Source organism: Lactuca sativa, chromosome 2 (assembly GCF_002870075.4).
Source record: "Lactuca sativa cultivar Salinas chromosome 2, Lsat_Salinas_v11, whole genome shotgun sequence".
NCBI classification, from domain to species: Eukaryota; Viridiplantae; Streptophyta; class Magnoliopsida; order Asterales; family Asteraceae; genus Lactuca; species Lactuca sativa.
Window position 1 is genome coordinate 131077967 of NC_056624.2, and position 72089 is coordinate 131150055.

General features: G+C 41.9%; 1 protein-coding gene across 1 annotated transcript; it reads right to left on the reverse strand.

The window, feature by feature from the left end:
- Positions 1 to 25093: 25093 nt before the first annotated feature.
- Positions 25094 to 28171, reverse strand: LOC111898646 (aluminum-activated malate transporter 8). Its single transcript, XM_023894548.3, has 6 exons — positions 27860 to 28171; positions 27619 to 27759; positions 27264 to 27536; positions 26986 to 27113; positions 26715 to 26858; positions 25094 to 25866 (listed from the first exon to the last, which is right to left on the reverse strand). The coding sequence occupies exons 1-6, from the start codon at positions 28095 to 28097 to the stop codon at positions 25405 to 25407; spliced, it is 1386 nt and encodes a 461-aa protein (XP_023750316.2). The 5' UTR covers positions 28098 to 28171; the 3' UTR covers positions 25094 to 25404.
- Between the last annotated feature and the right edge of the window lie 43918 nt (positions 28172 to 72089).

The window sequence follows — 72089 nt, forward strand, 5'->3', positions numbered from 1 at the left end:
GACCAATATCCCTTCCTGATTAACAACATGTCCTAGAAATTGGACCTCCCGCAACCAGAAGTCACATTTGGAGAACTTTGCATAAAGCTTCTCCGACCTCAATACCTCAAGGACCTCCCTCAAATGCTCCTCATGCTGCTCTCTAGATCTCGAATACACTAGGATGTCGTCGATAAATACAATCACTGACCGATCCAACATCGGCCTACATACCCTATTCATGAGATCCATGAACACAGCCGGGGCATTGGTGAGCCCGAAAGGCATCACCACAAACTCATAATGCCCATATCGCGTCCTAAACGCTGTCTTCTGGACGTCCTCATCCCGCACTCTCACCTGATGGTACCCTGACCTCAGATCGATCTTGGAAAACCAAGATGCTCCTTGCAACTGATCGAATAAATCATCGATCCTCGGTAACGGGTAACGGTTCTTGACCGTCAACTTGTTCAACTCCCGGTAATCAATGCACATCCGGTGTGAACCATCCTTCTTCTTGACGAACAGAATAGGTGCTCCCCACGGCGAGCTGCTCGGCCGAATGAATCCCTTCCCCAGCAACTCCTGGAGCTGCGAGGACAACTCTTGCATCTCTGGAGGTGCAAGACGATAAGGCACCTTAGCAATAGGCGCGGCCCCCGGAACCAGATCGATACCAAACTCTACTTGCCTCACAGGAGGTACTCCCGGCAGCTCCTCGGGGAAAACATCTGGAAACTCACGCACCACTGGGACCTCCTCCACTGACCTCGGTCTCTCGGAAACCTCCCGCGTATCCATCACATACGCCACAAAACCCTTATAGCCCTGCTGTAGCCACTGCCTCGCCCTAACGGCCGAACAAAAAGCTGATCCCGAACGGGTACCCTCGCCGTACACCGAAAGAACTCCCCCACTATGGTCTCGTATAGTCACCAGCTGACGCTCACAGTCGATGACAGCGCCGAATCGGCTCAACCAGTCCATGCCCACGATGACACAGACATCACCCATCGCAATAGGAATCAGGTCAATTGGGAACTCAACCCCGAAAATCTCTAGCACGCATCCCCGGAGAACCTCCGTGGCACAAACCACTCTCTCGTCAGCTATAGAAACTCTCAGAGGCCAACTCAACGACTCACGACTAACGCTGATATGCTGACTAAAAGCTAAGGATACAAAGGACCTACTCGCACCCGAGTCAAATAACACTAGAGCAGGCACAGAGTTCACAAGGAAAGTACCTACGCATATAATAACATAAGCATAACATCTCGACTTTAAAATAAATACATGAATTACAGCATACCTACCACAACATCGGGCGCAGCGCGGACCTCCTCCGCAGTCAGCTGAAAGGCTCTCCCATGAGCCGTCGGGGTCTCGACCTTCACCGGTCGAGTCTCAGTAGCCCTGGCAGTAGGTGCAGATCCCTGACGAAGCTGAGGGCACTCGGCCTTCCGATGGCCTGTCTGGTTGTAATGAAAGCAAACCATAAACCCCTTGGGGCAATCCCTAGCGATGTGTCCCTCCTTGCCACACTTGTAGCAAGCACCAGCTCGACACGTCCCATCGTGACCCTTGCCGCACTTTCCGCAAGTGCGGCCCTTCGGACCTCCCGTCCTCGAATCGGCGGACTTGGTCCGCTTGGCTGCCGGCTGAGACTGAGCCGGCCGCCGGTCCACCTGCTGAGACTCGGCCTCCTCCCTGGCTTGGGTCTCCAACTCGATCTCGCGCTTCCTGGCATTCACCTGAAGCTCAGCAAAGGTATGATAGGTGGAGTTTGACACAAACTCCCGGATATCCCTCCTCAAAATACCCAAGTACCGGCTCATCCGAGCCTGCTCTGTGGGCACCAGCTCGGGGCAGAACATCGCCCTCTCATGAAACTTCCGCGTGATCACCGCAACAGAATCAGTACCCTGCTTGAGGGTTAAGAACTCCTAAACCAATCGTTCCCTCTCCACCGGGGGAACGTACTTGTCCCTAAACATAGCAGTAAACCCCTCCCATGTCACTGCTGTAATCTCTGCCAAAGTGAAGTTCGCCGTCACGAACTTCCACCAATCCTTCGCTCCCAGACGGAGCTGGTTCAAAGTGAACCGTACCCTCAGGTGCTCCGGGCATGAACAAGTGTAGAAGCACCCCTCTATGTCTGCGATCCACCTCATCGCAGCAATCGGATCCTGTGTCCCATCGAACTCAGGTGGCTTCGTGTTGCTGAACTCCTGGAACAGCAACGAGTCACCCCCCTGTGGCCTGGCAGCGGCCACAGCTGCGGTAGCAGCAGCGGCTGTAGCTTCTGTCAGTGCGGCGTACCGCTCCTCAAACGTCTCCATCAGGGTGGTCTTAGTAGACCCAAACATCTCCGGGATCTCAGCCCGGATCGCTGCAGCTACCTCCTCATGAATCATCTGCCGAATCTCCTCGTCACTCACACCGCTCGAACTCGCCCCGTGGCGTGGTCTAACCATGATGTCTCTGAAATACAACATAAAACTATCAGAGACTCCATCAAGTACAATTGCACTCGATAACGCAACCCTACTCAGTCTCCGATATCCAGGGATTCTTACTTGGGTATCCCACTGACCCGGTGTCTTCGGTAGTACGGGCCCAATACTACCGACCACACCGTATCAGTATTCGTCCCAAATCTTCCTCCCCAAACCCCGGATAGTGAGTACTCTACTTTTGATATGCACTATCTACCTGCACGCTATCAAGCATCTCACATCGACAAACTCCCTAGACTAAGGCATCACAAATCAGGCCACTCTAGTCCTATCATGAATACCTAGTCTTCTAGCATGCATAACAATTCATATCATAACTCATCTCATAACATAACATTGTAAGGTATTTTGGGGATCTTTACCGTTCGGGCGCTGACTGATCGTACACACTGCTTCTTTCTTGTTTACCACAAAATCATTTATAAAAGTTTATGCCTTTATTTTTTTAAAAGTTTTCCTCAAATCCTCGGTTTGAGTTCAGTTACGCCCGAAGGTGCACCCGAATCCCTCAAACCAAGGCTCTGATACCAATTGTAACAACGCAAATTTTCAAACAAAATTTTCATTTCAAAAATAAAGTATTTTCATTCAAACAAAGCATAATTATTCCAAGTGTTATGTCAAAATACAATTCATAGAATTCCCAAGATCTCAAAACATCAATCAGTGTGTACACATCACACCGGTGCCTTCCCACGGTCCTCGCTAGTACCTGAAACACATACATAACAACTGTAAGCATAAATGCTTAGTGAGTTCCCCAATATACAACTTACGCACATACGCCTTTCCAGGCCCTGACCTTCCGGTCCACAACACAACGCCTTCCGGCCCATAACATAATCGCCTTCCGGCCCACATAAACATACCTAGCACGCATAACAATTAACTTACCACATATAGCACGTATATCACATATCATATCCGACCTTCCGGTCACACAGTCAAACCCTTCCGGGTACAGTATAGTGAGAAGACTCACCTCGTGGATACTGAAAGCTAGCAAATCCTGAAATCACTCGTGCTCGATCCGCCGAGCTAAAAACTCCCTATAACATCATATATCTCTTATTAACACTTTTATCTTCTAAGTTAACTGACCCTAAGAAGTCACACATAGGTCAACTCTGGTCAACGGTCAACTCGACCGGACTCGGCGAGTGCCATGGCGACTCAGCGAGTCTAGACGTCCTCCAATCCTCTAAGATTCCCCTTCTACTCGTCGAGTATCCTCCTTGACCCGACGAGTTACTTCTGGAAGAATCGCGGGGCCACCCCGACTCAACTCGCCGAGTCTGAAGAACAACTCGACGAGTCCCAGTTATTCTTCAAGCTACTCGCCGAGTCTGTTCATCGGACTCGGCGAGTCCATGCCATGCAACCGCTCAAACTGCTTCCTAAGGTCAGAACTGCTCCGACCATTCATAGGTCTGGCCTTCCTAGACTGGTCCATCACGTAAGGTCCTCATTTCGGTGCTCATGATACACCCCAAGACTTATAATTTACATATTGACCTAAGGCATAAGGATTCCAATCCAAAACCTTCATCAATTCCCGAAATGCACAGGCATGGGACATTCTGGACCTCCAAAGGTCCCAATACGGGGTTACAATCGTTTGGGGGACTAGGGTAACATTCAATCTAGCCACAAAAGGGTTCCATAAACCCTAATTCTCTAAACACATCACCATAGCAGAGTATACACGAATTCTTACCTGGATGATGTACTCTCTGTGTCCCCAATCCTCAGAACGTGACTCCCTTGCTGTTCCTTTAGCCAAGCCCTTCTCTTCCTTGTACAACAACTCCTTCAAAATCACCAATGGCCTTTAACCTTGCTCCAGATGCACACAATCGATTTAGGGTTCCTCTCAGAAGGCTAAAATGAACAATGACGGCCAATAAGTCCCTTTTATACGTCCCAAACCTGAACGGTTAGGGTTTTCGCTAAACAGCGCAGACTCGCCGAGTCCATATCTGGACTCGTCGAGTCCAGTCGCGAACCCGCGACCAGGTCTGCGATCCTACTCGGCGAGTCTAGGCTCCAACTCGCCGAGTCCCCTCTTAAAACAACCCAAAAACATAATTTTAACAATACCTGAGATTCTGGGCTGTTACAATGGAGAGTCGGTGACGGAGATCACCTTTATGTTCACTGAGCGGGCAATGTTCTGCCTAGATTTTGCTTCCAAGCAATCTTAGATGACCCATTATTTGAGTATGCTTAAGACTGATATCCGTCAGTTTGTAGCTACCCAGCAGTGTGATACTCTTCTGGAGTTGCAGGATGTCTCCAGACGGCGAGAGTTAGAGATTGAGCTGCAGCTAAGGGAGCAGCGGCCGGCCTCGGTACTGTCACAGCCGGCACCGAAGCGGCCTAAGACCGTTGATGCTAGGACCGGGGGTCAGTAGGGCCGCACTTGTGGGAAGTGTGGCAAGGGACATTCTGGTGTATGTCGTGCTGGTAGTGGGTGCCAGAAGTGTGGCAAGGAGGAGCATTACGCGAAGGATTGTCGCCAGGCTGCCCCAGTCCGTGGTATGAGGCTATGTTATCACTGCAACCAGGTCAGCCACATGAAGGCCAACTTCCCACTACTTGTCGCCAAGTCGGTGCAGGCTGCAGCACCGGCTACCTTGAGGACCACAGATAGGAGACCAGTCAGGGTAGAGCCTCCAAAGGCTTAGGGTTGTGTTTCCAGCTTACGGCGGAGGAGGCCAGAGCAGCACTAGATGTGGTTGCTGGTATGTTTCTATCCTCATCTTGTTTTATTTATCTGTTATATGCTTATCTGTTGTACCTGTGATTAGGTACGTCTTTGGTGAACTCTTTTCCCACTTTGGTCTTATTTAACTCGGGGGCGAGTCGATTTTTCGTGTCACAGTCTTTTAGTAGGGAGTTCCGGCGAGTTGGAGTGTCCGTTACGATTATCTATCGCCAATGAACATGGGGTTTCCGCTTCTTCAGTTTATCGAGGATGTGACTTGGAGATTTTCGGGGTGTCTTTCCCGATAGACTTAATCCCGATTCTCATGGGGGAGGTGTGCGTGATTGTGGCCATGGATTGGCTCAGTAAGTTCGGTGCTATGATTGATTGCGAGGGCCAGCGAGTGGTAATTCGAACCCCAAGTGGGGGAGAACTGATTATATATGGGGAGGGAACCAGAGTAGGCTCAGGTTTTTTTTCAGCTGCCAAAGCTCGGCATTACATTCAGCATGGGTGTACGAGTTATCAAGCGTACGTGGTAGATATGCGAGTCGGGGACCAGAAATTGGTTTCCGATGTACCAGTGGTCAGGGAATTTGCAGATTTGTTTCCGAAGGAGTTGCCAGGGATACCTCCGGAGAGGCAGGTCGAGTTCAGGATCGACCTGGTGCCAGGTGCGGCCCTTATCAGTAAGGCGCTGTACCAGTTAGCGCCACCAGAGATGCAGGAGCTGTCATCACAACTACAGGAACTGTTGGGCAAACAGTTCATCCGACCTAGCAGATCTCCATGGGGAGCGCCGATTCTCTTTGTCCGGAAGAAGGACGGTTCGCACCGGATGTGAATGGATTACCGAGAGTTGAACAAGCTAATAGAAAAAAACCGTTACCCACTCCCAAGGATAGATGATCTCTTCGATCAGTTGCAGGGCGCATCTTGGTTTTCCAAGATAGATTTGATATATGGGTATCACCAGGTCAGGGTCCGAGAGGAAGACGTGGAGAAAACCGCATTCCGAACTCGTTATGAACATTATGAGTTCGTGGTGATGCCGTTTGGACACACCAACATGCCAGCAGTATTTATGGATCTGATGAATTGGGTCTGCAGACTGATGCTTGACCGCTCTGTCATAGTGTTTGTAGATGATATTTTTGTGTATTCCAAGACCCGAGAGTAGCATGAGGAGCATTTACGAGAGCTGCTGGGAGTTTTGAGGCAGGAACGGCTGTATGCCAAGTTCTCGAAGTGTGAGTTTTGGTTACGAGAGGTCTAGTTCCTCGGGCATCTCGTTAACAAGGAAGGGATTTTGGTCGATCTGGCCAAGATCGAGGCGGTTATGCAGTGGGAGGTTCTGAAGTCTCCCACATATAATAGGAGCTTTCTGGGATTAGCAGGATACTACCGGAGATTCATCCGGGATTTCTCCAAGATTGCAGTACCCCTCACTCATCTGACAAGGAAAGGGGTGGATTTTCCGGTGGGGCCCCGAGCAGCAGAGGGCGTTTGAGACCCTCCATCAACGTTTGTGTGAGGCACCAGTCTTGACACTCCCGGAGGGGGTTGAAGATTTTGTGGTATTCTGTGATGCATCTATCATAGGTCTAGGGGCGATCCTCATGCAGAGAGGATGAGTGATAGCCTACGCATCGCGGCAGCTGAAGCCGCATGAGACGAGATACCCTACGCATGACCTGGAGCTGGGGGCGGTGGTGATCACCCTCAAGATATGGAGACATTACCTTTATGGGGTCCGATGTACCATTTATACGGATCACAAGAGCTTGAGACATATCATGGATCAGCCGAACCTGAACATGAGGCAGCGCAGGTGGCTGGACGTAGTCAAGGACTACGATTGTGAGATCCTTTACCACCCTGGTAAAGCGAATGTGGTTGCGGATGCTTTGAGCCGCAAGTCGGCTGGGTCTTCCACCCCCGCAACATGTATGAGGATTGCAGTGGATTCCCCGCTTATGAGTTTGATCAGAGATACCCAGATAGAGGGCATGCGCTCAGAAAATTTAAAGCTGGAAAGGATCAAGGGTGAGAACACCAGGTTCGTGCAGGACAGTCGGGGATTACTGAACCGATGTGGTCAGGTTTGGGTCCCGATGTCTGGAGGGGTTAGGTAGATGGTTATGGAGGAGGCCCATAAGTCTCACTTCTCTATTCACCCGGGGGCCACCAAGATGTACCAGGATTTTAGTTTGAACTATTGGTGGCCGTGTATGAAGCGCGAAATTGCTTGGTACGTCGAGAGGTGCTTGACCTGTAGGATGGTCAAGGTCGAGCATCAGTGGCCGCATGGCAAGCTGCAGCCCCTGAAGATTCCCATGTGGAAATGGGAGCAGATCACGATGGACTTTAATCATAAAGCAGCCAAAGACAGCGAAGGGGTTTGATGCCATTTGGGTCATCGTGGATCGATTGACCAAGAGTGCCCATTTCTTGGCCATACAGGAGAGTTCGTCGGCCGAGAAGCTGGCCAAGGTGCATGTTCGCGAGATCGTGTCTCGCCATGGGATTCCCGTTTCCATTGTCTCTTATCGGGATGTCAGGTTTACCTCCCGCTTTTGGCAAAAGTTTCACGAGGAGCTGGGCACACGATTGCATTTCAGCACAACCTTCCACCCGCAGACAGACAGGCAGAGCGAGCGTACTATTCAGACCCTCGAGGACATGCTGAGGGCATGTGTCATCGACTTCGGTGGGAGTTGGGATTCTCAACTACCGCTTGCAGAGTTCGCCTATAACAAAAACTATCATTGTAGTCTTGGTTCCCTACCATTCGAGCTTTTGTACGGGCGGAGGTTTCACTCCCTGGTTTGTTGGGGCGAGGTGGGTCACAGGGTGATGGGTCGGACAGAGGTGGTCATGCAGACTACAGAAAAGATCTAGCAGATCAGGCAGCGACTGCAGACAGCTCAGAGTCGGCAGAAAAGTTATGCCGACCGACGCCGATCTGAGCTGGAATTTCAGGTGGGTGACATGGTTCTTCTGAAGGTCTCACCCTTTAAGGGCGTGATCCGCTTCAGGAAGAGGGGAAAATTGGGTCCCCGTTACATTGGACCGTTCAGGATTATTTCCAGGGTCGGCAGGGTGGCTTATAGACTAAAACTTTCGGAGGAGCTTAGCCGGATCCACAACACATTTCATGTCTCGCAATTGTGGAAATGTATTACGGACCGGGAGGCAGTGGTATCATTGGATGACATTCAGGTCGATGAGCCCCTGAACTATGTGGAGGGGCCTGTGGCCATTTTGGAAAGGAAGAAGAAGATTCTGCGGAACAAGGAAATACCTTTAGTGAAGATACAGTGGGAACATCGAAAGGGATCCGAGTGGACATGGGAACCGGAGGCGGAGATGCGCTAGCATTACCCGACATTGTTTATACCTGCGGACTTCGACGGTGAAGTCTAGTTCAAGTGGGGGAGAGTTGTAACACCCCAAATTCTCAGGTATTGTCTAAATGCGAGTTTTAGGGTTAAGCCCTACTCGACGAGTCGGTGGATTTGCTTGTCGAGTAGCGGTGGGAAGGATCGTGAGTTAAGTGAACCACTCGACGAGTCCATGTTTGGACTCGGCGAGTAGGAGCTGGCGGCTAAAACCCTAAATCCTGGTGTGGTGCACCCTATTTCAGGGAACAAAAGCCTCTTTCAGCCTCTTTGCAATCTCTTATCAAACCCTAATACGTGTGTGTGCATGTGTATTGTGTGTTTGAAGCCTTGGAAGGGGATTTTGGTGAAAAGAGCTTGGGAAGCAAGTGGTTTGAAGCAAGGAGCTTGGGGGAAATCCAGATCTACTTCATTTGTCATCTCTTGGGAAGGTATCCAGCTATTATCCTCATTTTATTTCGTTCTAGACCTCCTTGGTTGGAGATTAGGATTCTTAGTTGGATTATAAAGTCATTTTCTAGGGTATAAGCCAAGATCTGAAGTTGGAACTTCAGATCTAAACTCTCTAAGGATTAAGGGACCATAAAGTTATTCGTTTTGGTAAGTTTGAGTCCCTCCCTATGTGTAAAAAAACCCATTTCAAGCATAGTTTGGGCTTTTTGAGACATTGGCGCCTTGCATGCACGTAAAGTTTGCAACTTTACGTGATAAGCAGGCCTAAGGAGGTTGGATCTATAATTTGGGGCCTTGCCATGGCTTAAAAGTTGTGTGCATGATAAAATGAATAAATGAACTCGGCGAGTCGCACAGTTGACTCGGCGAATCACTTGAAGATGGTCATGAACTCGGCGAGTTGGAAGAATAACTCGGCGAGTCCGTTGAAGATTCCCATAACACTCGACGAGTTGAAGAACAACTCAGCGAGTCGGATGAGTTTTAACTAGGACACATTTTCATGTATGTCCGTCGAGTTCAAGGAGGGAAGTCAACGAGTGGCCTTAAGGGTTGATCGAAGATTCGAAGGAACTCGACGAGTCACTCCGATGACTCGACGAGTTGGAATGTGCTCCAGAAAACTCGGCGAGTACCCATGTGTACAAAGCGAGTTAAGGTCAACACATACTATTGACCTTGATTGGGGACCTTGACTATGACCAGGGATTGACTAGTGGTTTATGGAGCACCTTATAAGGTGAAGGACTTATGAGCATGTCATATTATGGTAATAGGTGGTGGAGTCTTTGACAAGTGATCGGAGAGCTTTGATTATTTACCGAGCTGACATCTTCGAGGTGAGTTATCCTCACTATACTAAGGGGTCTAAGGCACCAAGGCCGACCCATTGGATATGCTATCCTAGTAGTGTTAAATGTTGAGTATGAGTTAGTGTTGCATGCTAGTGGTTATTCAAGTTAGGTAGACATGTAGGACTACCTGTGATGTTATATGATTATTGCATGCTCAGTAGTTATGTTATATGTTATGTGGGTTGGGTTGAGGTTGTACTGCTCCATGCGGTAGCCAACAAACCCTTGAGTATTCCAGATATCAGATGAGGGCCCGGTAGGCATTCCAGAATCATACTGAGGACTCGGGAGTATGCTAGATATGAGCTGAGGGCCCGGTAGGCATTTCGGACTCATACTGAGGACTCAGGAGCATTCCAGATACGAGCTGAGGGTCCGGTAGGCATTCCAGACTTGTACTGAGGGCTCGATGGCAATCCAGATACGAGCTGAAGGCCTGGTAGGCATTCCAGACTCGTACTTAGGGCTTGGTGGCAATCCAGATGTGAGCTGAGGGCTCGGTAGGCATTCCAGACTAACACAGTGGGCCCAGGGGTATTCCAGTCTGTAGAGTTGTGGACCCGTTACTTGTTGTTCTGTTTTATTGATATGATATGCTAATGTTGATATTGCTATGTGGACTGTATGTGTATCGGTATTTTGGGGGTAACTCACTAAGCTTTCGGGCTTACAGTTTCAGTTTATTATTTCAGGTACATCAGAGGATCGCGGCAAGGCGAAGGGGTGATCATACCGCTCCTCCTATTATATTTAGGTTTCTGGGAAAAACTCTGATAACTAATATTTTGAAAACAAGGTTGTAATGTTTTTGATGAACTTGATATGTATAAAAAGTTTAAATTGGTTTGAAATTTTTGGGTGTGACAACATCAGAGTAAATTAAAGTAAAGTACGGAACATCATGGTATGTGCGATGCGATCACCCCGAGCTCTTCCCTTTGGATCCGAAAGTACCTGAAACATAAACTACAAACCATAAGCACAAATCTTAGTGAGTTCCCCAAAATGCCACATACCATACCTATGAAACACATAATGGGCCTCACCCAGCATAGATCCCTGCTCGTAATAGATATGTTAGTAAATAATGGGACCTGCCCGATATACATACAAACACATAAACACATGCAAGAATCACAAATATAAATAGCATTCAAGATAATCATCAGGACCTGCCCGACATCGAGGCCCGCCCAGTACACATAACATATATTATACGTGTAGAGTCACACACACAACTAGCATCCTAATCATAATAAACCATGGGCCGACATTAGTGCCTTCGACCCGCCGAATACAGTGAGGAAACTCACCTCAACTTGCTGAATCTCTCAAATAAATACTCGGACTGCTGATCTAGAAAAATCCTGGTGCTATCACCACCAAATAATATCCAATCAATAATTGGGTTATAACCCAAAAATGGAATCCTAGTCCAATTATCCAACACTTAGTGTAAAAGACCATTTTACCCCATCCTAACTTGAGCCAAAATTCGAGGCCCAATCCAAAAGCACCAAAGCCCACTAAGGCCTAACTTCCTAATTGGGCCCAAAACCCCTCGTTGGCCTAATTCTAATAAGGCCCAAGGCCTAGCCATGGCCCAAAATCAGAAGGCTAATGGATGATAAGGCCCAACACTCTTTTATCCCATAAACGACCCATACCGAGAAAGTCAACCGAAGTCAACGAAGGTTGATTATGGCTGGCATACTTAGGCTTACGCCCAACGTTCTATGAGGACTCATAGTATGCGTTGTGTACGAGTGGGGTAAGTCCAGTGTACTACCAAGCGAGCCAAGATCGTGGATCGGGCACCATATGCGCAACATACACATACACACGCCCAACGTACGTGCCCATTAAGCACTTTTCCATTAAGTGCTTAAAACATGCAACCAAAAGCCCAAAACTCAGATCCAAGTCTTATAAAACATCTTAAGCCATAAAGTCATGAACTTGGAGCCGTTTCATGGCTCAAAAGGACCCAAACCTCACTTTTAGCAATCTACTTCCACCATAAAGACCTAAACTCATGCATGGTTTATCCATAACAATCAAGATGCTAACTTTATAGAAATAGGACCTCAAAAACATCTTGAGAAGCAACACCTAAATCCTGTAGTGAAAGGAATCCACTAGACCTCATCATATCACCAAAATGGGACCAAAACTTCATAAGGACTATATCTAAGTAAATAAGGAGCAAGTTCCAAGCTTTATACCTCAATAAAGCCGGAAATGATATGAGAAATTTGGATTTACAAGCCCTCCTTTGATTAATGCTCCTTCTTCTAACTACTTCTTCTTCAAGTCTCACCAACACACACTAACACGCACACAAGATGGGTCAAATCTCTTCAAAATAAAGGGGTCAGGGTTCGAAATGTGGCTGAAAGGGCTTTGGAGGCTGAGAAATTAGAGATCCAAGGACCCAAACCTCACTTTTAGCAGTCTACTTCCAGCATAAAGACCTAAACTCATGCATGGTTGATCCACAACAATCAAGATGCTAACTTTATAGACATAGGACCTCAGAAACATCATGAGAAGAAACTCTTAACTCCTGTAGTGAAAGGAATCCACTACACCTCATCATATGACCAAAATGGGACTAAAACTTCATAAGGACTATATCTAAGTAAATAAGGAACAAGTTCCAAGCTTTATACCTCAATGAAGCTGGAAATGATGTGAGAAATCTGGATTTACAAGCCCTCCTTTGATTAATTCTCCTTCTTCTAACTACTTCTTCTTTAAGTCTCACTAACACACACTCAAACACACACAAGACAGGTCAAATTTGTAACACCAGAATTTTACAAACAATTTTTCACATTTTAAAAAAAACATATTTTCATTCATAAATATTATAAAATCTCATCGTTTCACATATCAATCCATAACACAACCCAAGATCATAAAGTATAAAGACTCCTCATGTGTGTATTGATCATGTCGGTGCCATCCCGCGATCCTTACTGGTACCTGAAACACATAACACCAAACACTGTAAGCATAAATGATTAGTGAGTTCCCCAAAATACCACATGCAACACATATTAGCCACTCGAGGCTATAACTCTATATGACCCTCTGGTCAACGTGTCTCAGTGGGACCCTCCAGTCCCATAACTCTTTGGACCCTTTGGTCCTAACTCTGTGGACCATTCGATCCTAACTCTGTAAACTCTGAATCACATATAGCACATAATCATATAGATAACACATATCATACAATATACTCTGTCACATAACTCTAATTACCACTCTAGGTAAAGTATAGTGAGAAGACTCACCTCGGATGATTCGGTAAACCTTAGACTCTGAAATACTGCACTAGCCTCCGCCTACTCACATAAATAATTACTCTAATTAATACAACATCTAAAGGCTAGGATAACCCCTCACTATAAGTACTCTAAGAAGGGTAAAAGACCATTCTACCCCTCTAATGGCTCATAAGTCCAAACACTGACTAAACCCTAAAAGTCAACAAAAGTCAATGGTCAAACTTTGACCAGACTCGTCGAGTGCACTCGCATGAATCGGCGAGTTCATGCGTGCCCTATTCATTTGGGGTCCTCACTCGACTCGTTGAGTCGACACCACACTCAACGAGTTATCACAGGTCGCGAATCGCGGGGCAACCCGAATCGACTCGTTGAGTCCCTTATGGGCTCGGCGAGTTCCTCCCATGAAAGCACTCATCTGACCTCCTAAGGTCAGATCTGCTTCTCTAATCTATAGATCTGAGTTATCCATGACCAATAAACACGTAAAGGTCGAATCTTGGTACACATGCAAGGCACTTTAGGCTTATTTTGGTAAAATGTCTTCTAACATGGCAACCTATGTCCATTTCCTCCATAAAACCACAAAAAGCAGCATGGTTCAGGCTCTCTGGATCTCAAAAGGTCCAGATCTAAAGTTTAGCACTCAATGGGACACTATACTCATCTAAACAAGCCATATAAGGGTATAGAAAACCCTAAATTCAATGCTCTTAATCAAAATAGAAGGATAGGATCGAATAGCTACCTCAAGCTTGAAGATCCAAGCTGGAAACCCCCTGAAATGCAATCCTCTTGACCTCCTCTTGCTGGAAACACTTTCTCCTTTGCAAAATCACCCGAAATATGATCAAAAGGCTAAAACTCTCTCACAACTCGCTCACAATCGCTAGGGTATCTCTCTCTGGACTCGTATCTGCAAATGGAGGCCATAAAGGCCTTTAAATAGGGCACAGACCCCGTGAATTAGGGTTTCAATCCACAGCGCGGACTCGTCGAGTCCACACTTCCCGACTTGTGGTGTCCGTTCATTATTCCAGTCAGCATTCGCGGTCCTACTCGACGAGTCTATGACTCAACTCGTCAAGTCCCTCCCTTTTTCTCAAAAATAAACGATAAGATATAATACTTGTAATTCCGGATGTTGCAATTCTCCCCTACTAGAATCAGACTTCGCCCTCGAAGTCTTACTCCACAAACAACTCTGGATGTTGCTCATTGTAACACCCATAATCAGAAAGACCAAGAAAGGAAAGGAAAACCCTAAGTTAAAGGGGTCAACTCGTCGAGTCCATGGGTGAACTCGGCGAGTTGGAGCGGGACCCGTGTCGGGGTTTAAGTGACCGGCTCGGCGAGTCGGGTCTAGGTTGGAAAACCCTAATTTTTGGGCTTGGTGCCCTATTTAAGCATCTCATTCTCCTTATATCAGCCTCATTTGTAGCCCTCATTGTCCAGAAGCTATTCCACGAAACCCTAGTGCTCTCTTTGAGTGTGTGAGCCATTGTTGAAGAGTTGGAGTGTTCTTGAAGCCTAGAAGGAGAACAAGGAGTTGAAGGTTCAAGAGGAAGGTTGTGGATCTGGAAGATTCATCTCTTTAGCTACTCATTTTGGTAATCAAGTTCCTTCCTTGCCTTGATAATTGTTTGATCATTTCATGTCCCTCTTTATGAGATTTTGGACCAGGTATGATACATTTCGGGTTTGGACGTCCCCAAGCTGAATCCCTTCAGCTCCAGTTGTGTCTTGGCCTACAGATTCATAAAGTATCAGCCTTGAGAGTGTAGGTGAATCATGGTTGTCTTAAACCCAAGTTTGTGGTGTGTTTAGCATAAATCTCCTTAGTTACATGTAAAGGTCGCAACTTTACATGGGGAATGGGCTTTGGGAGAGTGGATCTATGAGTTGGAGCCCCTGTTTGGCTCGAAAAGCCACTGCATGGTTTAAGAGCTGAAGCAACTCGGCAAGTCACATGGGTGAACTCGGCAAGTTGGATGAAGTTGGGCAGGAACTCGACGAGTTGGAAGAAAAACTCGGCGAGTCTGTTGAAGTTTGCCTTGGACTCGACGAGTCTGTTCTTGGACTCGGCAAGTCAGGTCGCGAAACCCTGAACCCTTCGAGTTAAGACTCGAATCAGTGAGTCGAGTGGAGACTCAGTGAGTTGGACAGGACAGGACTTGGAAATTGGTGGACTCGGCGAGTCATGGGTTGACTCGGCGAGTCGAGTCGCGAATGGAAGGACTCTGAGCATATGAACTCGGTGAGTTAGTAGGCAGACTCGGCAAGTAGGGTTGACCTGGAAGGTTGACTTTGACCAGGACTTTGACTTTGACCAGAGTTGACTTAGTTTGACTTCTGGAGTTCAGTTTGGAACTAAGTGTTATGTTGATACCAGTAGCTAGTGGAGCTGCGGTTCAGAGGGTTGTCGGTCAGCAGCCAGAGGATTATCAGCAAAGTTCAGTAGTACGAGGTGAGTCTCCTCACTGTTTGTATGGGTCTAATGCACCAATGCCGGCCCATTTAGTTTATGCATGAAAGACCAAGGGGCGGCTCCTGGCACACAGTATGTTATTATGTATGATAGGAAGACCCAGGGGTTAGCCCTAGGCAATATGCATGAAAGACCAGGGGGCGGCTCCTAGCACACAGTATGTTATTATGTATGATAGGAAAACTCGGGGGTTAGCCCTAGGCAATATACATGAAAGACCAGGGGGCGGCACCTGGCACGCAGTCTGTTATTATGTAAGGTAAGAAGACCCGGGGATTAGTCCTAGGAAATATGTATGAAAGACCAGGAGGTGGCTCCTGGCGCATTGTATGCTATTATATATGAAAGACCAGGAGGTGGCTTCTGGCACACTGTATGTTGTTTAGCTAAGTAGAGTAGTATGTACGGTTGTCTTTGTGATACTTGCATAAAAGACCAGGAGGTGGCCCTTGGCACTTGTCTGTAAGACCCAGGGAGTGGCCCCAGGCTTGACCAGGAAGACCACGTGCGGCCTGTGGCATAATAGCAAGACTATGTTTGGCACATAGCACCTTAACAAGACTATGTTTGGCACATAGCACCTTACTTGATTATGGATAATTTGGTTATGTATGGTTCTTGGCTATGTATGGCATGTATGGATCAGTTGGTTTGTATGGTATGTGGTATCTGGGGAACTCACTAAGCTTTGTGCTTACGGTTTTCATTTTTGGTTTCAGGTATTTTTTTTCAAGGAAAGGAGTCGGCTCGATCGCAGCGCATCACACTATGTTATCCGCACATGAGATCTTTGGGATTACACTCTGATATGGTTTTATGATAATATGTTCTGGTTACCGACACTTTGGTTTGTTACGAGATATTATAATGAATGTTTTTATACTGATGGTTTTATGTAATAACTTATTTAAAAATGATTTTTTTGGCCTTGAATTTTGGGATGTTACACTCACGCATCTCTAACTCCAGCTCCCAAGTCAGCTCGGACCATCTCCGATGTTGTCACCGGACCTGCACCAGGGGCACCTCGCTGTTCCTCAGAACCTTGATCTTCCAATCCACAATCGCAACCGGTCTCTCAACATAATTCAGGCTGGCATCCACCTGAATATCCTCCAACAGTACCACCGTCGTCTCGTCGGCTATACACTTCCTCAACTGAGACACGTGGAAGGTATCATGGATCTGACTCAACTCCGTAGGTAGCTCCAGACGGTATGCTACCCTGCCTACCCTCGCAGTCACCTAGAAAGGGCTAATGTATCGGGGCCCCAGCTTGCCCCTCCTCCCGAATCGGATCACTCCTTTCCAATGAGATACCTTCAGGAGAACGAAATCCCCCATCTGGAACTCAAGCTCGGATCGTCGCCTATATGCATAACTCTTCTGGCGACTTTGAGTCGTTAACAACCTCTGTCTAACCTGTTGTATCTGCTATGTCATCTGAAACACTATCTCAGTGCTGCCCATCACTCGCTGCCCTACCTCTCCCCAACAGATGGGAGTCCGACACCTCCTCCCATACAACAACTCGAAGGGAGGCATACCAATGCTCGAATGGTGACTGTTGTTATAGGAAAACTCAGCCAATGGAAAATACGTGTCCCAACTCCCTCCGAAGTCCAACACACATGCCCGAGGCATGTCCTCGAGCGTCTGAATCGTCCGCTCACTCTGTCCGTCCGTCTGTGGGTGGTAAGCGGTACTGAAATGCAGCCTAGTACCCAACTCCTCATGGAACTTCTTCCAGAACCTGGAAGTGAAACGCATGTCTCGATTTGACACAATCGAGATCGGTACACCATGCCGTGATACCACTTCCCTCACATACACCTTCGCCAGCCTCTCTGCGGAAGAGCTCTCACTGATAGCAAGAAAATGAGCGCTCTTTGTCAGCCGGTCGATGATCACCCAAATTGCATCGACACCTCTCGCAGTCCTCGGCACTTTGGTGATAAAATCCATGGAAATCTGTTTCCACTTCCACTGGGGAACCTCAAGTGGCTGCAACTTGCCATGTGGACACTGGTGCTCGACCTTAACCCTGCAACAGGTCAAGCACCTCTCTACAAACCACGCCACATCCCTCTTTATACAGGGCCACCAATAGTCTCTCTTTAGGTCCAAATACATCTTAGTGGCCCCGGGATGGATCGAAAACCTCGTCCTGTGTGCCTCCTCCATCAAAATGGTACGTGCCCCGCCCTCAAATGGCACCCAAATCTGGCCCTGGAAGGTCATAAACCCTTGACTATCGGTAATGAACTTAGATACTTGCCCGATCACTCTCTCTTTCTTGCGGTTCTCTGGTCTCATGGCCTCTACCTGGGCCTCCCGAATAGTGTCCAACACCGAAGTCATCACTATCAACCACAAACAAACATCTCGTAATGGGGTACTCTCCGTCCTACGACTCAGGGTATCGGCTACCACATTAGCCTTACCCGGATGGTACATGATCTCACACTCATAATCCTTTACCACATCCAGCCATCTCCTCTGGTGCATATTCAGGTTCGGCTGATCCATCCGATACTTCAAGCTCTTGTGATCCGTGTATATGGTACACCGGACCCCATACAAATAGTGATGCCAGATCTTGAGGGCGAACACCACAACCCCCAACTCCAGATCGTGAGTAGGATACCTCGTCTCATGAGGCTTCAGCTGCCTCGATGCGTATGCTATCACATGCCCTCACTGCATTAGCACTGCACCCAATCCCGATATCAACACGTCACAATATACCACAAAATCCTCCATTCCCTCTGGAAGGGATAACACTGGGGCTTCGCACAATCTCTGGCGAAGTGTCTCGAATGAAGCCTGCTGCTCCGGGCCCCAACTGAAAGTCACGCCCTTTCGGGTCAGACGGGTGAGAGGAACAGCAATCCCGGAGAAATCCTTGACAAATCTCCGATAATAACAGGCCAACCCCAGAATACTCCTGATCTTTGAAGGGGATCTCGGCACCTCCTAACTCATCACCGCCTCAATCTTGGCCGGATCAACCAACATCCCATTCTGGTTGACGAGGTGTCCTAGGAACTGGACCTCTTATAACCAGAAATCGCACTTGGAGAATTTGGCGTACAACCTCTCCGATCTTTGAACTCTGAGGATCTCCCTCAAATGCTCCTCATGCTGCTCTCTGGATCTCGAATACACCAATATATCATCAATGAACACGATCACCGAATGATCCAACATCGGCCTGCACACCCAGTTCATGAGATCCATGAACGCCTTCGGTGCATTGGTGACCCCGAAAGGCATCACCACGAACTCGTAATTCCCATAACGAGTCCTGAACGCTGTCTTCTGGATATCATCATCACGCACCCTCATCTGATGATATCCAGACCTCAAATCAATCTTGGAGAACCAAGACGCTCCCTGCAACTGATCGAACAAATCACCGATCCTCGGTAATGTTTAACGGTTCTTGACCGTCAGCTTGTTCAACTCCCGGTAATCAATGCACATCCGGTGTGAACCATCCTTCTTATTGAGAAAAAGGATCGGCACTCCCCACGGCGAGCTACTCGGCCGTATAAACCCCTTTTTCGGCAGCTCCTGAAGCTACGAGGATAACTCCTGCATCTCTGGAGGCGCAAGTCAATAGGGCGCCTTGGCGATAGGCGCTGCCCACGGAACCAAATCGATACGGAACACCACCTGCCTCTCGAGAGGCACACCCGGCAACTCCTCGGGGAAAACATCCGGGAACTCACGCACTATCGGAACCACATCGACCGACCTCGGTCTCGCTGCACCTACTCTCGTATCCACCACATAAGCCACAAACCCACTATAGCCCTGCTGTAGGCTCTGCCTCACTTTGGCGGCTGAACAAAACGCTGACCCAGAACGAGTACCCTCGCCATAAACCGTAAGAACTCCCCCACTAGGGTCTCGTATGGTCACCAGCTGTCGCTCGCAGTCGATAACCGCTCCAAACTTGCTCAACCAGTCCATTCCCACGATGACACAGACATCTCCCATCACATTCGGGACCAAATCAATCGGAAACTCAATGCCGAAGAACTCGAGTACACATCCTCGAATCACATCAGTGGCATACACCGCTCTCTCATCAGCTATGGAAAATCGCAAAGGTTGACTCAATGGCTCACGACAGATACTGATGTGCTGACAAAAGGCTAAAAACAAAGGATCGACTCGCACCCGAGTCAAATAACACCAAAGCAGGTACAAAACTCACAAGAAATGTACGTACGCATATCATAATATAAGCATAGCATCACAAATCAAAATAACTAGATGAAAGAATACTTACCAGCCACAACATTGGGCGTTGCGCGGACCTCTTCCGCTGTCAATTGGAAGACTCTCCCGCGAGCCTTTGGCGCCTCAGCCTTCACCGACTGACTCTCCGTAGCTCGTACGGCAACAGGCGCAGATCCCTATGATGCTCCCTGAGCTCACCCCCACAACTACGGACACTCGGCCTTTCGGTGTTCGGTCTGGTTGCAGTGAAAACAGACTGCAAACCCCTTGGTGCAATCCTTGGGCATGTGCCCCTGCTTTCCACACTTGTAGCAAGACCCTGACCTACACACCCCCTCATGACTCTTGCCGCACATGCTACAAGTGCGGCCCTTCTGGTTCCCTGATCTCGAATCGGCGAGCTTGACCTGCTTGGCATCTGACTGGGACTGTGCCGGTCGCCGATCCCTCCCCTGAGACTCCGCCTCCTCCGTGGTCTGAGTCTCGAGCTCAATCTCCCTCTTCCGGGCATTTGCCTGAAGCTCAAAAAATGTCCAGTACGTCGAGTTCGCCACGAACTCGCGGATGTCTCTCCTCAAAATGCTCAAATATCTACTCATGTGTGCCTGCTCGGAAGACACGTGCTCAGGGCAGAACATCGCCCTCTCATGGAACATCCTGGTGATCATTGTAACAGACTCGGTACCCTGCTTGAGGGTCAAGAACTCTTAGGCCAAACGTTCCCTTTCCACCAGGGGAACGTACAAATCACGAAACATAGCAGTGAACCTCTCCTAGGTCACCGCGATAAGCTCTGCAGAAGAATAGTGCGTTGTCACAAACTTCCACCAGTCCTTCGCCCTCAAGCGAAGCTCGTTCAGCGCGAACCGAACTCTCAGATGCTCCGGACAAGAACACATATAGAAGCATCCCTCAATATCAGAAATCCATCTCATCGCAGCGATCGGATCCTGTGTCCCATCAAACTCTGGTGGCTTCGTGTTGCTGAACTCTCAGTACAGCAACGAGTCACCCCCTTGTGGCCTCGCAGCAGCAACGGCTGCGGTGGCCGCAACAACACCGGCATTAATAACCGTTGCATATCTCTCATCAAAAGTCTCAATGAGCGTGGTCTTAATAGACCCGAACATCTCTGGAATCCCTGTGCGGATGGCAGCAGCCTCCTCCTCATGAATCAACCTGCGGATCTCCTCATCACTAACACCACTGCTCTCAGGTGTGTGGCGTGTCCCAACCATGATGTCTCTCTCAAATACAACACAAAATATCAGAGACTCGCTCGAGTGTACACACACTCGATATACCATTCCTACTCGATCCCTGGTACCCTATGGATTCTTACTTGGGCTGTGAACTGATCCGATGTCTTCAGTAGTACGGGCTCAATACTACCATCCACAACGCAACAGTATTTACCCTAAGTCCTCCTCCTTGGATTCCAAATCCCAAGTACTCTACTCTCACTATGCATAGTCTACTCTCTAGCAGATCTCTCATAGCTCCTCGCTACTATCTACTCACTCTCAAGCATCTCCTTGCAGCAAAACCCCTAGGCTAAGGCATCACAAATCAAGCCACTCTAGTCCTAATAGGAATACCTAGCCTACTCTAGCATGCATAACATATTATCTCATATCTCATATCACTTAATATATGAGTATTTTGGGAAATCACTGTTCGGGCGCTGGCTGATCGTACACACTGCTCTGCTCTGCTCTTTTCAAAACCTTTTTACTCTTTGAGAAAAACTTTGTGATTTTAATTTGAAAATCTCTCAAATCCTCAATTTGAGTTCAGATACGCCTGAAGGTGCACCCGAATCCCTAAACCAAGGCTCTGATATGAACTTGTAACACCGAAATTTTACAAACAATTTTTCACATTTTAAAAAAACATATTTTCATTTATAAAAATTATAAAATATCATCGTTTCACATATCAATCCATAACACAACCCAAGATCATAAAGTATAAAGACTCCTCATGTGTGTACTGATCATGTCGGCGCCTTCCCGCGATCCTCACTGGTACCTGAAACACATAACTCCAAACACTGTAAGCATAAATGCTTAGTGAGTTCCTCAAAATAACACATGCAACACATATTAGCCAGTGGTCAAAGTGTCTCAGTGGGACCCTCCAGTCCCATAACTCTATGGACCCTCTGGTCAAAGTGTCTCAGTGGGACCCTCCAGTCCCATAACTCTGTGGACCCTCTAGTCCTAACTCTGTGGACCATTCGGTCCTAACTCTGTAACCTCTGAATCACATATAGCACAGAATCATGTAGATAACACATAGCATACAATAGACTCTGTCACATAACTCTAATTACCACTCTAGGTAAAGTATAGTGAGAAGACTCACCTCGGATAACTCAGTAAACCTCGGTCTCTAAAATACTGCACTAGCCTCCGCCTACTCACATAAATAATTACTCTAATTAATACAACTTCTAAAGGCTAGGCTAACCCCTCTCTATAAGTTCTCTAAGAAGGGTAAAAGACCATTCTACCCCTTTAATGGCTCATAAGTCCAAACATTGAGTAAACCCTAAAAGTCAACAAAAGTCGACGGTCAAACTTTGACCAGACTCGGCGAGTTCATGCGTGTCCTCTTCGTCCTTGGTCCTCACTCGACTCACTGAGTCGACCCCACACTCAACGGGTTATCACAGGTCGTGAATCGCGGGGCAACCCGAATTGACTCGTCGAGTCCCTTATGGGCTCGGCGAGTTCCTCCCATGAAAACACTCATCTAACCTCCTGAGGTCAGATCTGCTTCTCTAATCTATAGATCTCACTTCCCCGTGACCAATAAACATGTAAAGGTCGAATCTTGGTACACATGCAAGGCACTCTAGGCTTATTTTGGTGAAATCTCTTCTAACATTGCAACCTATGTCCATTTCCTCCATAGAACCACAAAAAGCAGCATGGTTCAGGCTCTCTGGACCTTAAAAGGTCCAGATCTAGAGTTTAGCACTCAATGGGGCACTATACTCATCTAAACAAGCCGTAAAAGGGTATAGAAACCCTAAATTCAATGCTCTTAATCAAAACAGAAGGATAGGATTGAATAGCTACCTCAAACTTGAAGATCCAAGCTGGAAACCCCCTGAAATGCAATCCTCTTGACCTCCACTTGCTGGAAACACTTTCTCCTTTGTAAAATCACCCCAAATATGATCAAAAAGGCTTAAACTCTCTCACAACTCGCTCACATTTGCTAGGGTATCTCTCTCTGGACTGGTAGCTGCAAATGGAGGCCATAAAGGCCTTTAAATAGGGCACAGTCCCCGAGAATTAGGGTTTCAATCCATAGCGCGGACTCGTCGTGTCCACCCTTCCCGACTTGTCGAGCCCGTTCATTAATCCAGTCAGCATTCACGGTCCTACTCGTCGAGTCTATGACTCAACTCGTCCAATCCCTCCTTTTTTCTAAAAAATAAACGATAAAATATAATACCTGGAATTCCGGATGTTACAAAATCTCTTCAAAAAGAGGCTAGGGTTCGAAATGTAGCTGAAAGGGCTTTGGAGGCTATGAAATGAGAGATCCAATGTTCATAATGTTGTTTAAATAGGGTCCAAACCCTAAATTTTCGGATTGTTCCCCTATATGCGTACGCCCCACGTACTTCAATTTTGTCGGAAATGGTGAAATTGCCCCCTAGGGACCAAATCCGCAAAGAATTAACAAAACAAGGGTCAAAAATGAATATACCTCGATTCGAGTGTTACAGTTAGCTTGCCAGTTTCTTAATCAAGTTTCATATAATTAAACAAAGCCCCCAAAATTTACTTTCAAGTTTAATTAGTTGTGTTATTTTCTAATTTAAAGCTATCAACCATTCCTTTAGTGTTCGATATACTTTCTTGCAACAACTATACCACTACATGACCATGTACGTAATGATCTTTCCTTTCTACAGGACCAAAAGATTAGATCTAGATATAATACGAATGCTTGGTATAAATAACTAAATTATTATTCTTCAACCCCTCAGTCACTACAAATGCCCACATAAGTGTAGTGGGATGTGTTTATTAATCTTTCTATTAACTCGAAAGGGAGCATGTTTGAAAAAGGATATTAGAGTGTCTAGGATTGGGATATGAGGCTCTCTTAATGTCTTTTTTCTTCTCATTGGAATTATTTCATAAATACTTTCCATGGTAAGAAAGAATAGGGGGGGGGGGGGGGCATGCACACTCGGATAATACTCATTCCACCCCGCTGTCGAAAAAGCATGTTCCTTTCATGTAAGGCGCACCGTAGGCCATCCTCAGCCTTCTTCGTTTTCAATGAAAAAAGGAAAGAAAATATCTACAACAGAGAGTTGCATGATACATTTGTGAAGGATGAATTGCTCATGAAAAGGAATCTATTAATTTTCTTCCAATTCTCTAGACCGTAGGTGTGATGATTTAATTTCACATTGGACGTCTCTACTTCAAGTCTAGGATGCCCTAGTAGTACCAGGAAGAGAATAGAAGAACCATTTGATTCCTTCATGCGTGCTAAAGTTGGCTCGTGGGATAGCTTAGTTGGTAGATCTCTACTCTAGCATTTGGGTCACTGTAATTACAAGTTGGATGTCTAATTGTTTAGGTGATAGTGATATTATTGTACGTGAAACGGTGACTCACTTATTCTATGTAGTGAGAAGACCAAAACATGCCACTAAAAGAATCTACTAAGACAAATATGGTTGTAAAAAACATAAAGGAAGTATGATGAGCAGTCAGTGAGATGTAGTATGGATTGTACAAGGACATTATTTGACGTCGGAGGCTCTCTTAGGGTATCGGGGAAACCCATGGAAGAGGATTAGTTAGCCCTTGTGAACAACTTGATGAACTATCTCCCTTCAACTATTAATATACATAAAGAAACTACGAGAAATGTAGCAAAAGGAAGGAAAGTCCATGGACAGACCCCATCATCATGACCATATAGAAACTACCAGATTACCCCAATGACACATTTAACATCCAAGGGTCACATATTGACCATAGAACCTTGTTCAATGAGTAATTAGCTATTTGATATTAGGTTGGGTAGTGATAGTTGGAGATTGGTAATCACTCATTTTTAAAAGCAATATTCTTAAAACAAAATGTTGCGGTGAAAATTCTCACCGACGACAAGTTTGAGCAGATGCGTTGATGTTTTAGTGACGGAATTTGTCCATGCGACGAAATAGAGGCCATGTGTCACTTCTTGTAATGACATGCATAACATTGTATAAAAAAGCCACTTTTGGTTTCCGTATTATTGAAAGAATTATGTTAATAAATCCGTTTACATGCCTCAAGATCGATCAACGCATCAACCCAACATCACATTCAAATTAGCCGGGCATCATCACCTATTATTAACCTTCCATATACTACGTTAGTTTTTTCTAATCTATACATATTATTAATTCATTTAGTTTTTCGGTCCTAGTTTTATCCACGAGGGGCCTCAATTTCAACTGATTGAGGAACTATCTTATGTATAATTATAGTAACAAATCCACTATCATGTTCCTTATCACCAAGGGGTGCTACTGCTCCACCATGAAGAATTTGTGGTTTTTCTGGTTCTGACTTTTTGAAATGGGCTTGTTCCGAAAGTTCTTCAATGGCCTCAAAGATTGTTTCGACACATTTTATAATATCATTTAGTATTGAAATGACTGTAATAATTGGTATTATTTCAAGAATGACCCATTCTCCCACCATTGAAGCTTGCAACGTGGAATTGACTTCATCTACTGCCTTTTGACAGGTTTGTATATTGATCATAGCAGAATTAGAAGGATATGAGAATGTTTTTATTGATAGTGCTAATTCTTTCAAAGCTTTTCCTGCTTCAGAGCTCATTGTTGTGCATGGTCCTTGAACACTTTTCCGAAATTCTGAGGATGCCTGTAAGATATTAACAATGTAAAAATAATTAATTTTAATCGTTATTTATAGTATACAGAAACTTTTTTTCCTATATATTAGAAATTTGACATTTTTGTTTTTGCTATGAATAAATTTGTATTTAAAATGTACTTAGACATTAAAAAATCTAATAAGAGAAATTAAATTGCTTCCTACTTTTTATGCCTACAAATGTCCTACCCAATAAAATTATGACAAGTGTCATCATTCCATATTTTTTTAACTAACTCATTAAGTCTATATTAGGAATATATCGATTAGAATTAAATTGAATGATGATTTGTCATAATTTTAGTGGGTAGGAATAATTGTAGACATAAAAAGTAGCAGGTAATTTAATTTATCTTCTAATAATTATCATTCATTTTCATTAGCCGGTTAATTTAGTAACCACAATCCATTAAGAATTCATGCATCAACATTTATTATGTTCACAAAATTGTTGATAATATTTAGAAACGTATAATGCACTAGTTATTTATGTTCTTACCAAAAATACTTATAGCCTATCGGTATTTGGAATTGAAAAAATTGCCCTTTCCCAAGGCGTTAAGAGTTTTAAGTCTCTTTTCAAATATTATTGTAGTTAATTTAGGATTAGATAAGAAATAGTTCAAAAAAAATTAGTTCTAGTATATAATATATATATATATATATATATATATATATATATATATATATATATATATATATATATATATATATATATATATATATATATATATATATATATATATATATTTCTGTGTTTGTATCCGTTTTAAGTTTAGAATTAAATGTTGTATGAACATAAAATAGAAGAGAAAATATGCATGACGAATTCATACTTGGAATCTTGAATCTAGATATCCATTTAGAGATTCAATATGGTATGCACACTGCCGCATAAGAACACCAATCTTCAAATACTGTTTCCATGGATGACTAAACCGGAATTTGCCATGTCCTGGTTCCCACCATGCAAAATTTGCCTGCTTCCACATATTAATCCGTTAGCCTAATTATAAACTTTATCTATATATGCATATATACACACACATATGTGCTTATATACGTATACACAATTAATGCATGTATAATAATCATTCATAAACTGACCAGAGATTCCTCCATGGCTTTTGAATTCAGAACACTTTTGTACGCTCCAAGAAAAGATTTGTCAGGTTCATTGGATCCATCAGCAGTCTCTTCCTCCAGTGGAAGTTGGAATATTTCTCCACCAAATCCTGTAGATCCCATTGCAATTAAAAATGAATTACAGTAAAACGGTGGGTTTGAGCTTTATGATCATCAATTCAACATAAAATAACAATACTATTAGTATAATAGCTCATTTACATAAACTATATACATGATTATATATTATATATACGTACCTTCTAAGAAGCTTGCAAGCTTTTCCATATTGGAAACAATAAGAATATGAAGATCTTCCCCAGCCCATACAGGACAAACACATATGGAGATAATTATACATGTTGCACCACCTAAGATGATTGTCGATAATCGTTGATGTGCTAACTCCATGATATTCTCAACACGATAACCCGAAACAGCTACTAAACTGAATGTGAGGATAAATATCAGCACCCCATAATCGTATCTCTTTTTTATATGAGGAATAAATCTTGAAAAGGTGGCTGCTGCGACTATAGTAGAAAGATTGTAAGTTAAAACGAGTAAAAGAATTCGCGAATGTATTAATATTTGTGGATTAAGTAAGTGGTTTACCTAGAAGAAAGACAAGGCACCCAAGAACAATGGATTCGGCTTTGGGTCCGAATAGACGTGCAAAGTATTCAGCCCCGAGGCCTAATGCACCGGCTAGTAAAGTGGCTAAGCCTCGATTCATACCCTTGCATAAGGTTGCACCTATTTTATGTAAACAACAACATTTAGAAATAATGGAAGGAAAAATGAAAGGGAATTGAAAACATGTTTTTTCGTTCGTGGATGATTTTAATCAACTCACCGGCAGTATACTCAAACACCACAACGACAGTCAAGATAGCCCAGATGCCTGCATCACCCATGCCTTTATATAATGGCCGGAGATAGTAAACCATGGAGACTAATGTGATTGCTAACGCCACTTTGAAGGAATGCATGATTCTTCTTGGATCTTCTTTTCCAAGTTTCTTTATTTTCTTGACTAAATCGACAATTGGAGCATTCATTTTCAAAAGTGTAGCCTTGAACGGAGTCTCCATGGGTTGATACTTGATAGCCAGGTGAATATGAAAGATAGGTTATCAAGTGAAATGAATGTGGTGGAATATATAAGGAGTGTGAATCGTAAATAAAGTAAAAATGGCAAGGGGAGTTGATGTATTTGGATGGTTAGGGACAAGAACATTATTAATAAAATATAAAAGGTTCATATGTTGAGCCATCGATCAGCCTTTTGGTTTTTTTGTTTTGTTGTGGGTATTTGTAGGATGGTGTATAGGGGGTGTGGTTCACTTGTAAGTAAAAAAGAATACATACATTGCCTCCAAAATTATGTTGCTATAAAAAAGTAAAAAGTGAAAGTTTATTGACTTTGGTAAATTTACAATGGTAATTTGTACTTTTCTAACATCTTATATTAATTATAATTAGGGTGTTTGGCTAAACTTATGACTTTTAGTTTGTAGCATTTTATATTATCTTTTAGGGTGTTTATCTAAACTAATGATTTATTTAACTTATAGCTTATAACTTATATACTAATAAGTTAGCGATTTATTTATAGATTTTGACTTATTTTCGGTATGATATATTAATAAGTTATTCTTACCCAAACATCATTTTTAGTTTATATCGGTGTGGAACTGGTACTAAGCTAAAAAAGAGATTAAATAAATTTAGCCAAATACCCTCTTAATTTCTTATTTAATATATATAGTTACCTCTTGTATATAATATTTAATCTTTTTTGTTTTTATATATTATTACATATAGCAGTTCGATGTCGTTATGTATGGGTTTTTTTTTTTCAAATATAACCCTAATTAATTCTGAAAACATAACCACCCTGGTCCATTCCCATGCCCACCGTTTTTTCTTATCAACCTTACGTCGCATAGTTCTCTGTACAGTATGATAAATTATTAAACAATTTAAAAACATCAATGAAGATTTATAGTAAATAGGTATACTATCTTAATATCTCAAACTTACTATCTTCTCCCATCCTCTATTTTCATATTTATTATGATTCTTTATATGTCGATTATATATAAGAATTGTTAGCATGTTATTGATACTAATTTTTGATTAATTATGGTTTTTGGAAATTTCAATAAATTATTGTTCTTATATTCTTCTCTTATAATGATCACCCTTGTTTAGGAGATGGATTTGAGAGAGTGATATTGGGATAAATTGATAAATTATGGATGTAGATCAACTTATAATTGTAATTTTCTCATAAATATGTAATTTGCAAATATTAATCCTACTAATCCATATAAGGCTAGTGTAATTATTTTTTGCCAATATGTTTTGTATAAAAGACTGGGTGTGTTCGGCATGTAGCGTTTGCGAGCTTCTAGTTTCTAACGTTTGACAAAACGGTCCATTTTGAACCGAAAACCTCGTTTGGCACTTCATCCTTCTAGCATTTAGTCTAAATAAAACACTCCAAATTCAAATTCTACTTCATGTAGCGTTTAACAAAACGCTAAAAACTACCTGCTAGCAGTTAATTTTCCGAACACGCCCATTGGTAATTTTCGTTTTGTGTTTTATTATGGAGGAAAATGAGTCCCTACATTAATTCTAAATTCTATTTATTACTTTAAAATGTGCTTTACCTTCATTACGTCAGGTAGGAATAATTGAGGTGTGATACACACATATTCCTTCTTGCAATTAAGACACCTTCTTTGATTCATATAGATCCATTTGAAGGTGCAACTACTTTGACACGTTATAATTTTGGGCTAACCACTCTTAGAATTTAATTTATATTTATCTTTCTATTATATATAAAAATATCACATAGTAGACAAAAGATACCCTTACCGAAATGGATATCTAATACCATATACATCTATTAGATATCATTAGTTACAATTTAAACATGTAATTTCATCCAATGCTCAATATCTTTCAAATAGGTATCAAATGTTCGTTTTCAGTGTTGCATATGAAGTGGAAATTATTAAAGAAAATTTCAAAATTAATTGAGAAGACTCAAATAGATGAATATATTTAGAATTTTAAAGATTAACTAGAAGTTAATTTTCATTAAACTAAAGATTTATGTTTGAGGCAACAAAATTGCCAAATTCACGAATTTAAATTTAATCTTAGACTTAACTAGGTTTGAGTTGGAAGATGTTAAGGAATTAACAAAATGAAGTTAATCTTGTAATATATAAGTTGGATGCTAAATTTAGGGTCATTTTGTGATAATTAGAACCAGAGAGACTACAATTGCCAAATTGGCAACCTTTCTTTAAACTATCGAATCCTCTCTTCCTCCATTATTTTATGGATTGATAGTTATAGAAAGAACCCCTAAAAATTAAGAACCCTAAGAACCATATAATTTTAATTTATTTTTGTGTACTCTAATATTTTTGATTTTTTAATCTTTTATAAATAACCAAAAGTCAATAAGGGCATAATAGTAAATTTTATCTTTAACACTAGATATCTAATATCCAACAACATTTCTAACACTTTCAAACATATTTTCCGAAAAAAAAACTTTCCTTAAACCTCTCAAACTCTCTCAAGAACACAAAACCCAACACCACCTCTACCACCTACCTCCGCCACTTGCCTCCTACCATCGTCGCTTACCGTTGCCGTCATTTGATGTTTTCTGACGTCAGAATGATGAGTAGCCAAGGTTTTTCGCTTCAGATCCACCTTTAAACTTCACTGATCTCGGATCTGGAGTAAAATACTCCAATTATCTAACGGAGCTGTGACCACCAGATCAATTTTGTTCTTTGTCAACCACTAGATCTGTCGCCCAGATATGTAAGTTCAAGTACACATTTGAGATTTCCACCGCCATCGACATCCAGATCTGCAAGTTCCGGTCAAGATCTATGATTACTGCCACCTACCGCCACCGTATTCTATTGCCTCTCGTCATCGGATTGTCGAGTAGCCAATGTTTTCCGCTTCGGATCTACCTTTGGATTCCACTGATCTCAGATATGGAGTAAAAAAATCTAGATTTGTTGTTCCGTCTTCCAAATATGCAAGCTCAAGTTCAAATATATAATTTCTGCCACCACCGGCATCCAAAACTATAATTTCAGCTACCACCAGCGTCCAGATCTGTGAGTACAATCCATATCTATTTTTTTTGCCACCAATAACATCGAAATATGTGAGCTCTAGTGAGATTGAACGAGTTCTAGAGAGATTTGCTTTCGTTTTCTTCAAGTCGCACACTTAATTTTGTGTTCTTCATTTCAGATAACATGAAAAACGTTTGTTGTTTTTCTCTCAAGATCTGGATCTGTTCTTACTGTCAAAACACCACCGTTAAACATCATCGGAGAACCTAATAACGTCGCCTGATGTTGAAGATGATGAGACTCTAATATATTTGGTCAGATCTGATATGTTTATGGTGATTATGGCTTTGATTTATGTTGGGCACACAAAGTGTTTGATTAAATGCCTTAAAGAAATTCAGTAAGTTATTAAGCTGTGAATATGTGTTTTTATGTATTAATTTGCGAATATGTAAGTTATTAAGTCATGGATATGATTTTTATATGCATTAAATTGTTAATTATTATCTAAAATGTTGAATTAAACTATGAACTAGTGTTTGGAATGTTGAGTTAAATTGTGCATTCTGGTTTTTTTTTATCCATATTTGATTCTTTAGGGAAACGTGTTAGTGGTGTTGGTAGCAATGGTTGATGGCAGTGTATGGTAGTTGGAGGTGTTAAAGTTGGTGGTGACGGTAGAGTAAATATAAGTTATATTTCTCACTCATTTTCTTCAACATTGCAGTATACTACTAAAAAGCAATATATATATATATATATATATATATATATATATATATATATATATATATATATATATATATATATATAGAGGTAAGTACAGTTGAAATATAAATATATATGTATTCATATATGAATACATCACCTCTCTCCGTCACAAACCATCACCACCACCACCATCGCCACCAACCACCACGACCATCTCCGCCACCACCACGAATCACTGCCACCCACCGCCGCCATATTAATATATGAATAACCATTTTTCCTATACTTATTAATATATGAATATACGTATTTATATATGAATACATTTATTCATAAATAAATATCCTATCCATATATGTATTCATATATGAATAAGACCTGTTATGTTGGCCCGGTACTTTGGAGCACTTAAGCGGAAGTTTCAAAATGAGTTGCTCAGATTCACTCTCTCATTCTCAACTTTTTTTTCTCAATTGAACCATTCGTTCTCTCTCTCTCTCTCTCTCTCTCTCTATATATATATATATATATATATATATATATATATATATATATATATATATATATAACATTCTGTTTAAAATAAATAAATAATAAACCCTAAAACTCTAAAATGTAATTGGTAAAATATATATAAAATAAATTATTACCTAAATGATTTTTAGGGTTAGGGCTATGTAGTATATATTTAAAAAATAAATTATTACCTAAATGATTTTTAGGGCCTAAAGTTGCTTCAAACTCAAACTAACTCAAAAGATAAACAATTTGGCTTGCTTTTTTTATTGCTAATTGAGCACGTATATAGTAAAAAATAAATGATATTTTTTTGAATCTTTATTATATTTGTCTTTGAGGGACCCTTTTTTCTTTTCGCCCTGGGCCCCATATACATTTGGACTGGCCCTGCTCAAGCGTTGCACCTCTAATGGAGTCACAAACACCACTTAGCAAAGAATGAATGAGAGGGAGCTGATGGAGGCTGCTTGATTTCGGCTAGGGTTCTCTAAGAATGCATAAGGCTGAAAACTGTAAGCCAAGGGTCCTTTATATAGCTGAGGCTGCTAGGGTTTTAGGTGGAAACCATAATTCTCTGCTTAAGCCTCAAGCAATCCATAGACACCTTCTAAAAGGCCCCTTGGATGAAATATCTATGGGTTTCCCACATATTTCGTCCATTTCTTATTTAGGAGTCCATCAGCCCAACTTGCAGCTGTCCATGACTTGCAATATTAGTCATGTTACTTTTAATCAATTTCTTTTGACCATTAAATTAATTCCAAATTAGTTTCTGATTAATACTAATAAAATAATATGATTTCTCAATTAATATATTATTCTTATAATATATTAATAAATCATTAATTAACCTCTTTCTCCAAAACTCATCTTCTCTAGTTGTTATGGTGAAGGCAACCCAAAAGGACCATGCTACTATCAAATCAAGTACATACAAAATATAGTTATGAGCTTAGACACCTAATCCTATAGTCTTCCACTTAGATAAGTCTAATAACAATAAATGCAAGTATGAATTCAAAATTCGATTAGCAATCATAGTTCTCAAAAGCCGTTGTCGAACTCTGACCTCGTCAATGACACGTCCTTAAGATAAGGGATCATTCTCAAAGTCCAACAGTTTGTTTCGCGACTTCTGATTTATTTGACATAGAACTTAATTAAACACATCAATTCAGTCCTGACTGGGCCCGACACACAAGTCAACACAAAATCATCGAGGGGCCCAATATATCACTTTTACCCTCCTAGGATAAAAGGAACAGATAAACTTTGACTTATATGCTTGTACTATTTACTCGTCAAATCATACACAACAACACGTTTTATAACATCAAGTTACTGATGTGTTTACGCATTATCAATGCACAACCAACTTATAAACAACAACTCATATATCTCGGTTTAAATATTATACAATATTATTGTCTCACAATCACTCATGATAAATTCCATGAAGTGGTGCACATGAGTGTGGGTTTAATCCACTACTCAAATCTTATTTCAGAAGTAATCATGAATGTTGCACAAGCCTTTGCTTAGCACTTAGACAATCTACAACCAATTCATGACAGTCTTGCCTCATTACTTACTTCCAAAGTATGACCAACTGTGGATAATTTGAATAATCCAATTATTCAAGAAGTAAAACATGCAAAATGAAACACAAAATAAACAATTGACTTTACTCATAAATAAAGCTTCCATGACTTAATCATCAAATGTCAATTACATTTAAATTGTTACAAGTTTCTAACTATCTAATCACTAAAACTAATATATTCATTCAGACCAATGCTCCTCGCATGTTGTAACTGCTTAACCTTGCTCGGACCCTTTGTGATGGGATCTGCTGGATTCTCCTTTGACGATACCCTCATGACTATGAGGAGTCCCTCTTTCTACCTGATGTCTGATGAAGTGGGATTTTCTGTCGATGTGTCTGGATCTACCAAGATCCCTTGGTTCCTTGGTTAAGGCAACCACTCCTTCGTTATCACGGAAAGTCTCCATAGGCTCCTTTATGGCTAGTACAACTCCAAGGTCTCCATAGAAGTTCTTCAACCATATTGCCTCCTTTGATGCTTCTCTTGCTGTTATGTACTTTTATTTGCACGTCGAATTAGCCACAATCTCCTGCTTGGAACGTTTCCAAGTAACTGATCCTCCATGTAGGGTAAATACCCAGTCCGACTGAGAGCGGAAGTTATCTCTGTCGGTACGAAAGCTGGCATCACTATACCCGGTCACTCTCAATTCATCACTCCCACCAAGTATAAGGACCTAGTCCTTAGTCCTTTGTGGGTACTTAAGAATGATCACTGTTGTTGAATGAGCCCTACCCGAGTTCCCTTGATATCGGCAAACCATGCTCAACGCAAAAGCCACATCTGGGCGAGTACATGTCATAGCGTACATGATTGAGCCAACGGCTGAAGCATATGACACTCAACTCATTTTTGCTATCTTAGCATCGGTACTCGGACTCTAATTCTTACTTAGCTTGGTATTTCTTTGGGTTGGTAGTTCCCCTTTCTTGGAGTTCTCCATGCTAAAATGTTTCAGCACCTTGTCCAAGTAACTACTTTCACTATGTCCTATTAGTCTCCTACTTCTATTTCTTAAAGTCCTTATCCCCAGAATATAAGCAGCTTCCCCTAGATCCTTCATAGAGAAACACTTCCCAAGCCATGACTTAACCTCCTCTAAGGTCGGGATGTCATTTCCTATGAGCAGTATGTCATCAACATACAAAAATAGAAAGCTAACTATACTCCCACTAGCCTTGACATACACATAGGACTCATCCTCGCTTCTCGAAAATCCAAACTTTTTGACTTTCTCATCGAAACAAAGATTCTATCTACACGAAGCTTGCTTTAATCCATAGATGGACTTCTCAAGCTTGCATACTTTATTAGGAGATTTAGCATCCTGAAAAACCTATGGCTGACACAAATAAACATCTTCAGACAGCTTCCCGTTAAGGAAGGCAGTTTTGACATCCATCTGCCAAATTTCATAATCATGAAACGTAGCGATATCTAACGTAACCCTAATAGACTTGATCTTGGCTACTGGTGAGAAGGTCTCATGATAGTCAACCCCTGGGGTTTGAGTAAAGCCCTTCGCAAACAGTCGTGCCTTGAACGTATGCACCTTTCCTTCCATGTCGGTCTTCTTCTTGAAGATCCATTTGCACACAAATGTCTTTCCACCTGGTACATTGTCAACCAAGTTCCAAACTTGATTTTCATACATGGATTGTATCTCACTGTCTATTTCTTCTTTCCATTTTGTAGACTCGGTGCCCACCATGGCTTCCCTGTAGTTAGTAGGCTCATCCAAATTTACCAACGTACTATCACTAATAAACGTATCACCTTCCGTAGTAATATGAAAACCATAAAACCCAGGTGCCATCGTAACTCGAGAGGAATGTCTTAGAGGTAATGATTCGGCAATCGGTTCAACAAGAATCTCTTCCTCAGGTTGAGCGCAAGTCTTTGAGGTTCCTTCATCGCTTGACTCTTGGAGGTCTTCAAGATCAATTTGCCTCTTACTGTCCTCTTGGCATATGAATTCTCTTTCGCGGAAAACCCCTTTCCTTGCTACGAAGACCACGTTGTCACTAGGTCTGTAGAAAAGATATCCAAAAGATTTTTGTGGGTAGCCGATGAAAATATATCGCTCACTACGATGTTCAATCTTGTCGTGAGTCTCCCATCTTACAAAAGCCTCACAACCCCAAACCTTGACATGTGCCAACGAGGGAACCTTCCTTGTCCACATTTCGTGAGGGGTTTTGGCAACCTTCTTAGTTGGGACTAGATTAAGGATATGGGCGACAGTCTCTAAGGCATACCCCCAAAATGAGATAAATAACGAAGCTCGACTCATCACGAAATGAACCATGTCCAACAAGGTTCGATTTCTCCTCTCAGCTACCCCATTGAGTTACGGTGTCCTAGGTAGCGTCAGTTGTGAAATAATTCCACATCCCTTCAGATAGTCGTGGAACTCGATACTAAGATACTCACCATCCCTATCGAATCTGAACATCTCTATCTTTTTGCCCAATTGATTCTCCACTTCTTGCTTAAACTCTTTGAACTTTTCAAAGGTTTCCGATTTGTGCTTCGTTAAGTAGATATACACATATCTGCTATAATCATCGGTAAAAGTCACATAGAAGCGATTTTCATCCCTTGTGGTGGATTTGAAGGGCCCACACACATCTATGTGTATGAGATCCAACATTCCCTCACCTCTTTCACAAGTACCAATGAAAGGTGATTTAGTCATCTTTCCAAATAAACAAGATTCACACGAGTCATCTAACTTTAGTTTAAATGATTCCAAGACTCACTCCTTTTAGATTTGGGCTATGCCTTTCTTGTTGACATGTCCAAGACGACCATGCCACAATCATGCCTTGTCTAAACCATTAGACAAATCGATATGCAACACATTATTTCCTAAGTTATCTACAAGCATCACAATTTCATATACACCATTACAAGGCAATGCATAATAATAGAAAGTACCATTAGAGAAAGCATTAATAGAACCAACTTCACTATTAAATGAAAAAAATAAAGCCTTGTCTGTACAAACCATGAAATGAAATAATATTCCTCGTCATCTCTGATGAGTAGCAATAATCATTCAATTCTAATCCTAACCCACTACTAAGCACTAAAGTACATATCCTGATCTTGGTGACATGAAATGATTTCCTATTCCCCATTATTAGGTTCATCTTCCCATGCTCCACATCCCTACTTCTTCTTAGCCCCTGCAAATCAGAACAAATGTGAAAACCATATCCTGTATCAAAGACCCAAGAACTAGTATGTGATAAGTTATTAGATTGAATAGTATAAATACCTTCGAAGGATGGCTTTATCTTCCCATCCTTGATGTCCTGCAAGTATTTCGGGAAACTTCGTTTCCAATGCCCCTTCTCATGACAGTAGAAGAACGTTGCTTCTTTAGGATCGGATGACGGAATGGCAGAACCGACTTTACCTTTTCGATCCATTTGAAGAAGATCCATCATGGGACTTTCCCTTGTGGCTCTTAGAGGGAGCTTTCCTCTTTTTCCCTTTTCCATGCCATATAGCAAGGACCGTGGTAGCAGCAGTAGGGGTGGACTCGACAACTTTGCCTTTAAGTCCACTTTCAGCAGTTCTCAACAAGCCTTGAAGTTTGCTCAAAGTGACTTCCTCCTTGTTTATATGATAAGTCATCTTGAATTGATCATGATAAGGAGGTAAAGACTGGAGGATTATATCAATGGCTAGCTCTTCGTCAAAGTTGACATTCAACTTGAGCGAAAGATCCACATACCTTTGCATCCTTTGCAAGTAGCACATGATGGACTCTCCATCTTTCATCTTAGTTGTTATTAGTGAGGTGACAATCTCGTACCTTTCTTGATGCGCTTTCATGGTACTTTTCCATTAAATCTTGGCACACTACGTAAGGCCAGTAGTACTCGTAGAACCGCTGCACCTCAGATGTCATAGTAGCTACCATAATACATGACACCTTTATCGCATCCTTTTGATGAGCCCTATACTCACCTATTTGTTTAGCAGTAGCTTTGGTTTCATCTATCTCTTTGAGTTCTTTATGGAGGACGTATTCTTTTTCCTCATATCGCAGGGCCATTTGAACGTTGCGGATCCAATCAATGAGATTGGATCCATCGAACATGAACCTCCCACAAATGCTCAAAAGAGATAAGGAGCTTGAGGAGTTGGAGTTCGAGCCAGAAGCCTTATTTGAGCCAGACATTTGAAAAAGAAAAGGAACAAAGTTTTGATTAGATAAAGAATCCTTAATATAACACCCAAATGAAATATTAAGGCTAGGACCAAACACAGTAATTCACAATTCGAAAGAGGGATAGTGTAATCCAATTGCAAATTATTTGAAGGTGTGTAAATGACAATTTACCAATTCCACCACGAAAAATAAAATGAAGAATTAGGTTTTAAATGAAATGATATTCCTCGATTCTTTTTAGATTCATTGAACTTTTCAATGGCATGTTTAATTTCGATTATGCCCTTCAAGTTTGTGACTGGGATACCAAGGATCACAAACAAGGTGTGAATAACCATGCAAATTAGCTTGGCACTCTCGATATCATTTACCACTTAACAAATGTGTCGATTAACCACACACGCTCCATTGATCTATGGTAATTCTCGAGCTACCCTTTGCCACCCTTGTTAGTCCAAGTTAGTGTGTTGGTTAACCACACACGCTTCATTAATGACCTAGCAAGGTGCAAAGTTCAATTTCATGGACTAGCATCATTTTCACATTTTTCCTAAAGTAACTAATATTGAGAATTTATAAAAACATGTGGTTACTTTATTATAATCATTATACTTGTTAATAAGAGAATTAATGTCCAATCCTACCCGTTCGGCTAATGACCCTCCACCAGTCAAGAGTACGGTACGTAAGAGTGGATACCCAATGGCGGTCATTTTATAGGCCGCTTCCTTAAACACCCCTTATAGACCAGCTTTGTGAATGAGGCCTACTAACGGTAAAACTGACTCATCTTATACATATTAATCTTTTAATATTATAATAGTATAAGGGTTTTTTTAGCTTTTAAAACACTAGGGTTTTAGAATTTAATATTTAAAAATTAAAACTTTTAATAAAATTTTAAATTCCAAAACTTGAGGGCAATTTTTTGAAACTTTTGAAAACTTCTAGATCAAATTTTAAATAATTAAATTAATCACATAATATTGAACATTATCTTAAAATTTGACCATTATCTTTTAATTAGATGAGGATATTCATTACCATATCATAAAATTCGTTTTAAAAAGTTAAAACAATTTAAGCTAATGATCCTTATCTAATTTAGGATTGAAATCCAAAAAATTTGCCAACAGACAAACCTGCTCGTTAAGTCAGGGCATGGACTCGTCGAGTTGGTCCAACTCGTCGAGTTCATCTTTGGACTCGTCTAGTTCAGCAGATAGTGAGCAAAACCGATTTTGATTCAGCCTTGAACAAATTACAATTGCATCATATATAAGTGAAAAACACCCAAAGCTCTGATACCACTGATGGGTTTTAAGCATTACAACATTCCTATGTGCATATGCAATTCTATTTTCTTTGGATCTAGGTTTTTCTCAAGTTATACATGCAAATTAATTTTACAAAGCAAAACCCAAATCTAGCATACAAGAAAAACGAAATCTAATCATATTAGGGTTTAAAAGAATATATTTCTTGTTAGTAGCTTGATCTTGAACTTAAAGAGCTTAATGCCTCAAGCGTTGCACCTCTAATTGAGTCACAAACACTACTTAGAAAAAGAATGAATGAAAGAGAGATGATGGAGGCTGCTTGATTTCGGCTAGGGTACTATAAGAATTCATAGGGCCGAAAACTATAAGTCAAAGATCCTTTATATAGCTGAGGTTGCTAGGGTTTTAGGTGGAAACCCTAATTCTCTGCTTAAGCCTTAGGAAATCCATGGACACCTTCTAGAAGGCCCTTGGATGAAATCTCTATGGGTTTCCCACACATTTCGTCAACTCTTTCTTTAGGAGTCCATCAGCCCAACTTGCAACTATCAATGATTTGCAATATCAGTCCCCTTACTTTTACTCAGTTTCTTTGGACCACTAAATTAATTCAAAATCAATTTCTGATCAATACTAATTAAATAATATGATTTCTCAATTAATATTTTATTCTTATAATATATTAATAAATCATTAATTAACGTCTTTCTCCAAAACTCATATTGTCTAGTTGCTATGGTGAAGGCAACCCAAAAGGACTATGCTACTATCAAATCAAGTACATACTAATTATAGTTATGGGCTTAGATACCTAATCCAACATGGTTGTTGATCGGAAAACCGAGGAAACCACCAAGGCAACTAACCATGGTAGATGTCGCCTTACTGTCACCTTCTGCCGCTACTAGTTGCTATGTTGGGTGGCTGTGTGTATGACTTAATGTGTTTGTATGTGCTTTTCGGCATAAAATAATGTATTGGGTGCTTATTATCAAATTTTGACTCGGAAACCACCACCACCGCAATGAGGTAGTGGTTGCCACCATGGACCGTTGGAGACAACCACTTCCCGGGGTGACATTAGGTGGTGCCCGACTTGTTAAAATCTAATAAATGTAAAAACCTAACATTAGACCTAGTTGGCACATATTTGGGTTGGAACCCTAACTAGGAACGTACCAATAACTATCGTAGGATCAGCTACTGCTTCCTCGTGGCCTAGGGCCATAACTCTTCCTACCCCTTCAGCCATTCCCGCTTTAGGGCAGTTCCTCTTGTAGTGGCCCACTTCGCCACAATCGTAGCAAGCTTGGCCCATACCGACATTAGTAACCTGGGCGGCTTGAGCTTTTGGAGCCTTGCAGTAACGGGCTGTATGCCCCTTCCTGTTGCAGTTAGTGCACTGCATCTCCTTGCAAGGTCCGTGATGGTGGAAGTTGCACTTGGTGCACTTCGGGAGAGTTCCATCATAAGTTTTGCTGGTAAGGGGTTCGCAGGGACAACAGGAGTCACTATGGCAGCATTGATCGCCACAAGTTGTTGCTTATTGGAGGATCCTTGCAGAGCCCCTCTTTTCCTCTTATTCCACCCCTTCTTGTTGTTGTCGGGGTTGGACTTTTGTGGTACGGGTGTAGGGATTGTTGTGTTCTGAGGTTTCCGGTGATTGATGAGAGATTGTGCCAGTTCCTTGGCGCTATCGAAGGTAATAGGCCTGGAAGCGATCACACTAGACTGGATCTGGGGAGACAGTCCCCAGATATATCTCTCTATCTTTTTGCTCTGAAGAGCAACCATATCAGGGCATAAGTTTGCCAGATCACAAAACCTATTTGTGTAGGTCGTGATGTCGGATCCAACCATTTGTAGACCCCAAAATTCTTGCTCAAGTTTTTGTATTTCACCTCGAGGACAGTATTCTTTCATCAGCATGTCTTTCAACTTTTCCCAGCCGATGGAATACGCCACCACCAAAGTTAGATAGTTAACATGGCTGTTCCACCATGTTAGTGCTCTGTCAGAGAAGGTACAAGCTGCAAACTTGACCTTGCTGCCCTCCTGGCAAGCACAAATTTCAAAGACGGATTCCATCTTTTCAATCCATTGTCTCAACACCATAACACCCCCAGTTCCATTGAAGTTGCGAGGTTTGGCGTTTGTGAAGTCCTCGTAAGTTCATTCCCGAGGGTGCCCATGGCTTTCGCCGTGGTTCGAGGGTGGTGCACCTGTTCCTGATCCACTAGGGGCACGAGTGTTGATTGCTGACACAGCAGCTGCAACTGCTGCTGTGAAAGCTGCCTGGAACATGTTGGCATCGAAAGGATTTGGTGGTTGAAGAGGTACATGTGGTGGTGGTATTGGTGCTTCGTTGTTTGGGTTTCGCCTTGGATTCCTGTGTGGCGGCATCTTTAACTATACGTTTAAAAGATGACGAAATGGATAAGAATAAATGATTAATGAGTGTGTCCCATGGACTAAATCCCTATAGCCCAACAACAGAAGGAATAGTATGACTAAATGGAGAAGATAGAATTTGGATAATAATTTCCATAAGATTAGATATATGTCAATAATACTGGAATTACAAATGTAACAAGTTCGGGAAAATGGCCTAGAAGTAGGCCTTACATCAACCAAGATGGAAAATTTTGACAGAATTAAGACTAGATCAAGACCTAACAGGTCTAAGATTTATACAGATAGGAAATTAGACCAAAGTTTTACACAAACTATGTTATATCCAAAAGATGAGTCGACTAGATTCTATCGGCGACGAGAACTACTAGCATGAGTCCTCGATCCCGACAGTAGACGTTTAATGTCCCTTATACGCCTGTCCAACCTTGCTTGCTGAGCTCGAAGTTCTCTAACTTCAGCTTGGGTTTCAGCAAGTTCCCTCTGCAGATTTACATTGCGGACCAGAGTCCTTTCATGAGCAGACTCTAGTTGGAAAATGTGGACAGTGTTAACAACAGAGTTGGCGTCAACTTCCAAAACTTGATTGATAGTCGCTTGAGCCATTATCGTGTTCCGAGAAATCCTACGCACCATGATTGGTAGGACTCTATCAGCAGAACCTCCTTCGATGAGGTTGTAGAAACTTCGGTCTCCATTGTAAGGAATGGGCTGACCTTGTTCATGACTCCATGTAATCAAGTTAGTGGCCCACAAGGGTGTGGGTCCTTGAAACACAGGACGGGGGTTCAGGTTTGGGTTTTGAGCAGCTGGGGGTAGGTTGTTGACTTCTGGTTCCGAGTCAGAACTATCGGAAAAACCCTCAGCATGGTGATCATCCAAAGGGATTGGGTGATCATCTTCTGGTTCTGCCTCTAGCCAACCAGCATTGCCTTGGTTTGGGAAGTACGGATCACCATGGTGAAATCCATCCATTTTAATCTACGCGAGAAATGGGATATAAGAAATAGCTAAAATAGACGAACTAACTAAGATAATTACAGTAAGACTAAATACCCATATGGTATTTCTTTATGGTTGTGTTGGTAAGTTTTTAGACTTGTTGCCATATCACAACCATTCATGGGCATATTCTAATCACTCCACGGACCAACATAGTTGATCAGGCTATGCCATTCCCAAGACTGACCATATATCCCCAGGCTTACTTGTGATATTCAACAATCGTAATACTTTTGTTATTGTCATTGTGACACTGATTTTAGTATGAATTCAGGCATGTATACTTACTTAAATATTTTATTATTTAAAAGTATAACTCTGAGATAGAGTGTTTTAATCCCGATGTATTTATAGTTAGTATATCTTTTATGGGTTGATATACTATATTCACTATAAACAAAGCTCTGATACCAATCTGTCACACCCCAAAACCACAAACGGCGGAAACGTTCAGGGGTGGAGGACGTCATGTACAGTATCACAACAGTGTAATATAATAAACAAGCAACAACATCATCCATTGCATTATAAGTAAAGTTTTAATACATGTGTGTTCTTTCATTGTAATAAGACACCAAAAATATACAATCAAAATAAAAGACGAGACTTGTCTGCTCCGTCTTCTCAAAACCTGGCCATCGTACCTGTCTGCTGCTGACCTGAGAATACAAGTTATTTTGAAAGCGAGTATCAGCTTTAAAGCTAGTGAATTCATAAGAAATTAAGTGTCGTTGTCTTGCTTATGAAAATCTGTTATGAAGGCCATGTAAGCCCTTTAATGAAAATGTTGATGTAAGTATGAAATCCCTAGAAAAACCCTTATTTTCTATAAGTATGAAATGTAGTCTTCTACCAAGACCCGAATGTTTTGTTATGACAATGTAGTCTTATACCAAGACCCAAATGTTTTGTAAGTAAAATGATAATTTCATTGGTTGATTAGTACTAAAGTACTTACTCTAACTCATCGTTTATGTGAAGGTATCACAAAATAAAGTAAACAGGAAAAATGACTAATGTAAGTGTTATCCCGAGGTACTAGGGCTAACACGACAATATAATTGTTATCCCGAGGTACTAGGTCTAACATAATATATATAACCTAATGAACATCCGAAGATTGTCCACTTGTCCTCTGTAGCAGCAGCAGGGTGGAGGAATGGTTAGTCCCTGTAAAGGTACTCCTAGTATAAGTAATAACCGTAGGCATCCGTAGATGTTCATCACCCACTGTTGCTAACAGATGGGTTCCGGAATGGTGAGTCCCGTACGTATATCCCGAGGTATTGGGATAGAGGCCCATCTAGGTATCCCGAGGTACTAGGGATAGGGTCCTGTCTAGATATCCCGAGGTACTAGGGATATGCAGGAAGATCTACACAGAAGGTACTAATAAATCATCCTCGTAATTCGTGATACAAGTATTCATGTTAATGTACACAGTTAAGTGTATCTACGTAAAGGTACTCATGTAATGCGTTCATGTAAGCGTGTTCATGTATCATGTAAGTATATGTAAACGTACTCATGTATCATGTAATCAAATGTAAACGTACTCATGTATCAGGTAATGTACTGGTATAGACTCATGAATGAACTGACTCTTGTGTGATTCCTTGTAATAGGAATTATGTTTGATATCTTTAAATTATCCCTACGACAATTTACTGTAATATAACTGGTTGATCATGTAGGTTTATACACTCTTACTACTCAAGGGTGTGGGAAACTAAATGAAAGATGTAAACTATAACATCAATACATATATAAGATTATAAGTGTATATGCATAGTTTAGTTCAAGAATGTAAAATGGTTTTGTAAGACATCTTATGGGTTTTGAACAATAATTAACAATGACTTGATGTCATTTTAATAAACATTTCAAAGGTAAAACATCTGGTAACGATGTGTTTTTAAGATGTAAAACCATTTCATGCATCACATTTTGTAGCATGTGAAATCTGTTAAATGACAAACACAATTATAAAATACATATCAATGATTCAATAACATGTTTGTTTCTACTTGTATTCCCCCCATTAAAGCATTTAAAATCATTTAAAATATTGATTAGGGGTATGAACTCACCTGTAGTTGGTGATTGGGATGAACTGAACGGTATAGGATTGCTAGGTGTCAAGCGAGGACTTGTACACACACTACGATCCTAATGAACATATAATCACACATATATGCATTCAATTAGTCTTAAATCACTAATTTATAAAGTTAAGACATCCTAGACATAATAAACACTTTATATAAGTGTTATAAGCCTTAAGGATTGCATCTAAGCTATTGTGGGACAAGGTACTTGTGTATAGGGTTCCAAAGGACCCTATATGTGAGTTTACTCCCCATATACCATCACACATGGAGTTTACGGCTGTAAACTCTTGAGTTTACGGCCGTAAACTCCTAACCATGGGGGTTTGGTGTGTTTTGAAGTCCCTAATGATTCCTATAATTATTCCAACTTGGTGGCCAAGTCCTTGGAAGGGTTTAAGGTCTAGAAACATTCCATTTAGGAGTTTACGGCCCTAAGGCCATTCCCCTTAGAGTTTACGGCCGTAAACTCTAAGTATGGTGTGTTTTTGATGCTTTCAAGTCTCTTTCACTTGTGGTATAGGTTCTAGACTTTAATTCCAAGCATATGAAGACCATTGACACACTTTGGTGTCCCTTTAATGAGTTTACAGCCCATGAACCATGTCATGGTCGTAAACTCACTTTGAAATGTGATTTTGATGTGCTTTGGTCCCTAGATTAAGTGGGGAACAATTCCATGTAAAGGTCTAGGGCTTTAGGTGTCTTAATAACACCCTTTGGTCCATTTCTATGGAGTTTACGGCCTAAGATAGACTTGGGCCGTAAACTCTCATTTGTTTGTGTTCTTTGATGTGCTTAAGGCCTTAGATAAAATGGGAACTAGTCTTGATAAAAGTCTTAAAGCTTTAGTGGCCTTAAAACATCATTTTGAGTTCAAAAAGGGAGTTTACGGCCTAAGCAACTCTTGGGCCGTGAACTCCCAAACTTGGGTGATTTATGGTTGTTTTCTTGTCCCTAACACACATACATATGAGTCTAAGGCAGTTGTATAACACAAGGGTCAGTTTTGGCTTCGTTTCGGGAGTTTACCGCCCAAGAACACCTTGGGGAGTAAACTACTAGATCTAATGATTTAGCCATCTAAATCATGTTATAAGCACCTAATAAGCATTCTAACACTACTAGAAAGAGTTACTCACGTTTTGGTATAAAAACCCGAAGATCCGTGAGAGAGAAAATGGCTTTTCTCTAGTTGGAAATGTGAATAATTAATAAATTTTGTTTAGAAATCTATTTATAGTCCGGAGATATTTTGGCAGAAAATATTTTTATTCCTGTAATGATCTCTAATATAATAGAGTGTTGGAATAACAGTGTTGCACAAAACCCTAGTGCACTCACTCTCGTGATATTTCCTGAAGTGTAAACCTTGAATTACTCAAACTTACGCGAAAAGTCTGAAAATTAACTGTGACTGCTATAACTTCTATTGAAGTGATATAGTTTGTACAGAATGGAAATTTCGGGTTGTCACAGGACCCACATTAAAACTATTAATTAAACTTAAAATAATACTTAATAATTCTCTATAATTAACTTAATGCAATATTGTACTTAATAGATTAAGTCCTTATGTGGTTATGTGTGGAACGCTAACCCTAGTTATCATTTTATGTGAAACCCTAATCGTCATTTCATGTGAGGTAATCACTGTTGCAAGTGACTATGACCTATGATCAGTTATTGACTCAAGTATTTTCCTGTAGGTGATTGGAAGTGAGTTGAATCTGGTAGAGTCCTTCATTTCTACAATGTTTATCTATACGCATATCGAGGTGAGTTTTGCCTCACTATACCCGTGGGTCAAAGGCACCAATGTCGGCCCACTAGTTTCGGTTATCTGTTAGTAGAGGGATACCTTAGGGACTGTGTATAGCCGTGTAGCATATATTAAGGACTCTTGATCCAAGCTCTCTTACCTGTTCCTCGTTTAGTTGTGGTTCTAGAGTGGGATCATTTGTCCTGGTGACTATCTCATCTATGGGTATATACGACCAGGCATTCCTTGGATTATTGATGTTGAGTATGCTGCTATGTTGTAGTGAATTGTTAGATAGATGTTCTGGTATTGAGTATGCTACTATGTTTTAGTGATCTGTTAGATCTTTGTTCTGGTATCGAGTATGCTTTTATATTGTAGTGATCCATTAGATCTGTCTCCTAATATCGGGTATGTTGCTTTGTGGTAATAATCTGTAGGATTGTATGTTATATGTGCTCGCTGGTTATCATCTATAGAGTGCCCTTGGGGACTGTCGGTGGTCATGTAGGATAGCCTGAGAATTCTTGGTCTAGGCTCTCTTGCATGTTCCTTGTTTAGTTGTGGCTCTAGAGTAGGATCATCTATTCAGATGGCTATCTCACCTCTGGTTACTTATGGTTACGCATTCCAATGAGGGTTAGCTAGTAGCAGGATTGTATGCTATGAGAGGACTAATAGGCAATAGTTGGTTGTATGATTGTTCTTTTCCTGTATTATGTGCCCACTTAATTTTGATTGTTTATATGTCGACATATTGTTTTTGGTTTGGGTTGAGACGGTCCTGTTTTGTGCGGTAGGCCAAGATACCCAGTACGGGTCGGCTGTAAGCCGTAGGCATGGAGGCTTGGGAAAAGTGGTAGGGTTGAGGTGGTAAGCCAACAAACCCTTAGTATTCCAGCCCGATGGCTGATTGGACTTGTTGTATATTGGCATTCCAACCTGGGGTATTCCATCCTGATGATGACTGGACCTGGAGGTTGACTGGGCTTGAGGTATTCAAACTTGATGGTTGGCTAGACCCGACATGTTTGATCTATATGTGATCTGTCTATATGGTTGTTAGGTGCATTTTATGCACCTTTTTACACACCTTTTAGTCACTTTTGTGCATCCATTTAGCATAGTTGTCTTTCATTTTTCTTGTATTTCATACAACCTTATTTTCACACTTTTATGGGCTTTTCAGGTAAACCAGACGTTGAAACGCATTTTGGGAGGTTCCGGGAAGCACGGGTGAAGATTCTGGGATGATTGGATGCAAAACGGAAAAGTTGGAAAAATCAAGTTTGGCCTCGGTGTTATAGGAGAACACGGGTCATGTTGGATTTGCACCGAAAAATGGGCACGGGGCGTGTTTGACCAAGAAGAAGCTGTTGACCATGCTGACACGGGCCGTGTCAGTTTAGCCTATTTTAACACGGGCTGTGTCGGCTTCTGAACACGACCCGTGTCAGTTTAGCCTATTTTAACACGGGCCGTGTTCGACCCAAAAACTACCTTGTGACAGTTTTTCCTATCTTTCATATTATGAGATGAGGGTCATTTTTACACACACACAACATATCAAAGCACATCTTGAGAACGAATTTCGAAGGTTTTTGCAAGGGTTTAACCAGTAATCATTTGGAAACATTATTTCTAGTATGTGTAAGTTGTAATTGCACATTATTTCCATATTTTAAACTTGTGATCTTAATCTAGCCATGTGTAGCTAGAACCCTTGTTTCTCCAATTTCATGTTTTGACTTATTGGTAGTGACTTCAATCATATAACATGATGTTTGTTCTTAATTTCTATCTAGTGAATTTGATTTAGCTTTAATCAAATGTTTGATTCTAATTGTGACTCTTATTGGCCATTTGAATTAGGGTTAGGTCATTCAAGTTATCTCTTTTACGAAATCCGTAATTGTTTTGTGAAATTGAACAAGTAACAAGCATTAAATTGATCTCTATTGAATGAATTTAATGTAAATCTTATTCATACACTTTTACACTCCCGAGCTTATGAGGAGTATTGGGTGTTGTTGGGAAAATTCACATAAAGCTTCATACAACCTTTTAATCTAATGAAACGACCCAAAAATACTACCCAAAAATTTCGATTTTTATTATAACAAAACCATGAGACTGAGTATCACATAGTAAAAACCATATGCTGCGTGTTCAAAAACCATAATAAAATACTGTGAGAAAGATGTATCACAAGTGTATCCAAACATATCAAAGACTGTATCAACTCCCAGGACAAAACTATAGCTGTGGTGTGTGCGATGCCATCATCCCGAGCTCTTCCCTTTGCTTGCGGAAGTACCTGAAACCAAAACTGAAACTGTAAGCACGAAGCTTAGTGAGCTCCCCCAAACTACCACATACCATACAATACATATAAAGCACATACTGGGCCCTGCCCACTGCATCAGACCGAAGTCTGGAATTAGCTGCATCAGACCGAAGTCCGGAACTGACAGGGACCTTGTCCCCTGCATCGGACCGGAGTCCGGAACTAACTGCATCGGACCGAAGTCCAGAACTGACTGCATCGGACCGAAGTTCGGAACTGACTCCATCGGACCGAAGTCCGGAACTGACTGATCATAGCATAGCATAACACATATCAACTAATGTAAATACATATACTGCATACTGCATCAGACCGAAGTCCGAAACATATAACACACAAACATTCTTGAATCACATAGATCTCAAGCATACTGAATTACTGCTTCAGAATGAAGTCCGGAACTGCAACTGACTAAACGGGCCGGAATTGTGGCCTTAGACTCGTTCCTACTAGAAGGAAACTCACCTCGTGAACTGGCTGCTGTGTGTATGGCTCTGGAAGCTGTCTGCTGCTGATCCGATATCTCCCCGGCTACAATTCCATAAACACACCCAATCAAACACTAATCACTGCATTGGGGTAAAATGACTCTTTTACCCCTGGCCAAAGTCAACTCTCCCGGTCAAAGTCAATCTACAGTTGACCTGACTCGCCGAGTTGGGCCGCCAACTCGCCGAGTCCCTATCCTCACTACTCAATCCTACTCGCTGCTACTCGTCGAGTATGGCATCAACTCGACGAGTTCCCTTTCGAATCAAAGACTTACGCAATCTGCATCCGACTCGCCGAGTCGTATGAACAACTCGACGAGTTGTTCTTCGAGCTAAGAAGATTGACTTGGACTCGCCGAGTTGTATGAACAACTCGTTGAGTCCCTCCAGTACTGAGTCTGACCTCTAACTCGCTGAGTCCACTCTACTACTCACTGGTCCCCACTCGGCATCACTCAAAGAGGGAAAATCGGGGACTCGTGACTCGACTCGCCGAGTCGTTCTTCCGACTCGCCGAGTCGCTTGCATGCAGCAACTCTAAACTCGATTCTGCTTGAATCCAGTGTATAAAACTTATAGATCTGGGCTCCCTTAACTCGATTAGCACGTAAGGATTCTATCTTTACGTGCCCATATGCATCCATGAAGATAAAATGGCTCAAAAAACATAATAAAGGCTAGATCTAGGGTTCTCATGCAAAGCATCTTCAAAAAGGCAATAGATCCGGGCTCTACAACTTCTAAATGAACAGATCTAGGGATATCTCGACGTATTAAGGCATCCATACAACTATAAGGTTTGGAAAATACGTCAAACTAGCCCTAGAAGTGTTCTAATGGGGGTTTAAAGCATAAAACAGAAGGAATCCGAGAAATACCTCAATGAACTCTGATTTTGCCCTTGGATCTTTGCTCTACACCTCTTCTCCTTGTTCCTTTCTTCTTCTTCTTCCTCTTCAAGCCTTCAAAATCCACACAAAAACACTTAAATGAATCAAGGAATGGATTAGGGTTTTCTCACAGCTCTCTGAGGGTGAAGGAGGCGAGTTTGGGGCACATAGCATGGCTTAAATAGTGAGCAACCCGGGAATTTAGGGTTTCTTCCAGGCAGGCAGACTCGCCGAGTCCCGAATATGGATTCGCCGAGTCGCCGACTAACACGTGCACAAAAACTCGACCCTACTCGACCAGTCAGGCCATAGACTCGCCGAGTTCCTCAATAAAACTTCTAAATAAATGTCACGGAAGCAACATACCAGAGACGGGGCGTTACAATTCTCCCCCACTTGTCCCAGACTTCGCCCTCGAAGTCTGCTGCGGCTGAATCTGCAAATAACTCCGGGTAATGCTCTCTCATTTCTTCCTCAGCCTCCCACGTCCACTCAGATCCCTTCCGGTGCTGCCACTGCACCTTCACTAACTGAATTGCCTTGTTCCTCAACGTCTTTGTCTTCCGGTCCAGAATCGTGACCGGCCTCTCAATATAATTTAGGCTGCTATCAACCTAAAAATCCTCTAAGGGAACAACTGCTGACTCATCCACCAAACACTTCCTCAATTGAGACACATGGAAAGTGTTGTGGATCTGGCTAAGCTCTACCGGAAGATCCAACCGATAAGCAACCCGACCCACCCGGGCCAAAACCCTAATAGGACCAATGAACCTGGGGCCCAGCTTGCCCCTCTTACGAAACCTGATGACACCCTTCCAGGGCGAGACCTTCAGAAGGACCATATCGCCCACACGAAACTCCAAGTCTGAACGCCTCCTGTCGGAGTAGCTCTTCTGCCGACTCTGCGCAGTCTGCAGTCTACTACGGACCTGCTGAATCAACTCGGTCGTCTTGAGCACCACCTCAGTGCTACCAATGACTCGCTGACCGACCTCGCCCCAACAAATCGGGGTCCTACACTTCTTCCCATAAAGCATCTCAAAGGGAGGTCGATCAATGCTCGCATGATAACTGTTGTTATACGAAATTTCCGCTAACGGAAGATACGTATCCCAACTGCCACCGAAGTCTAAAACACATGCCCGGAGCATGTCCTCGAGAGTCTGAATCGTCCTCTCACTTTGTTTGTCCGTCTGAGGGTGGAAAGCGATGCTGAAATGAAGGCGAGTACCCATCTCGTCATGAAACCGCTTCCAAAATCTGGATGTGAAACGGACATCTCGGTCTGACACCACCGATACAGGTACTCCATGACGTGCCACGATCTCACGCACATAGATATCGGCTAACTTTTCTGCCGATATACTCTCCTGGATCGGGATAAAATGAGCACTCTTCGTCAACCGATCCACTACTACCCATATCGAATCTACTCCCCATGCGGTCCTGGGAAGCTTGGTGACAAAATCCATGGTGATGTCCTCCCATTTCCACACGGGAATGTCTAACGGTTGCATCTTGCCGTGAGGTCTCTGGTGCTCCGTCTTGACCTTCCTGTAGGTCAGGCACCTCTCAACATACCAAGCAACATCCCGCTTCATGCAGGGCCACCAATAATCGGGTCGAAGATCTCTATACATCTTCGTCGCCCCTAGGTGGATAGAAAATCGAGACTTATGAGTCTCATTCATCAATACCTGCCGTACCCCACCCCAGTACGGTACCCACACTCTCCCATGAAGTGTCAGCAATCCCCGACTGTCATAATCAAACGATGATACTCGACCCACTATCCTCTCACACTTTTGCCTCTCCTCCTAGAGGCCCTCAACCTGAGCCTCCTTGATCCGTTCCAACAACGGAGTAATCACTGTCATCCTCAAACACAAATCTCTAATAGGGGCTGCCGACACCTTGCGGCTTAGAGTGTCGGCCACCACGTTGGCCTTCCCTGGATGGTAAAGGATCTCACAATCATAATCCTTCAGCACATCCAACCACCTCCTCTGCCTCATGTTCAGACTTGGCTAATCCATAAGGTGCCTCAAACTCTTGTGATCCATGTAGATAGTACAACGGACCCCATAAAGATAATGTCTCCAAATCTTGAGGGAAAACACAACCGCCCCCAACTCTAAATCATGGGTAGGATAATTAGCATCGTGAGGCTTCAACTGCCTCGAGGCGTAAGCTATCACATGGCCTCGCTGCATCAACACTTCTCCGGTACCTGTGATCGAAGCATCACAGTAGACTACGAAGTCCTCTACTCCCTCTGGCAAGGTAAGGATCGGAGCCTCGCACAATCTCTGCCTGAGGGTCTCGAACGCTGCCTGCTGCTCTGGCCCCCAACGAAATACCACCGACTTCTTGGTCAGTCGGGTGAGCGGCACTTCTATCTTGGAGAAATCCTGAATGAACCTCTGATAATACCCTGCCAACCCTAGGAAGCTCCGAATCTCAGATGGAGACTTCGGGACTTCCCACTGCATCACGACCTCTATCTTGGCTAGGTCCATCAAAATACCCTTCTGGTTGACGAGGTGACCAAGGAACTGCACCTCGCACAACCAGAACTCACACTTGGAGAACTTTGCGAAAAGTCTCTCCCTCCTCAAAACTTCCAGCACCTCCCTCAGGTGCTCCTCGTGCTGCTCCTACGTCTTGGAATACACCAAGATATCATCTATGAATACTATCACTGACCGATCCAGCATCGGCCTGCACACGCGATTCATGAGATCCATGAATGAGGCTGGAGCATTGGTGAGCCCAAATGGCATCACCACAAACTCATAATGACCATACCTGGTCCTGAAAGCAGTCTTCTGCACATCCTCATCTCTAACCCGCATCTGATCATACCCGTAGCGTAGATCGATCTTGGAGAACCAAGACGCTCCTTGAAGCTGATCAAACAAATCATCTATACTCGGAAGTGGGTAACGGTTCTTCACCGTTACCTTATTCAACTCCCGGTAATCTATACACATACGATGCGACCCATCCTTCTTCCTCACAAACAGGATCGGCGCTCCCCAAGGCGAACTACTCGGCCGAATGAAACCCTTGTCTAACAGTTCCTGCGGCTGCGTAGACAACTCCTGCATCTCAGGGGGAGCTAGACGATACGGTGCCTTGGCTAGCGGAGCCGCACCATGAATCAGGTCGATCCGGAACTCAACCTGTCTCTCAGGAGGTATTCCCGGTAAATCCTCAGGAAATACATCCGGAAAGTCTCGCACTATCAGAACATCATCAACTGCCGCCTTGCCCTTCTCCCAGGCATCCAAGACATAAGCTACATAACCCGCGCAACCCTGCTGAAAATAGCGCCTCGCTCTCGCGGCGAAACAAATGGTTGGTCCGCACTGTGGCCTCTCGCCCTGAATCACTAACTCTCCCCGACTGGGAGTGCGAACCCTCACTAACTGCTACTCACAATCAATCACTGCCCCATTGGGGCTCAGCCAATCCATGCCTACTATAACCTTATTCCCTCGCAGGGGAATAGGAACCAGGTCCACTAAAAACTACTCATCAAACAACTGAAGAGAACACCCTCTATGCAGTCTGGCGACCCTCACGGTCCTGTCATCTGCTATCTCAACCTCTAGTGGACAATCCAGCTCCCCTGCAGCTCTACTAAATCTCTTGCTAAGCGCAAGTGATACAAATGATCGGGTAGCCCCCGAATCGAATAACACCATAGCAGAAATGTCGTTCACAGAGAACGACCCTATATAAAACATACAATCATAAGCAATAATCAATCAATAATAATAAAGAGATGAAGGGAAGATACATACCCGTCACCACATCAGGAGTCGCTCGCGCCTCCTCTGCTGTCATCTGAAACGCCCTACTCTTCGCCACTGGCGCCTCGGCTCGGCCCTGTCGGCCATCTGTAATCCTCAAGGTAGCAGGGGCAGGTGCAAACACCTTCCCTACTGCAGCTAAACTCGGACACTGGGACTTTTTATGTCCCCTCTGATTCCACTGAAAGCAAATCAGATCTGATGCTGAAACGACAGTAGCAGGGGCCGTACAATCCCTGCTCAAATGCCCAGTCCGACCGCACTTGAAGCAGCCGGAACTCCCTGCCTTGCACACCCCTTCGTGCAATCTCCCACACTTGCCACATCGACCGTTGCTCTGCTGACTCCTAGATTTGTGATCAGAAACCTTGGGCTTTTTGCCCGAACTGCCTGTACCCGAAACCGCCTCCAGTTTCCTCTTCTTCTCCATCTCGAGATCGATCTCCCTCTCTCGAGCCCTAGCAATCATATCATCCAGCATTTTACAGCTGGACCGGCTCACAAACTGGTGGATATCGCTCCGCAACATCTCATGATAACGGGCCTTCTTCATCTCCTCATCGGCTGCATACTGAGGAACAAGAAGAGCCCTCTCCCTAAACTTGGCGGTGATCTCCGCCATGGTCTCTGTAGTCTGGGTGAGGTCCTGAAACTCTCTGGTTAACTGTTGCACCTCAATAACTGGTGCAAACTCTGCCCTGAACCTGGTAGAGAAATCGGCCCATGTCATCGCATCCAATGCTGCATCATCTCGCATGGTATGTCCGACCTCCTCCCACCAATGTCGTGCCCTGTCCTTCAGAAGACATGACGCCAATCTGACCTTGTCCCCTTTGGGACACCTGCTAGTGCGGAACGCGTTGGCCACATCCGCCAACCACCTAGTACTCGCTATGGTGTCCCGCGCCCCATGATAGTTCGGAGCTCCACATGCCCTGAACTCCCTGAACGTAAGTGTACGCGACCCCATCATGGCCGCCACCTCGGCACGGAAGGTGCCCAATCTCTCATCCATCAGCTCTAGGATACCCTCCTTGATCGAACCGAAGATCATAGGATTCTGCTCTAAAATGATACGAGTAATCTCTAAAGAAAGAAACTCTCTGGTCTGCTCATCCATACGCTCATCCCCCGAGCCTGATCCTGATCCCTCCCCGGCACCTCCACCGCCGGATGCTGTCCTCGGACGCAAAACCACCATTCTGAAACACATCATAACAACATCAGAAAACTGAAATATCTCAAGGGATCATTGATACTACTACTAGCTTCCTAGTCTTGTCTCGGCCTTCCTTGATTCGAGTACGGATCCCCTGCTTTCAATAGTACGGGCTCATACTACCTTCCACATCTATCCGTACTTTCCTCAAGAACTGCCTTGACTCCACCAAGTCACTTCTACTACTACTGATCTCTGTTACTCTCATGCTAGGCTTGCCCTAGGGAAATCTCTGACTCTACTCCACCAGTCCTCAGCTGCTGAAGGCCTCCTTATAATGCTGATTAGCCACCACTTAAATACCATCACATGTGACGAGGCTCAGATAATCCTTCAAGTAAAAGACTCGTCCCTACAACGGTTGGACTCAAACAAGAGCTGCGCAATAGGGCTAAATCCAGCACTCTGAGATTATTCAACCCTGATCACATGTGGTGTGACGTATTCACCTAATGGCTAACTCTCATCACTCAGAGTCCCACAAAGCACAAAGCAAGCCGCATTCGGAAAAAGGAAACATACTCAGGCAAAACTATTCTCATAACGAGAAACTGTACTAGCATATAATGCTAAGCTCATACTATCAGGCATAACCTAAACAGGCTATCCTACTGCTGTCTACTCAATACTAGCATGCAATTCTCAACAAGTTGAAACACATATAGCAGGCACATAAGGCATCCTCCTAGACCCTTAGTCCTATACTAGCATGTTGTTCTACTGAAACTGAAACTGAAACTGGAAGTAAAACTGAAACTGAAACTTGTATGGGTAATTTGGGAGTACTTACTTGAGCTCGGCTGATCGCATGCACCAGACCTTTATCTTGTTTAAAATTCTTTTCCTTCTAAGTGCTTTTCAAAATTCCATTTGAAAACATTTTTCCTTTTTGAAAATCTTTTCATCTTTTCCTTAGATTGAGTTCAGATACACCCGAAGGCATATCCGAATCCCTCAAACCAAGGCTCTGATACCAACTTGAAACGACCCAAAAATACTACCCAAAAATTTCGATTTTTATTATAACAAAACCATGAGACTGAGTATCACATAATAAAAACCATATGCTGCGTGTTCCACAACCATAATAAAATACTGTGAGAAAGATGTATCACAACTGTATCCAAACATATCAAAGACTGTATCAACTCCCAGGACAAAACTATAGCTGTGGTGTGTGCGATGCCATCATCCCGAGCTCTTCCCTTTGCTTGCGGAAGTACCTGAAACCAAAACTGAAACTGTAAGCACGAAGCTTAGTGAGCTCCCCTAAACTACCACATACCATACAATACATATAAAGCACATACTGGGCCTTGCCCATTGCATCAGACCGAAGTCTGGAATTAGCTGCATCGGACCGAAGTCCGGAACTGACTGGGACCTTGTCCCCTGCATCGGACCGGAGTCCGGAACTAACTGCATCGGACCGAAGTCCGGAACTAACTGCATCAGACCGAAGTCCAGAACTGACTGCATCGGACCGAAGTTCGGAACTGACTCCATCGGACCGAAGTCCGGAACTGACTGATCATAGCATAGCATAACACATATCAACTAATGTAAATACATATACTGCATACTGCATCGGACCGAAGTCCGGAACATATAACACACAAACATGCTTGAATCACATAGATCTCAAGCGTACTGAACTACTGCTTCGGACTGAAGTCCGGAATTGCTACTGATTAAACGGGCCGACATTGTGGCCTTAGACTCGTTCCTACTAGAAGGAAACTCACCTCGTGAACTGGCTGCTGTGTGTATGGCTCTTGAAGCTGTCTGTTGCTGATCCGGTATCTCCCTGGCTACAATTCCATAAACACACCCAATCAAACACTAATCACTGCATTGGGGTAAAATGACTCTTTTACCCCTGGCCAAAGTCAACTCTCCCGGTCAAAGTCAATCTATAGTTGACCTGACTCGCCGAGTTGGGCTGCCAACTCGCCGAGTCCCTATCCTCACTACTCAATCCTACTCGCTGCTACTCGTCGAGTATGGCATCAACTCGACGAGTTCCCTTTCGAATCAAAGACTTAGGCAATCTGCATCCGACTCGCCGAGTCGTATGAACAACTCGACGAGTTGTTCTTCAAGCTAAGAAGATTGCCTTGGACTCGCCGAGTTGTATGAACAACTCGTCGAGTCCCTCCATTACTAAGTCTGACCTCTAACTCGCTGAGTCCACTCTACTACTCACTGGTCCCCACTCGGCATCACTCAAAGAGGGAAAATCGGGGACTCGCGACTCGACTCGCCGAGTCGTTCTTCCGACTCGCTGAGTCGCTTGCATGCAGCAACTCTAAACTCGATTCTGCTTGAATCCAGTGTATAAAACTTATAGATCTGGGCTCCCTTAACTCGATTAGCACGTAAAGATTCTATCTTTACGTGCCCATATGCATCCATGAAGATAAAATGGCTCAAAAAACATAATAAAGGCTAGATCTAGGGTTCTCATGCAAAGCATCTTCAAAAAGGCAATAGATCCGGGCTCTACAACTTCTAAATGAACAGATCTAGGGATATCTTGATCTATTAAGGCATCCATACAACTATAAGGTTTGGAAAATACCTCAAACTAGCCCTAGAAGTGTTCTAATGGGGGTTTAAAGCATAAAACAGAAGGAATCCGAGAAATACCTCAATGAACTCTGATTTTGCCCTTGGATCTTTGCTCTACACCTCTTCTCCTTGTTCCTTTCTTCTTCTTCCTCTTCAAGCCTTCAAAATCCACACAAAAACACTTAAATCAATCAAGGAATGGATTAGGGTTTTCTCACAGCTCTCTGAGGGTGAAGGAGGCGAGTTTGGGGCACATAGCATGGCTTAAATAGTGAGCAACCCGGGAATTTAGGGTTTCTTCTAGGCAGGCAGACTCGCCGAGTCCCGAATATGGACTCGCCGAGTCGCCGACTAACACATGCACAAAAACTCGACCCTACTCGACCAGTCAGGCCATAGACTCGCCGAGTTCCTCAATAAAACTTCTAAATAAATGTCACGGAAGCAACATACCAGAGATGGGGCGTTACATCTAATTATAAGAACTTGTTAAGATTAGGTTAGTAAGGTTAGGGTTAATCAAAGAGCTTGTTTTGGTTAATTAATGTGGTGAATGGGAAGTGTTAGAGCTTATTAACACTTTCAAGTACCAACTTAGATAGAACTGAACGAATATTAAGTCATCTTTGAATCACATTGCTAAGTTGTCATACATGAAGTTGGAGCCCTTACAAATTCTAAACTTAATTCACTCATTTAGCTGATTATTTGGGTTTTTAATTTGTTTGTTTAATCATTGCATTCAAAATCCCCCCTCTTTAATCTTTTTTGAACAAGTACCTTGTGCAAAGTGGTATTAGACCGATTGTCCCGTGTCTCTATGGATCGACCTTGTACTACCTTTCAGTGCAATATAGTGGGATTCTTTTGGGGTATATCTTACCCATTTATTTGTTGGGTTTGACATGCCTAACAAATTGGGACCATTGTCGGGGACATGGTGTTACTGATTATATATGTAAAGATATTTGTGAGCAGGTACATCTCTATAAAAAACAAAAAAGAAAAAAGTGTCGCTCAGAAATGAATACTCCTTACACTGAAGACCAACTTTATGAGCTAGCTCAGTTACTTATGATGATTGGAAATGACCAAAGTACGTAACCTACACCCATTCCTTATGATTTTTGCACTCAAAATGGACATCATTCCAACATGTGTCCATACTTACAAGGGGAATGGGAAGAAGTGCTGGAAAGGGGAAACTACTAGTGGTCAAACCAATGGAGTTATGATCAACCTCTACCTGGTCAATGGTGGGAAAGCAACCAAGCTTGGGGAAATGACCAATGCCAATACCCATACCAAGCTTGGGGAATGACCAATACCAAATAACTCCATAACTCCAACAACCATATCCTCCACCTCCCCAACAGACTGAAACTTCGAGCATGTCCTTGGAAGACATTGTGAAAACCGTTGCCACTATTACCCAAATATTCCAAGAAACAACCAAAGATAGCCTTAAAAGGTTAGAGAAAAAAATTCCACAACTTACTCAATATGTGAGTATATTGGAAATTCAAGGAAAACTACCATCGCAGACTGAAGTGGACCAAAGGCATACCGTTTTCTACCATCACCTTGAATGATGGGGAAAACTTTGATGGCCCTAGACTGCAACTAGAAGACAAGGAAGAGGAGGAAGTAGTAGAAGTGGAGAAGGTTGTCGAGGACGAAGTAGAAATTAATAATGCTGAAATGGAAGTTGTAGAGGAGGTGTTGGAGGTTGACAAAAAAGAGGCTGAGCCACCCACTACCAATGAGAAACTCCTTTCACTGGTAGACCAACCACAAGAGCTGAAAATGTTAAATTTGTTGGACCCTTCAAAGGATATGTACCTCGAAAAGGAAGACACCCAACCGGTCATCAAATCGACAACGTTATCAAAGAAGGAAGATTTGACCACCTTATTGGACAAGTACAAGAATGGGGTCGGTTGGACGATTGTTGTCATTAAGGGTCTAAGTCCAGCATGGTTCCCACACAAAAAGAATGTCAAGTACAAGTGTTCCATTGAAGGAGGTGGCGAAAAGTTTACTAAGTTGGAGAGCCCCACATAGATCGGAGCATATTAAGGGGCCAAGTCGAGCCAACGACTTAAAACAAGGGCGGCTAACTGGGAGGAAACCCGGGGGTATATTTATCTTTTTCTTTAAAAATAGTTCCATTTCGTTGAAGCTTTTGGTTTTTAATGTTCCAAATGTATTTAAGCATATTTTTAAATCACCAAACGGACCTCAGGATGCAAAACTATTTCGTTTGAATGAGAGAGGATTTATGGGTTCAAAAAGTGGGAAGTGGAAAACAGAGGGTACACGGCCCATGTTCATTTTTTACTTATATTGAACACGGTTCATGTTCAAGCGAGGCAAACATTTTCACAGTCAGAGGGGTACACGGCCCGTGTTGATTTTTGCCTTATACTGAACACGGGTCGTGTTCAACCACTTTCAGAATTTTAAACCCCCAACACGGGCCGTGTGTTTTTACACTAAAAGAACACGGGTTGTGTTCGTGTAGCAGAACAAATATGTTTTAAGTCTAAAAATCGATTTTTATCACCCCATACACCCATAACTCACCCCCAAAACAATTTCTCTCTTCTAAGAACCCCTAGGTCCGAAATTTTCACAATTTTTTTTGCTTTTGGTCTTGATACTTCATGTAGGCAAGCTTGGGGAGGTTGAAGAGGAGGTTCTCACCACCAGCTGCAAGTCTCCAAGAACGATTCGGTAAATTCTTTCCATATCTTTAATCATCCATATTTTGCTTAAAAATTCAATTTATGTGCACTTGTGACTATTTTGGACTCTTACCCAACCGGGTTCGACCCACCTTCTCCTCTTCCTTAATAGGTTGTTCCACCCTCTCCAAGCATCGGGGACGATGCTTATATGTAAGCTTGGGGAGGGGTAGAGTTGTACATTAGGTTCATCCTCATGCATTTTCATGTTCATATTCATACTATAAAAAACATTTATGTTTGTTTTGGTCCAAACCAAGGAAGCCTAATCTTCTAACAATAGTTGAGTTGGTAAGTGAGTTGTATGCCTTGAGATTAGACTTGTTCTTTTTATTGAAAAATCTCAAAGCAAGCTAATAGCACATGAACACAACTCCCGAAGCTACTCGTGCAAAACAGAGAATGAAAAGGTTGTCAACATTAGAGCATAACGATAGGTATGAGTCAATCTTTCGGACATGTGACCAATCTTATGAGTAGTAAGTGCTCAATTGCTCCTAAAATGCCAAATTCAAGAAAATATAAAAAGAATATAAAATTTCAGTGTCTCGAACCTTCCAACGCTCTAAAAAGTCCTTTCTACTAATTCCCTTTTATATACCCTGCTTGGGGGCATAGTTTCCAGCTATACTTACGTGTCCTTGCATGTTAATTTCAGTCCCCTGAAAATGTCTTATAAGCCCCACATGGTAATAGACCGTGAGATGTCCCCATAATAGAAAAGTCAAGGACGGAATATAAAGAAATAAGCCTAAAAAAATAATTTTTTTTTAAATTATTAAGTTAATCTGTGACCTTTGGGACTCGAATAAGTAAACTCTGAAGGGTGTTCTACATCTAATCGCCTAAAGCTAAACTGCTTGGGACTGATTGGGTTGAAAGTTTGCTACATGGTTTCCATAGAAAGTCATGAACTTAATAATAACAAAAATAATTATAGATATGTATAGGTATCCAAATAAAGCTAATTTGTGGCCTTTAAGGTTCGGGCAAGTAAACTTGTGGGATCTCTTTAAATCTAGCATACTAAGGTCATCTGGTCTGGATGTGTTGGTTGGAAGTCTGTTACATGGATTTCAAAGAAAGCCATGAGCTTTATTTGTAGGGAAAACATAATTTGATAGTTTGTATATATTTATTTTTATAGTTTAATTAAAGAATAGATTTAGGAAAAGTATTTGGTTGCAAAAAGATTCCCTTGGACTTGGACTTGAACTTATGACATTGGGACTGAATGTTAATAACTTTGACTAGTGTAAGTGGTTTGAAATTTGTAACCAATCTAGGTAAATTTTAGGGAATTCTTAGAAAATATTTTTTAGAAAAAAATTGTCGTTAATCAACAAATAGCTGGAGTCGATCATTGTTACATTTTGTAAAACAAAGAACCCTGAGCATATTTTTATCACATACATTTTCACGAGAATAAGACCATAATGTGTCACAACCCAAAACCGAAACGGCACAAAAGTTCTGGGGTGGAGGACGTCATGTACAGTATCACAACACATAAATATAGTAAACAAGCAAACAACATCATCCATTGCATTAATAATGTATTTTAATACAAGTCTGTTCTGTACAGTTTATAAGACACCAAAAATATGAATCAAAATAAAAGATGAGTCTTGAAATATGCTCCATCTTCTCAAAAGCTGGCCTCGGTACCTGTCTACTGATGACCTGAGAATACAAGTTATTTTGAAAGAGTTTATCAACTTTAAAGCTGGTGAGTTCATAAGAATTTTAGTGTCATTGTTTGTATGGAGATGTTTGTAAGTGTTTGAGTGTATGAGTTTGTATATGTTTCTAGTAATTGTTTGTATCTCTTGGAAAATCCTATATTTTCTACTAATAGTAGCCTTCTACCAAGGCTTCAAGTGTACTGTGTGTTTGTCCATTGTAAGAGTGAGTATTCCTCCCAAATGTGACTATCATTAATAAAATATAGTTTGTACATTATTGTTTCTGTGAAGATCACAACATAAATGTAATGGGGAAAATAATGAATTACTGTAGTTTTAAGTTATAGTGGCTACTGTTGTACTAATTACCTTAAACCAATTGTTAATTAAGGTATAATTTGATATAACTATAACCGTACTAATTGACTAGGAAAATGACGACGCTGAAATATGTCGAACAGTAATGACATTTGTTATCCGAAGATCTGCAGATCCCACTGTAGCTTGCAGTAAGGTGTAGGATTGTCAATCCATTATAAATCTATACACAAATTCACACTCTCCCTCCAAGAGATTCAGGATACAAATCGAGCCATGGCAGGTGATGCCATGTCTTGAAACAGTGGTTCACATTTATGTTATAGTATGTATGTATTGTATGTACTAGTGTATTGTATGTCCTCCCTGATTCTCATCATAGTATGTTCTTTAGTATAGTATTTAGTGTGTATGAATAGTATGTAATAGTGTACGTTCTCTCTTTCTAGTGTGTAGTATGTTCTCTTTGACTCTCATTATAGTATGTTTAGTTTTGTACTATAGTGTATGTATTGGTTACAGTATGTATTGACTCATGTATCAACTAACTCTTTGTATGTTTCATAGTATTAGAAATAGTAAGTAGTATACTTCTAAGCTATACCTATTATAGTTTACTAGTAAAGTTGTAGAAATGACTTAGTATATACCTTTTCTACCCAAAGTGTTGGAACTGAAGTAAAAGATTTATATCTACACATATATACATGATATAAAACTAAGGATCAAACGACAGTCAAACAAACAACAGGGTACTCTAAGTCCACAACCAAACAAGGAACAGGAATTAAAGTGAGTTATCAGTCCTAAGTCCTTCAATCCTTACTTATATAACTATATATGCATTAGACATGATTTGGAAATATATAAGTTTAAAGAATAGATAGTAAAGATTTGGTAACTAAGACTATGTTTTATAAATTGTTTATCATGTAAAAGTGTTTGATAATCATTTTGTAGTAGTTTTATTGACAAAGCAGTTAAAAGTATAGTAAATCCATTTTTTGCAAGTTATAAATCACACGTGATTGATATTATAACTAGTTTGATTCAACTTGTATTCCCCCCATAAAATTATTTAAAAACATTTAAAAGGTTGATTAAGGGGTATGAACTCACCTGTAGTGAGTGGTTTGGATGGAAGTGTTGGACAAGGTGGTAGGTGTCAAGAGAAGACTTGAACACACACAATGATCATATTTAACATATAAAGACATATATATGTATCTAATTAGTGATTATAACACCAATTAAGCAAGTATAAACACCCTAAAATGTGGAAAACACTTTAATTTTAGTGTTTTAAGGTCATAGGGTTGCATCTAGGGGTTGTATTGCTTTGATTTAGAGTTTACGGCACAAGGACCAACTCCCATGGAGTTTACGGCCTAGGGTTTATGGCCCTAGTGGGTTTACGGCCGTAAACCCATGGTAACTCCTACCATTTCGTAGTTTAAGGTCCTTAGCTCATGTATGAAGGGTTCTAGTCCAATATCCAAGCCGTAGGAAGTAATGGTGGCACATATACACCACCTGATTGTGTTTACGGCCCAAGGAGATTGCCTTCGCCGTAAACCCATATGTTCTTGGGCATTCTTGGTGTTTTTCAATGGTTTAACAAGTAATCTAAGCATATAACTAGTTAAGAGGACTGTACTTATAGGGAGCTTGTAATAGTGTTTAAGGTCCAAGAACACTAGTGTGTGTTCTTGGTGAAATGAATAACACTTGAAGATCTATGAAAAATAGAAGATTTCATGGATGAAATCATGTATAAATACTAGATGAAGTGTTATAACAACAAATCAAGAGAAGAAAACTTACATTTTTGGAAGATTGGAAGGAAGATCTTATGATACTTGAGAGAGAATGTTGATGTTCTTGAACTTAGAAGTGAGAAATGAGGAAGGAAAGGAGTAAACTCATGCTTTAAGCATGAGTTCACGGCCAAATGGAGTTTACGGCCCAAACTCCTAAAGTTTGGTCGTAAACACCATGTTTTGGTGTTAAACTCTTGATTGCTACACCAAAAACTCTAGTAGGTACTTTCTTTTTTGAGGAATTAAGATTAAAACACCCAAACGGACTCTAAACCTAGCTAAAAGTTAGCATATATGAGTTAGACTTTTTTTTAAGTGCTTGACTGTAGGGTTTGTACAAATAGAAATTTCGGGTTGTCACATAATATTGGAATAGTGTCTAAGGCTGCAACTATATTCGGCAAGTATTTGATCCGATTGTGCATGGTCCTTTTGGGTTGCCTTCACCATAGCAACTTGACAGGATGATTTATTATGAGAGAATAATTATTATTAATATATTATGAGAATAATATAAGGAATAATAATATTGTTATTTGATTAATATAAGTCATAAATTAATTAGAATTAATTTGGTGACTTAAAGAGATTAATTAAATAAGAGGGTATAAACTGTCAATTGTTTGATAGTTACACTTTGGGCTGTAAATCCTTCTTGGATAGGGTTGGACGATTTCTAGGGCTTGGGATAAGCCACAAATCGTCCAAGGGCTTATCTTGGAAAGGATTTGGATTGCTTTGAGTAAAGATTATCCAACTAGGGTTTAAGGGTGAAACCCTAGGAGCCTTATAAGTATAAATAGACCCTTGGGGCAAGGGAAATCAGCACCTTTGCTAAAGCAAAGAAACCCTGGCCGATTTCTTCCCTCTCCTCTCTCTCAAATCATCCTCTTGCTAGTTGGTGTTTGTAAGCCATTAGAGGAGTGACATTTGTGACTCTAAAGCTCCAAGAACAAGAAGATCAAACAAGTGATTCAAGGTATGCTTCTAACTCTGATTTTGTATTGTTCTTATACTCTATTAGTTATTAGAAGTCTTGGATCTAATGCATCTTTAATGAGAGAAATGTAGATCCAAGCATTAGGGTTTGTATGTGCACATAGGAATGTTCATATGGCAAAAACCCATCAGTGGTATCAGAGCCTAGATTGGTTTCTATTAAATTGATGCATGATTGTTTGTTTCTTGCTTGCAAAATTCGAATTTTGTGGTTCTGAGTCATGAACTCGGCGAGTTTCATTGTGGACTCGGCGAGTTGGCCTGACTCGGCGAGTCCAGTTGGGAACTCGGTGAGTCCGAGTGTCAGGAAGAGCCAAAATCGGGATTTTTTGATATTTACCTTATGGAAACTTGCCTTTATCATATTAGATCAACCCTAATCCGATTTTTTGATATATATGACTATAATCTTGATCTAATTAAAGATATTTATCAATTAATAAAATATTTAATTTCCTTATGTGATAATTAATTAATTATTTTGATCAAATTGGTAAATTATTTTGCAATAAATCATTAAATAAATCAAATATGGATAATTATGGAATTAATTGTTAATTAAGATTATTTGTTATTTGATCCTCCATGTTTTAAATGTTTAAAACTTGCCCTCAAGTTTTAAAATTTATGTTTTGTGATTAAAAGTTTAATTTAGACAATTTAAATTTCAAACCCTAGAATTTTACAAGTTTAAAATCCAACCCTATACTAATATAATATTACAAGATTAATATATATATATATATATATATATATATATATATATATATATATATATATATATATATATATATGTATAATTAAAATGTCAGTCTTACCGTTAGTAGGCCTCATTCACGAAGCCGGTCTATATGGTGGGTATAAGGTTGCTGCCTATAGAATGGTGCTTAATGGGTGTACACTCACACCCACCGCTTGCTTGATCGGTGGAGGGTCGTTAGCCGAACGGGTAGGATAGGGCAACCTGATCTCTCATTAAAAGTATAATATGAAATACAAAGTAACTACATGTTTTTCAAAAATTTCCCAATCCTAGTTACTTTAGGAAAAGTGAATTGATGCAATCCCATGAAATTACACTTTGCACCTTGCTAAGAAGTTAGTGGAGCGTGTGTGGTTTACCGACACACTAATTGGTTCTAAGCGAAGGTGGCAAAGGGTGATTCATTGTTTATCATAGTTCGATGGAGCGTGTGTGGTTTACCGATACATCGATAGGTGATCGTTACAATGAAGGCACCATGTAAATTTGCATGGTAATTCACACCCGCTTTGTGATCCTCGGTATCCCAGTCACAAACAAGAGGGGAATATCGAGATTTAAACATGCCATTGAAAAGGTTCAATGAATCTCATCCAAACCTAGGAATTCTCAATACATTTAGAACTTAAAGTTATGTTTTGTGGTGGAGAATTAGTGAATCGTCATTCACTTACCTTCAAATTGTTTGCATGTTAGATTACGGCATCCCTTTTCTAATATGTAAATATTGTTGTTGGATCCTAGCCCTAATTTTCTTATTGGCTCATAATTAGGGATTCATATTCTAATCTATCTTTGTCCTTTCTATTTGTAGATGTCGAACGCAAACAACGCTGCTGCTAGTTCATTCACATTGATGAGCCTTTGTCAAAAGGTCACTTTCAATGGGACGAACTTTAGCGAATGGATAAGATACAGTCGCACTATTTCTCGCTATGGGGAGAAGGAGTATGTCCTCGATGAGAAGCTCGAGAAAATCAACCCTGAAATTGCTACTCCGGCTGAAATGACAGCTTTTGAAACTCACGAGCATGATGCAACAAAGGTACATTGCATCATGATAGCCACTATGAACTCCGAATTCCAAATGTCCTATGAGGACATGTACCCATACGAGATGCACCAAGACTTGTTGGAGAGATACCACCAAAACGCGAGACAAGAGCGTTATGAGATTTTCACTAACATGATTTCCGCTAAAATGGGTCATGGAGAGTCTCTTGTCGTGCATCTGCAAAAGATGCAAAGGTATGTCGACCGTCTTCGCAAGTTGAATGTTGACTTTGGGGAAGACTTGGCGATCGACATGGTGCTTCACTCTTTGCCTCCAAGTTACAATCAATTTAGGATGACCTACCACATGAACAAAGAAGAGGTCACCCTAAGCAAGCTCCAAGGTCTTTTGAGGGTCACTGAGAGCAACTTCAAGGACAAGTCTGTTGCACTAACTCCCAATCCACCTGCTGCTCCTGTTTTGGCTATTGGAAAAGGAAGGGGAAAGAAGAGGAAGGCTTCGTCTAAGAACCATCGCAAGGTTAAGCCCCGAGATGGTGCCTCTTCTAGTGGGACCAAAGTTGATCCTGCTAAACCCTGCCCTAACCCAAAGGAGCCAGAGTGCCACCACTGCCACAAGATAGGACATTGGAAGAGAAGCTGCCCAGAGTACCTGCAAGCCATCAAGGAAGGAAAGATCAAGCCATCTTTCGCAGGTATCTACACAATTAAATCTAACGATTCATCTCATGCTATTTCTTGGGTTCTTGATACCGGTTGTGGTTACCACATTTGTTCTAATGTGCAGGGACTACGAAGACATAGGGATGTGGAGCATGGAAGGATAAATCTAATCATGGGGAACAGAAGATCGTTGCATGTGACCAAGATTGGAGTGTATTCTTTAGTGCTTAGGAATGGTTTATCTTTAGATTTGAACAATTGTTGCTATTCGTCAGAAATGGCTAGAAACATCATTTCATTTCATGGTTTGTTTAGACAAGGTTTTAGATTTTCTCTTAATAATGTGAATGGTTCTATTTTGGCTTATCTAAATGGTGTCTTTTATTTTGAAGCTATACCATGTAATGGAATTTATGAAACCATTATGATTGTAGATAACTTAGGAAATGATGTTTTATGCATGGATTCTTCCAATAGTATGGATAGAGCATCCTTGTGGCAATGTCATCTTGGACATGTAAACAAGAAGCGCATAGCCCAACTCCAAAAGGATGGAGTGTTGGAGTCATTCGACCTTAGGGAAGATGACACATGCGAGTCTTGTTTACTTGGAAAGATGACTAAGTCACCCTTCACAAGTACATGTGAAAGGGGTGAAGGTATATTAGACCTAATACATACCGATGTATGTGGACTGTTTAGATCAACCACGAAGGATGGGAACCGCTTCTATGTGACTTTTACCGATAACTATAGTAGATATGGGTATATCTACTTAATCAAGAAAAAGTCAGAAAAATTTTGAAAAGTTCAAAGAGTTCAAGAATGAAGTGGAGAATCAATTGGGCAGGAAAATCAAGATGCTTCGATCCGATCGAGGAGGAGAGTACCTAAGTCTTGAGTTCCACGATTATCTCAAGGAGTGTAGAATAGTTTCACAATTGACGCCACCTAGGACACCACAATTGAATGGTGTGGCAAAAAGGCGTAATCGAACCTTGTTGGACATGGTTCGCTCTATGATGAGTCGTGCTTCACTATCAATCTCTTTTTGGGGGTATGCCTTAGAGACTGCCGCCCATATCCTTAACCGAGTCCCTACTAAGAAGGTTGCCAAAACACCTCACGAGATGTGGACAGGGAAAGCTCCCTCGTTGGCACATATCAAGGTTTGGGGTTGCGAGGCTTTCATAAGACGGGATACTCATGACAAGCTCGAACCTCGTAGTGAGCGATGTATTTTCATCGGCTACCCGCAGAAATCCTTTGGATATCTCTTCTATAGACTGAAGGACAATGTTCTCTTTGTTGCGAGGAAAGGAGTTTTCAGAGAGCGGGAACTCATAAGCCAAGGAGACAGTGGGAGGCAAATCAAGCTTGAAGAGATTCAAGAGTCGATAGATGAAGAAACCTCTACCACTGGCACTCAACCTGAGGAGGAAACTCCGGTTGAACCGATTGACGAATCCTTACCTCTTAGATGTTCCGAAAGAGTTAGAGTTCAACCCCAGTTTTATGGTTTTCATATTACTACCGAAGGGGAGACGTATATTAGTGATGGTACACTAATAAACCTTGATGAACCTAATAGCTATAAGGAAGCCATGGCAGGCCTAGAGTCTGCAAAATGGAAAGAGAATATGGACAGCGAGATCCAGTCCATGTACGACAACCAAGTTTGGAATTTGGTTGATAACGTGCCCGAACGTAAGACTGTTGGGTGCAAATGGATCTTCAAGAAGAAGACCGACGTGGATGGAAAAGTACACACGTATAAGGTGCGATTGGTTGCGAAGGGCTTTACTCAAACTCCCGGAGTTGACTATGATGAGACCTTCTCACCAGTTGTGAAGATAAAGTCTATTAGAGTGATGCTAGATATTGCCGCATTTCATGATTATGAGATTTGGCAAATGGATGTCAAGACCGCTTTCCTTAACGGAAAGTTGGCTGAGGATGTTTACATGGCTCAGCCAGAGGGGTTTGTGGATCCGAAGCATCTGAATAGAGTGTGTAAGCTTGAGAAGTCCATTTATGGACTTAAGCAAGCATCTCGCAGATGGAATCTTTATTTCGATGAGAAATTCAAAGAGTTTGGATTTGTACGAAGCAAAGATGAATCGTATGTATATGTTAAAGCCAGTGGGAGTATAGTAAGCTTCCTCGTTCTATATGTCGATGACATATTACTTATAGGAAACGACGTCCCGACTCTGCAGGAGGTTAAGTCCTGGCTCAGGAAGTACTTCGCTATGAAGGACCTCGGAGAGGCTTCTTATATTTTGGGAATAAGGATAGTAAGAGAAAGAAGTAAGAGATTAATAGGACTTAGTCCGAACACTTACTTAGAGAAAGTACTAAAACGTTTTAGTATGGAAAACTCGAGGAAGGGAGAATTACCGATACAAAGTAATGCCAAGCTGAGTAAGACTCAAAGTCCGAGTACCGAAGCTGAAATAGCAGAAATGAGCCGAGTACCATACGCTTCCGTAGTTGGCTCAATCATGTATGATATGACTTGTACTCGCCCTGATGTAGCTTTTGCTTTGAGCATGGTTAGCAGATATCAAGGGAATCCTGGCAGAGCCCATTGGATTGCGGTTAAGAATATCCTTAAGTACCTTCGGAGGACGAAGGAATGGTTCTTAGTCCTCGGAGGGAGTGATGACTTGAAGGTGCGAGGGTATAGTGATGCCAGCTTTCAGACCGACAGGGACAACTACCGTTCGCAGTCGGGCTGGGTCTTTACCCTAAATGGAGGAGCAATAACTTGGAAAAGTTCCAAGCAGGAAACCATAGTTGATTCAACATGCGAATCAGAGTACATTGCAGCGAGCGAAGCATCGAAGGAGGCAATATGGTTGAAAAACTTCATCGGTGATCTTGGAGTTGTACCTGCCATAAAGGAGCCCATGGAAATTTTCTGTGATAATGAAGGAGCGGTTGCCTTGACCAAGGAACCGAGGGATCATGGTAGATCTCGACATATCGACAGAAAAGGATATCATCAGAAGATAACCCAACAGATCCACTTACGAAGGGACTGAGTAGGGTTAAGCACTTGCAGCATGCTAGGAGTATTGGGCTGAAGGATGATATTAGCATAGATTAGATAGTAGTAGAAACCTGTAATAGATAAATGTAATTAACATTTGATGATTAAATAAAAGAGTATTATTTATGAGTAATGTTACTGTCTATTGTTAATTGTTTAGACATTGTTTCATTTTGCATATTTTGACTTCCAAAATAATTGAGTTTATTAAGAATAATCGAATTATTCAAATTGTCCACAATCGTTCATATGTTGGAAGTAGATATGAATGAAGATTGTCATGAATCGGTGTGTAGATTGTCTAAATGGTATTAGACATAGCAAAGGGTTGCTGCAACGTTCATGAGTGCTTATGAACTGGTTTTGAGCATTGGAACAAACCCGCGCTTGCTGGAATCACCTTATGGAATATGATATAAAAGGGTGATCGCAAGACGATAATATCATATAGTATTAAAACCTAGATATATGGTTTGTTATTTGTTAATTGGTTGTACATTGATAATGCGAAAATGCATCATTAACTCGGTGTTATAAAACGCATTGTTGTGTATAGTTGATTAATGAATAAGTAAATGCATATAAGTCGAATTTTATCTGTTACTTTTATCCAAAGAGGGTAAAAGCGATATCTTGGCCGCTCGATGATTTGATTTGACTTATGTGCCGAGCGCGGTCAGAACTGAATTGATGCGTTCGATTAAGTTCTATGTCAAATGAATCGGAGATCGAGAAACCAAAATGCTAGACAAATTATTCCATAGAATTGTCAGCATGATATCTAACAGATGACTGTGCGAGACGAGGTCCAATGATAGAGGGCGGGTGCTCAAGGAATGGTTTATGTGATAGTTTATACTTGTTGTCTGTGTGATACTTGTATATGCCTGGTAGGGAGGTGAGTGTGGGCGAGGTCCCGTATCTCACCAATAGCAGAGTGTGGATGGTGTTCCATATCTCAGTAGC

Excerpts from the sequence above, each read along its gene's own strand:
- LOC111898646 (XM_023894548.3), bottom strand. The coding sequence starts at position 28,097 with ATGGAGACTCCGTTCAAGGCTACACTTTTGAAAATGAATGCTCCAATT. Across the intron at positions 27,537-27,618 it reads GTGCCTTGTCTTTCTTCTAG|TCGCAGCAGCCACCTTTTCA; the intron begins GTAAACCACTTA and ends TTTCTACTATAG. Across the intron at positions 25,867-26,714 it reads ATCTAGATTCAAGATTCCAA|GCATCCTCAGAATTTCGGAA; the intron begins GTATGAATTCGT and ends AATATCTTACAG.